We start from the raw sequence: 72,089 nt of genomic DNA on the forward strand, positions 1-72,089 counted from the left end.
GATCAGGAAAATTATTTTAAAAATTCTGCCAATAGCACAGCCCACAACACTGGTCTTATATTAAAGTACAGGGATTATGTTTAGTGATGTTCTGCACACAAGGCTTATCAAATGTAGACATACTTATCTTCATACAATCTTAGCATAAATCAAATAGCACTTAAAATATCTCAAAAAATTGCCCATTACTACTTTTTGTATTTTTATATTATTTATTTGCATATAATGTCTTTTTTTAATTTTTATTTTATTTTTTATTTACAGTGTAGTTTGAAGTGTAGTGTTGCATAGATCTGTGAACATCATCCTTCTCACTCTCCATAAAATACAAAATAATTTAGGGTGTTTAAAGTATGAACTTCATATAATTAAAATTTTAAATCAGTGTCACAGGAGAATACAATTTTAAAACCATATCCCTAGATATCAAGAACTTTTTAGACTTTTTTTAGTCACAATAAACGTCTTGGAATAAACTTTTTTGCTGCATGACTCTTTGTTGGTATACTGTGTATAAATTCCAAAATGAAATATTTAAAACATTTTTGACTTTTAGACATCACTTTAATAGGTTTTATACGAAAGTATTTTTATGATGCTAAAGGGAGAAATAGAGATATGAAATCATTTTTGCTATTGCCTTCATGCTGAATTAAATTGATCTAATCCATCCAATTTGCCAAAAACTATGGCAGACATTCTATCTTTAAATCTCAAATCACAGAGCAACACGAAGCAGCAGGCAAACACACACACATTTTCACCATCAGAAGTTTGTCTCTCACAGGGCAAACATTAGCAGTCTTGTGTTGTCTTTGTAATTACTGTTGTTCTACTGAGACACATAAAAACAAACTTCAAAGAACAGTTTTACTGCTGTGCTGATAAGGAGCTCGTTCCTTTTCAGACACAGCCTTTAATCACTTTGGTTAGGAACTTGATGTTTCTAAACTGTAGGTTACATATACAGTACCAGTCAAAAGTTTGGACACCCCTGCTCATTCATAGGTTTTTCTGTATTATGACTATTCTTTAAATTGTAGAACAATACTGAGGACATCAATACTATGAAATAACACATGGAACATATATGGAATTATGTGGTGAACACAAAATGTTAAGGAAAGAAAATGTGTTTCATATTTTAGATTCTTCAAAATGGTCACCGTTTACCTTGATGACACTAACAATTTCCCAGCTTGGGATCAATCAATCAATCAATCAATCAATCTGTCTGTCTGTCTGTCTGTCTGTCTGTCTATCTATGCACGGTGGTAGAGTGGTTAGCACTGTTGCCTCACAGCAAGAAGGTTCTGGGTTCGAGTGCAGCGGCTGGCAGGGGCCTTTCGGTGTGGAGTTTGCATGTTCTCCCCGTGTCAGCATGGTTAACGTGGGGCAGCCTTGGGCTGAAGTGCCCTTGAGCAAGGTACTTAACCCCTGATTGCTCCCCGGGTGCTGTAGTGTGGCTGCCCATTGCTCTGAGTGTGTGTGCGTGTGTTCACTGCTTCAGATGGGTTAAATGCAGAGGATGAATCTCACTGTGCTTGAAGTGTGCATGTGACAAATAAAGGTTTCTTCTATTGGCATTATCTTAACCAGCTTCATGAGGTAGTCACCTGGAATGCTTCTCAGGTGTGACCCGTCAAAGTTAGTGCAATTTCCTGCCTTCTTAATGTGTTTGAGATCAAACAGTAAATAGTAAATAATAATAATTAAAAAAAACCCACTAAATAGTCCGTCTATGTGTCAGCCCTGTGATGACCTGGCGACTTGTCCAGGGTGTACCCCACCTTTCGCCCGTAGTCAGCTGGGATAGGCTCCAGCTTGCCTGCGACCCTGTAGAACAGGATAAAGCGGCTAGAGATAATGAGATGAGATGAGACTAAATAGTCCTATTCCACAACTGTAGTAATCCATATCATATCAAGAACCGCTCAACTAAGTAAAGAGAAACAACATCCATCATTACTTTAAGACATGAAGTGTCTTTTAATCAATAGGAATAAAGAAAAAAAACATTGAATTTGAATGCGTGTCCAAACTTTTGACTGGTACTGTATACTTTTTTGGGTGAAAATAAAAAGTAAATATTGTAAAACTCTTTTTCCAAAACTTTCCTCATTGATACCTTCCACATTTTCACATTTACCTTGCACCACTTGGAGTATATTGGTATCTGGCTATCATCATATATTGGTATCTGGCTCAAGCTGTCAGCACCTGTTTGTTGCTGGATGGCAGTATCAGGGCCAGGGAGCATCTGGAAGTCCCCACAGCATTAACATGCCTTTAACTTTACTTCCACAGTAGCACCGGCCGGTCTGCGTGAAGGGTAAATGGGGGCAAAGCGACTGCAGGCCCCACCGGAGCCTCCAACCAGCAGGCTCACATTAGAGGACATTTGTTCCACAATATTGCTTCCTCCTGCTTTCCCTAGGCTGGGCTCAGCACAGAAGGTGGAGGCAGATATTTGGGCTGCGGCCAAAGCATCTCCGTAGCCACCTCACTAGCACTGCAGGTGCTGAGCTGGGCTCCCCACCGCTCATGCTTAGGGTCCAGAGCCCACACCTGCTGACGGAACAAATGCCGGCCGCTCGCAAAATAAACTTATCTCACTTGCATGACAACACATGCCCTCGGGTTAGATTGCTGCACTAGTTTTGCAAACCAAGAGGGGTCACTGGCTCATCTTGGGCTTGGAGAACACAGGAGGGAGGGGTGACTTCTTTTTCACATGGATGATGCCTACCTCACTCATAATTGGTTGAATTTTTTTGTGTATGAGAGACCCTGGAAGGCAAAAATGTCCATGATTTAATACCATTATTGTACATTAATTCCTGTATTACAATTTATTACAAAAAGAGAGAAACTGGGATCGATTTGAATCAATCATTTCAGCTATAGCTGGATTTTGAAGCCTGTACCCAAATTCATTGTATAATTATAAGCTGTGCTGATAAAGTGTGAACGTGAGTTCAGTAGTTTTAGCTTAGAGACAGTGGATTTTATTTGTCGAGTCTGTCTCTGTGGATTGATTCACTCATCCTAGTCCCTGAAAGGCCAATGGGCCAATCACAGCTTCATATAAGAGTACCACAAGACATGATTGATCACCTCAACATATTATTATTCCTAATTCTGACCACGGTTGCATGTGGCCACCTCACTTTGGGGGCGTAATGATTTGCAATGATGTAGGATGAAGAGGTAGATGATGGATGTCGCTTTTTTAAGAGGTCAGGCGGTCAAAAGGCAAAGGAGTGTTGACCATACAGGGTATTTTAACAGGCGGCAAATATGTGTCTTTATCATAATTAAGTGCCTATAGTTAACACTGGACTGATGTGGCTCCTCAGGCCCATAGGGACACACAAGCAAACCTCCTTTGGGAAACTCGCCTACAATAGTTGGCTATATTTCCAAATGATATGCTAATGCCGGTGACCTCTGCAGCAGGAGGGCTGCTGCTATGTCTGAGAGGCTCCACTGATGAACTGGCCTTACTTAATGAAGTTCGGGATCTTGTTGGAGACATACTTTAATCTATTTCTATTTGAATATAATAAGTTACAGTATACAGGAAAGTAAATGCTAAATTTTCTCCAGTATTTCAACTGGAATATAAGATACCATACACCAAATTTTTAATTCAATTCAGCAGTCCTGTTCACACTATCCATTATGAAACTCCATATTGTATGTTTTTCCCCTTCATGCATTATTCATTGAGCATCGTTTCTAGTTTTTGGTAGGGGAAAATATATGTATAGCTGAAGAAATTGATACAGTCCGACTGCATTTAATGCTGGCAATGCCTAAATCGGACCTTGGATTTGGAAGGGTCGTCACCAGCACATTTGAGTGTATGCATCACGGAGCAGGAGTGCTCAGCCAACTCCACCAAAAATCCTGTCCCCCGGTACAGAGAATTACATGACCTCTCTCAGCTCACCGTAACCCCCTCATTATACACACACCAATGAGCTCGGATCATATTTTCCTGGGCAGTGGGGGAAAAAAAAATGGAAATAGGAGGCAGGGTGGTGCCATGTATTTGAACAATGCTTTTATTAATATGGTTCTCTGGAAGTTTAGGACTGATGTTGAGAAGAAATCCCAATTTGTTTACAATTCATAGAATATTATGGGAAAAACTCTGTTGATCTTCAATGGTACATATATTTTAAATGTAAGTATATGTTATATCTTAATGCAAATCATAATTTTAATGTGTTTTGGAGAACAATTATAAGAGTAGCATATGTAGCTATTAAATATATGTTTTTTAAAGTATAGGACGCCAATTTTCTTCGGTTTAAAGATGCGCATCTCAATATTCTTGAGAATTACATTTTATTTATTGTTCATGCAGTAAAAAAAACTCTAAACTGAGTGCAATATTGAAGTGGGCATGTATATTCAAGGCTCTGTGTGCTGCCTCTATCCATGGCCTCTTTCTCTCTCTCTCTCTCCTCTTTGAGTCCCTCCATTCATTTTCAAATTAACCTTCTAATAGACTTCATCTGTCCATAGAGAGCCTATTAACTAAAGATCTGTTTTCATCTGCTGGACAACCTACGAGAGGGGAGACCCTTGCCTCATAGACCTGCACTCTTATGTAGTGAGCAGCACCAGGAAACAAAAATCGAATAAAAAGAGGCAACAAAGGGATTTCATTATATATAGTTAATTATCTCCTAGGCCTGGGCCGACCCTTTCCTGGCTAAAGAATTAGAGGGGCTTAATTGCTTTATCACCCAGCCCTGTGATTTTCAGCAATCAGGCTGACTCCATTTAATTTAGCTGCCACGAGCCAAACGGGAGTGTACTGCTCTCTGGCTGCCTTGGAAAGAAGGGTGAGCACCAAACTGGCAAATTTAGTGTCCTTAAATTAATGAAAATCAACAGCAATGGCTGACGACTGCCCCTGAGGTGTGCTAGTGAAAGAAGCTCTGCTGGAGAATGGCAAGGATACAAAAAGCCTGTTTCAATAAAGGGTCAAGATGGAGGAAATCCTAGCAGTGGCTCCCTCTGGATAATTGAAAGGTCCAAGGGATTTGGATGGCACTGCCGATATCTGAACAATTAACACAGACTCTTTGAGCAGAGGGAAGCCTGGCAGTGTCTTCCTGAATGTCAGCATGTCTGATTGGGCATGGGCATATATTAATTAGAGACATGCTTCTTCATTAGACTAAAAGGATTAACATTCTTTGTCTATGAATAAATTTTACATTTAACTCTAGAGGGAAATAAGTCTTTAGTTATGAGACACTACATCTCAGCATAGGAGAGAGAAGGCCCTTGTCCCAAAAATGCTCTGCGAGATTTTATACAGCAAGTTTAATGACGTCATAATTCCTCCATTGTGGTGAACTCGTATACGATCTTGTGAGTAAGTGCAAAACGATTACTGATTTTTGGAGTTATCCTACCAAATAATCATGCATCCTTTTAAAGCAGTGGACATTTTTGACTTAGATATGGTCTATTTATAATTGCATATATTTACTATTATGCAGATATTGGAGCTTATAAAAGTTTGTTGACATCCTATTTAGTGAGGGCAAGACGTTACACTACTGTCCATCCTCCCTCTCCCGCTCATCCCTGTGAGGCTAATAAGGTCAAATTTAAATCCAAAGTCCCTGACAGAACATTTTCTGACTCTGCTGCTGCCAGGTTCTGCATGGCTGTTTGGATCAAAGAGTGGTTATCTCCTATATTGAGCTGTTCTAACCTCTGTCCAGTCTGATTATGTGAAGAATACTGTGAATTTCCTTGTTAATCAGGATGGGCTTTCAGGGTCACTTAGTGTTTAAGACACTTTAACAAGCAAAAAAAAAAAAAAAAATGCAAACAAGGCAGTATACGACTCAAAACATATAATTTATTCTTGTACTGATTCGACTGGATGATAAAGAACCTTACACTCTGCCTTGTTCACTTTTACATTATAGTTAATTTAGTATTAAATTAAACACTGTCGTGTTATGGTGTATATGTCCAGATATCACTTGTGTGTTGTACACTAATACAAATGATCAGGATTTTCACTCTCACAAGGAAGGTGTCTGTCCTAGGGAAAACTGCCAGTATCCAGCTGTGTTTATGAATTTCTTGAACATCTGCCTTGTTAATAAATATTTTAGGCTTTCCATTTAGGACTGAGAAAATTAAAGGAACAATAAATAAAGTATGCACGTGTAAAGGCTTAGTGTTGTTCTTAAACAACTAAGACTTTGCCACTAATTACTGTGAGAAAAAGAAAAGGGTTTTTTTGTCCTTATTTTTAAACATGTTTTTGTACATTGGGAAAACTCTCTTTATTACAACTTTGCAACAACAATTTATTGCATCATAGAAGAAACTACCACCAAATGAATGCACCAGAAATTAACGTTTAATTTTCTAAATATTTCTTGTAATGGGGAAATATAAGGTTTCTGCTCGGCTTCTACACTTTGGGATGTTAGGTGGACTACATCATTTGATGAGCTCAAAGTAAGTCATTTTAGTTTTGCCGAACTAGGTTTAAAATCTTCAGCAGGCCAGAATAAACTTTCCTTCAGATGTACTTTCCTAATCCCGATTTGCAATTTACAGTTTACTTCAGAGTGTGTTGACTAAGTAAAACTCCTGTTTTATGTTTGTATGCATTATCACTAAAGTTCTCTCAACATTACAATTTCACTTTAGATTGTCAGGTCCTGATTAAAATGTTGACTTCTTAGCTTGAATTAACTTAATGTAATTGAATGTAAAAGCCCATAGCTCAGCACAGGCCATGATCAGTGGAGATGGATTAAGAGAGAAGGCTTTCAAATTGAATATAGTTCTCCCCCCTCAGGCTGTTAATTGTGCCGTTTACCACTACCTGAGTCAGTGACCACTGCTACTTAGTTTCTCTAATGATGATGCACAGTCGGCTTGGGCTGGAGATAATTAAAAACGCTGGGCCTCTCTGTCTCGGACTTTCACTTTTGGCCCATTGACAGCTGAGCTCGGATAAAATATTGAACTGTCCTCTTGGCAGCATCTTGACTCTCAACACCAAGCTCTTCAAACTGCCTCTTGTGCTTTTTCAAGAGAGAGTCTTTTTTTTAAAGAAAAGTCTCTACTCTTTTGCTCAAGACTGGATACACTTTCATTGCTAGTGTTCAAAATGTTTCTTACTGTGATATGAGGGCAAGGATTAGTGATGCTGTAAATAAAATTTCTCGCTGAGATTTATACTTGTAACCTGTTCGGGAATTGTTCGGAGTGAGGCTGAAGTCACTTTCTCGTGCTTCCTCAGACTGGCTGTGCAGAGATGCTCCTTTGCATTGGTATGTGCATGGATGTAGGCTTTCTGCAGACATCTTGTGAAACAATAGCTATAACAGTTCAAACCTTGCAGAAGATATTGTTGCAAAAAAACATAGAGTGAATTGTATTAACAGCCTGTCATGGCATTTTATTTGACGAGGGTGGTCAGGGTGGATTAACCTAATCTCTAGTAAACAAATAGTACAAGTACATGAGGCAGTTTAATGAACTCATTTGATTTCTTGCAGAAATAACTCTTTGACCTCGTCTTTTATGCGAGAGAGAGAGAGAGAGAGAGAGAGAGAATCATAATTTCCCCCAGTTACATACACATTATGTGAAATGTTACAATACTGCTGGGGGCCACTGCAAATATGTAGTGTTAGAAATGATTAAAATTAAAGTTCTGCATTTGGTTCAAGTCAAATGATCATTGCTCAGTACATTTTAGCTCAACACTGTTTCTCAGCATTCTTGGTAAAGGGTCATTCTTTGTATCGGCTACAGCAAGAAGCATTTACAGTACCAACGCAACACCTTCAATTCTCATAAGGTGATTACTCTCGACTGTTTTACTATTACCAAGGGGCACAAATGCCAAAAACTGAGTCCACATCAGAAGGTAGTATCCAGACTGACTTTTTTTCAGGGATTCAGATAGAAAAAAAAGGTCCAAACTAAAATTGCCATTTATTTGATTTAAACACACAGATAAAAAAAAAAATACACATATATATTCTTGATATATAATAAAAGTATTATCAAGTATTGCATATCGTGTTACGCAGTAACTGTACTACAGAGTCACTGTAAATCTGTCCATCTCAACTATTGCTCGAAATACAGCATGTTTAATTGAGTTTACAGGTATATGAAGCAGTAAGTATTGTCATCTTGATTTTTAAATATGAAGTCTCATTTAAGCTCTCCAGAGGGGGGGACATGCTTGATTCTTTTCCCTAAAACAGTGGCAGAAAAGGGAGAAAAAAAATTACTCTCAATTTATGCTGCCACCAGTGCTGAGCATATGCTGAAATAATTAGGGGGGGAAATCTTACGCTTATGCAAACTTCCAACCAATTGCCAAAAAAAAAAAATAATCTGTCTCAGACAAAGGAAAGACCCCCACGGTGCTAGGGTCCACAGTTTCTGTCATATGTATTCCTGAGGGGTTTCACATGACAAAATGCAGAAAGTTGTTTTGTCCCTCTTCCTGTCATGTTACACCCCTTAACCGAGTTTTTTCTCCCTCCCCCTTCTCTCTCTCTCTCTCTCTCTCTCTTTCTTCCTCTCATGTTGTCTCGCTGTCTGTGCTGTCAGCCCATAGCCTGGCACCTGCTCTCATGTTCCTAATTAGTCTCATTTAATTAATTATATTCTGCTGCACATCTTCTTATCTGCCTCTCTACTCATTTCTCCATTTACTGTAGACTCAGAAATAAAGAGATACTTGGACTGGTGAAAGTATGTGTGTGCTTAAAAAATAAATAAATAAAAACCTTAACCAGTTCCCAAGAGCAGTGGTTAAAAAAAAAAATAGAGGAAGTTGACGAGGTTAGGTTCATTTCTCTGCTTAAAGTTTGCACTATTTGTCATATTTGTTCGGCTATATGTAAAGAGATAATATTTGGAAACGTAATGATATTTCTGTCGTTGTTTTTCTGAAAAACACCAACGTTCAGATGTTGCCTTTTTGTCCGTTCTTTAAATTTAATGCATAAATGACATAAAATCACAGCTAAGCATCATGTCCATAAAGTATTTCCATCTTCCATCATTGTTGTAATATTCAGTTTCATACACTGACTGAGATGTACATTCTGTTTCAGTGCTTGTTATTTGCCTGGCCTTGAGTGCAGCATGTTTGCTTACTGACATACTCGTGCTCCGGTGCTTTAGCTTGCCCAAGAAAACAAGTCAGCTTTAAACACAGCATGTGAGTCTGAGTCAGGCGAGTACTTCAGCAAAGACAGTTTACCTAAGCACCTTTTTCTTCTCTGTTAGCTTCTCTATTTCATTTGTCAGATTCACTCAGCTTGGATGCCAGTGTTGTCTATCAGGTTTAAAGCTGAGGAGATAAACAGGGGGCTGCAGTGGAGTGTGGACTGAAAGAGGCTGACCATAAGGCTAAGATACAGGCAGAGCGGGCTTATGTACCCTCTCTGAACTCACATTACAGAGCCTATATGTAGTTAATCATTTTTTAACGTAGTAGTTAAGTTCAGCAATATTTAAACCCCACCCACACCGTGACAGGAACTGTCAAGCAATTAAGTTCTTTAAAAAGTTACGTTATATTAATAGCATTTAGCAGACACTCTTATCCAGAGTGACGTATAACATACCCAGAGTAACCTGGAGAGCAGTTGGAGGTTAGGTGCCTTGCTCCAGGACACTTCAGCCATTCCTGCTGGTCCAGGGAATTGAATTGGCAACCTTTTGGTTCCAAAGCTGCTTCTCTAACCATTAGGCCATGGCTTTCCCTTACCTGGAAACTAAGAAATGAATTGAAATATTGTTAATCACATGTTTAAAAAAAACCCTAAATATTGTACACGTTCACTTGTGTACTGTGCCGATATTATTCTGAACATGTTGGACAGTCCAAAGTCCATGCTATGGTGTTGTCCTATTGGATGTCCATTATGAATAGATGTGAGTCCCTTTTGGCAAGCACGCCACAACCTTTTTTATTCAATTGACAACCATGGAAGGCCATCCAAGGTTCGAGCGTCTTTACTCAGAAGACAGCGTCAGTGGAAAGAGCCTCAAGTTTCACTTGCTGCTGGTGGAGAGGACTGTGGGACAGGCTCATGAGGAGATGCTGCCTCCCAGCTGTTTGTCTCTAGTCTTCTCTCAGAGCAGCTCTGGAGTTCAGCTCAAGAAAAGGCTCCATCAATAATTCAGCTCACTGATCAGGACCTCTACAATGGAGATGATCAAAGTTTTGGCTCAGCTGTGGCAGAAGCAGCCTGATAGTATTTCCCCTGCTTAGATAGCTTTGCATTGACCATATGGACATCATAATTACCAGTGGGATGAAGCAGCAGCCGCTTGATCACCAGCCCAAAAATCACACAACACCTTAATTAGTTTGCGCTGCTCCAGAGCCTGCTTGGGCTAATTTGGTGTCGTGATGATGATTTTTTTGTTTGTTTGTTTGTTTGTGTGTGTTAGAGGTACATAAGAAATGAAATCCATCCTACATTTCACATTACTATTCTAGTACTGAATCGGTGGAGAAGAATGCAACTCTATTCTGCACAGTATTGTAAATAGGGCTGAAAATTGATAGGAGTTTTTTTTTTTTAACTGCTTATTTATAGTCCGCTCAATTAAGATATGTAGATACGCCTGGATAGTGCTATGCAGAGCCTGGCCATGCCTGTTACACATCTTGAAGGCTCGGGGAGGTACAATAGTGTTCTGTCATTCAAAAGTATTCCACTGGAGGATTTTATGCCACTGATGTTGTCTTAGTATTGCTATGCAGCACAAATGATTTCATTTATTCTAATAAGCTACAGTAAATAAAAAAATACTGATGCACTTCAAAAATAGTTTTTGCTAATCTCTAAGCAGGTTAGCCAAACAATTTCATAAAGATGGACTTAACCCTTGCACCCATTATGATTAACAGGGAAAGTTCATTAGTGATCATTTGCTGCCAAAAATGCATATTTTGTAAATTAAGGAAAGTTTTTTGGAAAACGGTTTTATTAACCTCGGTGTGGTGTTAAAGAATCTGTTTATGGTATGGAAATGACAAGAAGTCAGGTTGACAGGCCTGGAGTGAGACAGTTAAATGCCCCTTGCTGCTTTGGATAATTAATAAATAAAGCACCAGGGGAGCCCTGCCATGCCTTCCTGTATGACAGGGGCTGTCTCCAGTGCGCTAAAGCATTAAATGACCAATTTCTGTCAGACTAACTTCCACTACGCACTCTCTCTCCCTTTCTTCCTCTTTCTCTGTGCCTCCCTCCTCCCTCTCTCATTCCCTTTTCCAAAGTAAGCCACTTTGCTCTCTTCGCACTGAGTTTTTCAGCGACTGATGGCTCTAGTTCATTTCTGCTGAATTAATTGGTCCCTGAATGAATTCTGTTGACAGGGCAATTCATCATGTGTTTGGCCTGACAGTGACTGGGTGTTGAGGAAGGGTAGGGGGTGGAGAGAGAGAGAGAGAGAGAGAGAGAGAAAGAGACTGACTGGGGAGCCAGGGAGAGATTGGGGTTAGGGGAGAAGGGAAATGGTGGTTTGTGCTTCTGCTCTATCTCTCCTTCCCTCTTCTATTTCTCTTCCTCTCACTTTGTAACCCTTATAAGGCATGATGATCTTCAGTGAGGAGGCATGAGTATCGTAAATGATATAAGCATATAGGGGATGGCACAGTGACACAGCTGGTAGGGTTGCCACCTCACACCTTCAGCATCCCTGGTTCGATCAGACGTCTGTGTGTTTCCTCTGGGTTCTCTGGTTTTCTCCCACCTCCCAAAAATAACCTAGCAGTAGATTGGCTATGTTACATTTCTCCAAGGTATAAATAAGCATGTAAATGTGTGTGCATGATGAACTGGAATCCCATTTATTGAATATAAAATATGTGTATTTTCATCTCTCTTGTATGTCTAGGGTGCTGCTGACTTTCAAACAAACAAACAAACCCACCCCCTTTTCAGTTTTTAAAAAGATCTCTGCATGATAGGACAGTCAGGTCAAAACAGTGTTTCCATCATAGAGAATATGAGTTCTGCTGCTGCCTCCTTATGTGACATAAGGTGAATTGCATTGGCTCTTAATTACATGATGTGCTGCACAATAGCCATTAAATCCAATCATTTAGCTGCTGAAAGAAAATGAGTTTTGTCTGCCAATGGAAGTGGTCAGATTTGGCAGGAATGAGGCACCAGGTCTCAGATCAAGCCAAATTCGATAATGTTTCTGTGCTAATAATATAACTAATAAAACCACCCCATTGTTTAGAGCCATAGCTGAACTCTGCAGCGCCTCAGCGCCACCCAAGCTGATCTTTTTACACTGTTAAGTCAATCAATGCTCGCTCATTAGGAAGCTCACCAACTTATGTAACTGTCTCCTGGATGGGCTCACACAGCTCAGCTAAAAATGACCTCATAATTATGGAGCAGCCATCAGGAGAGACTTGCAGCTTCACTGACATCAAGTTCCAAACAGTGGGGAGGCAGACGAAAGAGGAGCTTACTATTAATTTATAGCCAACACTGCCACACCTAATTAAATACAATATGTGTCAGCATGTGACAAGTATAATATGTGACAAAAAGCAGAATTGCTTAAAACTAGACACTGCAATGGATGTGTGGATATACAGTTCTGTGCAAAACTCTTAGACATCTTATTTTTTTGAAATACACATTTTGTTCCAGATGTTTGCTTTATGACTTGTGCGTTATTGTGTCAGGAGAAAAGAATTTTAGATTTCCAAAAAAATTTTTTTTTTGTTGAAAAGGTAATGAGAGATGAGATGAGGTATGGAGAAATGTTTGTATGTCAGTAAAGGTGGTATAACATTACATAATAGACCACTTTGACTATATATATATATATATATAGATAGATAGATAGATAGATAGATAGATAGCGGCACGGTGGTGTAGTGGTTAGCGCTGTCGCCTCACAGCAAGAAGGTCCGGGTTCGAGCCCCGTGGCCGGCGAGGGCCTTTCTGTGTGGAGTTTGCATGTTCTCCCCGTGTCCGCGTGGGTTTCCTCCGGGTGCTCCGGTTTCCCCCACAATCCAAAGACATGCAGGTTAGGTTAACTGGTGACTCTAAATTGACCGTAGGTGTGAATGTGAGTGTGAATGGTTGTCTGTGTCTATGTGTCAGCCCTGTGATGACCTGGCGACTTGTCCAGGGTGAACCCCGCCTTTCGCCCGTAGTCAGCTGGGATAGGCTCCAGCTTGCCTGCGACCCTGTAGAACAGGATAAAGCGGCTACAGATAATGAGATGATATATATATATATATATATATATATATATATATATATAGGTTGTTTAAAAAAATTGATCTTATTTGAGATGTAAATATCCCAGAAACTACATAGTCTAGGCAAATGAAACTGAACAGGCTTAATGTTGAGCAATATAAGATTTAATCCTCAAAATTTGAATGAGAAATTCAGAAGGTATGTGGATTCCATGAACAATTTCACAAATTTTCAATATTCGCGAACTCGCTCGTTCATCTCTTCCGATGCTGATGGTCGTCCAGATCCTTTTGCCCTGCACAGACAGCCTTCCTCTTTGAACTTTTTATGCCATGTCCAAATCTGCATTGCAGTTGGTGCATTTTTAGAAAATTCTCTCATAAATACATGCTGTACAGTCTTGTTCGACTGTGTTCGAGTGTACTGTAACACACAAAACACCTTTTCTTTTCCAGTGAATGGCATTTCTATACCTAAAAAGATAAAAACAAGAAACATTAAGCATAAAATTTTGACCTGTTTCCACACATGCTGTTAAAATTTGAGATCAGTTGAATGAGAATTGGCAAAGTTATTAGACTGTGAAATTATATAAAAAATTTTTGAAACACCCTATATAAATATATATATATATAAAACAAAATTACCTGCAGTAACAGAAGCAAGCATGACAGGCAAACTCTGTTGAAGAGAATCGTGGCAGATTCGTCAAGATACTTTGAAAAACCTACCAGGCATTTTCCTTATGAAACTGCACAAAGTTTATTGCTGTTTATAAAATATATTTTGATGTAGAAATGTTTAATTTTTTTTTATTATTTTTCAAGGCGTCTTTGCTTTACAGCACTTCTTTGCATGTGCCTAAGACTTGTGCCCTGAGGAATTTTTTTTTCATCCATCACTTTTCGTGCAAGGAGTTGTTTATTGTTTCTCCTGTAAGAATCAGCCTACACTGGAGAAACCAAGAGGAACCTGAGTCATCTTTTTGTTGACATTTATGATTTTTAAATTGTTTTTATCTTTAAAAATATGGTATAATTTTAGAATTATATTTGTATTTATATATTATTATTTGACTACAATCATTTTTATTATTATACAATATTATGTTATAATATCTTTTGTTTATGGTGTATTTATGTAGAAAAATTAGACATTTTGGAAAGGACTTTTCAGATAAAAGTCCTTTATCAGCTCTGCAAATGTTTTGGAGGCTAGAAGACCCAATAATTATATTTTGTTACCTATTACCTCAGGATATGGAAACAAACAAAACAGTAAATTGGAAATAGTTTTAATATAAAACAGTTTATTTAATGTATTTTTTTTAGTTATGATGTAATTGTAATAATTTTTTCATAATTATACTCAGTACTCAAAACTAAAGTTTGTCCACATTGTTCATGTTCTGTTTTATTGGCAATATTGTGTGATATATATATATATATATATATATATATATATATATATATATATAAAATAAAATAAACCAACCCATAATGAATGAATTAATTACTATACCTCTCATAAAATTTCATAATTAGCACTGTCCCTAATGAGGGGGATTTGATTGGCAGCCCTGGGCTGGCCTTTCCCCTCCCCAACATCAAAAATGACACTGATGATGATGATGAGCATGTATGCATTTGACAGGACATTGTCCACTGCCACTCCTCTGAAAGCCCTCCTCTTTCTCAGGTTGAAGCTCATGACATATAGGGATGCTCTCTCTGTATTACGCCTTCATAGACCAGCCCTGTTTTTTGCTGTTCTTGAAATAATGTGTCATCAAATTTTTTTTACGAACAGACATTTACATAAAACATACATGGACACATTTTCCATGCTATTACCATTTCTGATAATGCTTGGTGGGGTTTTGGTGATGCCACGCTGCCTTGTCAACTGGTAGCCAGTGTGTATAATGTGGTCAGGTTATTCAAGTGAAATGTGCACTGCGGAGTCACTGTAAATATTCAGTGTGTGAGCTACCTGAATTTCAGTGTTCAGGCTTATATGAATTGGAAATGTGATAAAATAAAAATATTTGGATTTATTATTTTATTACTCTTTTTCTGAACCAGTAAAAAGTCCTCTCATAGTGTGAATGTGTGTAACAAAGCAATACATAATAATTTTTAGTAAAGTATTTGAATAGATTATAGTATAACTTGATTAAAAATAAAAGATCGTTTTTGACCAAGATAGATGTATAGTTTTCAACAAACGTGTTGCATTTAAATGTAAGTTATATAATGTGAAACAAACAGACAAACAAACAAAAAGATTTCAATATTTTTTTAATGAGAATTGTTTATCAGGCTTTCAGAAAAATGCGTCATGTTTGAAAGAGTCACAGAAATACTGGTGGATTTAGGTAAAACATTACATTAAGTAACTATGAGAGTTTGTGTTGGTGAGAGTGTGCGTGTGTGTGTGTATGTGTGCATGTGGAGCTGTTTGTCGAAGCGCAGCAGTACAGGGCTCGGGCCCCCTGACTGGGTTTGAGGAGCCTGCAGGATGACAGGTGCTTTTTGTAATGCCTTGCTGATGAGAGCCAATCAGCTGATTCCATTCTGCTTCTTTTTTCCCCTCTCCCTTGTTGTCATCTGGCATGCTAAAGTGAAGATGAGCCTGATTGACAGATGCATTCGGGTTCACAGTTTATTGGTTTCAGCAAAAGAGGCAGATATGCCAATTTAGACAGGGTAGTGAGGAAAAAAAAGTTTCCATCTAAATGGAATAATTTTGCCACTGGGAATTCTCAGCTGGGGGAAGAGCAGAGGCAAGGCTTCTTTTCCTTATTTTAACAAGGCCTGAATGACAAACATATACGACAGTAAGAGGCTGACAAAACACCAGCTTTTGATGCTTCACAGGGGATCCATGAAATAAACAATAGGCAGAGCAATTGAATTACAGCAGGGTGAGACTCTTGGCCTGGACGAGAAGAGCAAGCAGTGGTCTGCTGCAGAGGAAACTCGAAGCATCATTACATCTCTCTCTCTCTCTCTCTCTCTCTCTCCCCCCCCCCCCCCCATTTATTCACTTTTGCAGAACTGAATTGTGTCACGATATACGAGATATATAAAAATATGTAGATACTCCTAATATAAGAATTGGCCCTGTACACCTCTCTCTCTCTCTCTCTCTCTCTCTGTATATACTAGTAATGTACATGTACATGGTGTGATTTAAAAGCTACTATAAAAAACACTCACAGGTATTGACATACAAAAAATTTATTTCTCATGTGCACAAAAAAAGGAATCAGACAGAAGTGGATCAGAGCAATGATTGAGGCCACATGGCTTTAGTTATAGGTTTCCAACAGAAATTATGTCCATGATGCATCATCTTAACAACAGGAGAAAGACCATGCCGTCTATCTTGCTCTGCTGATGCAGATCATTTTTGCCTTTTAAAAAAGACAAAAAATTAATACAGGTTGCAATGAGTAGGACCAAAATGTCTTCATTCTAAGTGAGACGACACATTTTAACCTTTTAATTGAAACAACATTCACACTTTTTTTTTTTTTATTCGTAACTGGCTATTGTCTCTGTTGCCATAATGATTTGTGTATTTTGTATTGTTTCTCCATGCTGCTATGACATAATCGCTTCCAGGTCAATGTGTCAAGAAGCTTAATCACAGGTTGTATTTTGCTGCATTTTAAACCATTGAGAGAGGATCATAGTTGGACAAATTGTGAAAACAGCCCATAAAACCAGGCATATATAAAACCTAAGTGCAATTTGTACAGGGTAATCATCAATAAGAGATGACTGGATCATCTGGAATTAGATGGAGAACTGAACACAGGAGTAAAAGAGAATACAGAAAGCCATTTACTTCATTTGCATAGCGACTTAAAAAAATATGAACAAGTCAGGAAAAACTGAACCAAACATACAACCAGTCATACATGTGATGGGGAGCATTTGAAACCCACTGTAATAATTGACAGGTTTCAATTTTTGTTGCACTTTTGTTCCAAGCACAACACCTAAGACACAAATGTATGTAATCTTTTTTTTTCCCTTTCAATTTGCATATCTACAAATGAAATCAGTAAATTACTACGATACTGCAATGGTCGGATGTAGATGATCTTATATACATTGAAGAATTGTCTTCACATTATACACAAATTCTACAAAGCAGCAATTTGTTGCAAATGGCGTAACATTGACTAACGGAATACACCTTGTGTGTGTGTGTGTGGTGTGTGTGTGTGTGTGTGTGTGTACACTGTAATATGCATTTGATGGAGCTTTGTGTTTTGTTTAACATTACCACATAGAATCAGTATTGACTTCTATTAAAACATAATACTGCTTTATTAATGCATACAGATACTGCAAATAAAATATTAAATATCAAACTAAGTCTTTGGCAAATGTGGTAAAAGTACATTCACTTTACATTTTCAGGAGATGATGGAATGGATATTTTTCCACGGATTTCAGTGTCCCACCTAGAAACATAGATCTAAAACACAAAAGCTGTGTTACTTGCATATCTACCTCTCAGGACTGGAGCCAGTTTTCACCCAAATCTTTAAAAAGTTGTAAGGCAGTACTAGGAGTGTCACTTATGTTAACATAAGAGTAGAGATCGTTCTTGTTTAACACGAGCAGTAGATTTATGTAAAAAATATAAAAAATAATTTAACAGTAATTATGTAAAAAATATAAAAAATAATTTAACAGTAAGACTCTGTTTAGTACAGATGACAATGGCCCAGTAATATGTCACAAGAACATGCCACTGTTCTTTTTAACATTCATAAAACATGAACAAAAAGAAAAAAAAAAAAAACAGTTTCTATGAGTAGACACAATAGTTAAAGGTGTCAAAATATTTTCTGCTGTTTTGTCCAATATAGAATGAGTTTTACATGTTTATATGTATCACTGGACAAATGTTGCTTGCTCACTGACCTCATTAAAATTTTGGAATTAAATAGTGCAAAAAGGAGCAAAGCATGATGTTGGTCATGGTGTAGCACCTGAACAGAAACCTATCATAATCTTGAATATGTAACAGAAAGGGAGAAACTGTAAGATCAAAAACAACTCAAGAAATTAATTCATCTTCAGGCCATTGATTACATTTTGATTCTTACGATTCAGACTTTTACAAATGATTGTGTCTCACAGAACATGATGTAAGCCTTTTGATATTATCACATCATCTGATTACTGAACTGGTCATTTCGATAGAGGGTTTGAGCTGATGCTTTCCGCTGCAGTGTTCTTCTTTCCTATAACTGCACCTCTTACATAACTGATCTATCCATGAGAGGTTTAAACGCTAGCAAAGGACAATCCCAAATTGCCTTTTATAATCCTTGCTTGATGGTACTACGTACAGTATGTAAAGGAATGTAATGATTGATGAAACCAGAAAGAAAGAAACAGAACAAAACAAAACAAAAAATCATGTGTTAACTTTGTATTTTTCACACGGTTTGTCTTGTTTTATATTTTATAATATATATAGATTTTGTATAATCTTTCAGAGTCTTTACGGAAATTTTACAGTCATTGTTCAGCTAGTTGAAAAACAGGGGCTCAGACATCAATGATTGAAGTGTGTGTGGGGGGTGTCGAAGAAATGCAGGAGGGAAAATTCACGGCTGCTTGACCCTCCTAATCTCAGTCTGACCCCGCAAAACTGAAGATGGTGGAGCCACGCTGAATGGCCACGTTGGATCGTAACACTGTTCACACTGGTGCGATACGTGGGTCATGGTTATGTTGCTGCAGAGTGACGTGGTTGCCATGGTAACTAGTGGCGGTCATAGGCAGTGGCAGCAGTGGGAGGGGCCGAGCCCCGGGACGCGGCACTATAATAATAAGGGGAACCTGGAAGTTAACAGAAGAGCGGACCGTTTGAAAACATCCAATGCAATGTACAGGCCCGCTCTGAAGCAGGAGAAAACACAGTCTCACTTCTAATCAAAATCAGCTATGGTCATGCAGGGCACTGACACTTGGAGGAATGGCTTTAGAGCCAAGCTAATAACTTACTAACTTCAGTTACAAACTCGATGCTAATCTGTGAATTCAAATGTACTCAAGATGACATTTACTTAAATTATTAAATAATCAAACCCACTTTGAAACCCCCAATTCCATACAAGACAAGTAGTGTTCATACTCACTTAATAGTGCAGGGTTGCTGAACCTCCAAGCTTCATTGTAGGTTGTGTATTGTGGATGGGAGTAGGGGTTTCCTGAAAAATCACTTCCTAAAAAACAAAACAAATCACAGTCTAAGATATGCAGATCTGATCAACTGCACCAGATATTTTGCCCCCATCATTGCGGGTGGCACGGTGGTGTAGTGGTTAGCACTGTCGCCTCACAGCAAGAAGGTTCTGGGTTTGAGCCCAGTGGCCGACGAGGGCCTTTCTGTGTGGAGTCTGCATGTTCTCCCCGTGACTGTGTGGGTTTCCTCTGGGTGCTCCGGTTTCCCCCACAGTCCAAAGACATGCAGGTTAGGCTAATTGGTGGCACTAAATTGACCGTAGGTGTGAATATGAATGGTTGTTTGTCTCTATGTGTCAGCCCTGCGATGACCTGGCGACTTGTCCAGGGTGTACCCCACCTCTTGCCCATAGTCGGCTGGGATAGGCTCCAGCTTGCCCACGACCCTGTACAGGATAAGCGGTGATGGATAGATGGATTTTAGGCTTTCCTCATTCTTTCATCTTCAATATGTTGATGCTTCTTTCTTTAATTGCTGTTCTTCTCCAGCATTTGACAAACTTTGACTTCCAAAAGACCCCCAATGGACTCATTTTTGTTCACATCCATTCTCTTTATATAGCCCAGATTTTTGGAGAGCAGTCATGAGTGTGTCAGTGAGCAATGCTGTTGGTCCCCACGTTTCTTTCTTTTATGAGACAATAAAGGCTGGGGTTTATATGAAGCTGGTGAGGAATGGTTTTTGCTTTAACAGTGTTTTGGGGTCTGTCACTAAATCTTAGTTGTTCTGGGAGCAGGTAAATAGGAGTGCACATTAAACCCATGGCTCCTGGATTTAAGAGGATTTCTGTGTGTGTGTGTGTGTGTGTGTGTGTGTGTGTGTGTGTGTGTGTGTGTGTGTGTGTGTGTGTGTGTGTGAGAGAGAGAGACGAGTGAAAATGAATCTATGATGAAGACGTATCTGATGTACCTATAAAGATATGTTTGTCCAACAAATGAATTCTATCAGTGAATTAAATTTCTCCTGCAAAATGTATTCATGTTTGCAGACTGGGCAATGCCGCTGAGACTGAATCTGTCTGAAGCACTCAAGAGTGACTGTAGCAAGAATCCTTTTGTGTTTGTTGTAAAATATTTGTCTTTTAATGTTTCGTTCTTGGTGCAGATGTCTTTGCAGATGCTGTGAGACAGATTTTCAGCTGGTCTTATTTCTACACTCAGGATAAAGTGTGGATACGATGCGTTTTTTAGGGGATCTGTAGCTGAGCTCTGTCTGGCCTTGGACTGTAAAGAATGGATGGTGTGGTATGTGTATGTTTGTATGTATGTGTGTTTGTGTGTGCTGTTTGGGGAGAGGGCACCACTCTGTTGCCAGATTGCATCCTGTCCTGGTGGCTGGCAGTGAAACTCAAGCTGGGTCCCTGAGAGAGATAGTGATTTAAATATTTACAGGCCTTCCTGCCCGCTGTTTTGTGACCCTTAACTGTTTGCTGTGAACCTGAACTGCAGGTTAAGTAGAGGGGGAAAGAGATACGCTCTGCAGCACCAGAGGCTGGGGCAAGAGAGCCCTGTTTATCGATGGTCCGTGAGAATACTGTGGGGTGGGGCAGGCGGGTAATGAGCATTGGAACCCGTGTGGAACTGAGAGGAACTGTCCTATATCCTGTGCCTTGATTGTTATTGAGTAGTGCTAATTTGCTCTTGTGCATCCAATAAGCAGCCTGATGCTTGCTTACAGGTCAATTACCTGTCCTTACTGTTGTTACTCGCTACATGGCTAGCCCTCCTTAGTCACACTATTCTTACCATTGTTAGCATTATTCTATTAATAAAAGCATGCAGTATGATTTTTACCTGACACGTTTTAGTTTAGTTCTCAGCATCAGCAGAATATTAAAAGTAAGGCTGTCAAACATTTCTTTAAGAACTTTATATTGGTTTGGAATTAACTCGGGTTTGCTGAAGATAGTCAATTGGTGAGGACTACTGACTGAAAATATTATGAGCTCACTTAAACTTAACAGCCTCATAAAACCAGTAATATGACTTACCAGGAACCATTCCAGCAAGTGTTGAGGTGGGGTAGCTGCCTTGCCCAGTGGGGGGGACGTGAGGGGGGTAACCTGGGAGTGTCGTGCTGGCCATGTCTCGACCTGAAACGAAAGTGATGAAGAATGTAAGAGCAGTTCTGAGACCAAGCGAGATATATTTTTGTGTACTTTACAAGCAAAATACAATTGCTGGCTGATATAGGCTTGGGGTAAGGTATGGGGTTGTGTGGACTGCATAGTATTCACAGTAAAGTTTATGGTGCATAAAATAAACTGGAAAAATGCCCTAAGCATTAAAGAGTGATAAAGTAACACACTGACAAGATATGTGACCTTAAGCACAATAACTGTAATAATAATAATAATAATAATAATAATAATAAATGCCATAGCATTTCTCGTTCTTTTACACAATGCCAGTATTGCTAATCACCAATAATGCCATGATCTAAATCTCATCACTTATCAAAGACAGTGCCAACAACCCAGCCACAGATGATTAGAAAGACAAACAAGAAGACTGTACGGTCTGAAACTCATTACTCATAAACCATGCTGTCGTCAAAAGTTATCTTATGGCCATTTTACCATTCAAAAACTGTTTACACAGCAGAACACAATAGCACATGCACAGCTTTTGATTCTTCCTAGATCATTTGAGCCTTCAAGTTCACACTTTCACAGAGCAACACTGACAGCCAGTTTTTACTCATGCTGAAGTGACATGGATGAACAGAACTGAGCGCTGTTATTTGTCAGAGCCCATACCGAAGGACAGCTGAGGACTAGAAATGCACTTGGCCTCCACTTTCAGCATTGTAATTGGGGGTTATGGCCAGCTCTCCTGGCAGACAAAATGGTTGTGGGACATGCAGACCTTTAGAGGGCCTCTGTCTTTGTTAGCATGAGGGTCAATGATAGTTATGTAGCAACACATTCCCTTAGATTTTGCAGTAATGAGACAAGAGTCTAAAGTAAAAAAATACTCACAGTTTGCATTTTAGAAAAGCACTAATAGAACCCGACCTCATGAAAAAAAAGTTCATTCAAATGATGAAGTGATTGGATTTCGTTCTATCTAATGTGAATAAAGATGAAGTGTTATAACCATAAATATTGAGTTATGAATTTACAAGTGTGAGACTAGGTTGGTTAATGATACTGTAGCACAGTAGCCTTTAAAAACTGCTACTACATAAATAATACTAATTATTAAAAAAATAGATGGCATTTGTAAAAAAATAAATTAATTAATTAAACAAACAAAAAAATAGACATGTCTAAAATGAGCATGATTTAAACCTTATAGAGTGACACCGACAGACACAAATAATCACAGTTGTCTGGGTTGAACGCAAAACAAATCAGCTACAAATTTAAAGATCCTGTGAGCAAATCCTAATCAGAGCATTGTAATTACAATAATGATCAGGATACACAGGAGAAGCTTTCACAGTGAAGCAAATGTAGTGAAATGAACCTAATGATCATCAGCGCTCTCTTTTTAGCACTGTCTGACTGTTGTTGTTTTTGATTATTTCTATTTTTATAAATATCATTTTTATTGTTGTATTCTGTAAAAGATTTTTTTTAATTTCTTGATTAGTTTTAACCTACAGTGAGTCCTTCCATAAGAATCTGAAAATATTCAGAAAAGTAATTAAAAATGGTTTTTGTGCTTTTTTTAATAAAAAAAATTATTTTGAAGATAATGAGCATGAAAGGTAATTGAAATGTGATAATTTAGACACATATACAGTCTCTCTCTCTCTCTCTCTCTCTCTCTCTCTCTCTCTCTCTCTCCTATCTCACACACACACACACACACACACACACACACACACACACACACACACACACAAAGGAATATACCAGAATTGTTACTGTAGATAATCTGAAGCAAGATGTGAATGTCTATCTTTAGACTTTCCCAGCATAAAAAAATACATTAGATAAAACCATTTATATTTTATGGTAGCTCGTAGCTCTGGGCTAGAGCAGGACAGTAGCTGTCTCCCCCCCCAACCAGCGCAGGATACAATGTTTTTTTTCTCTCCCTTTCTCTCTCTCTCTCTCCCATGGGGTTGTACCTGCTATAATAGGCTGGCTTGCGTACTGGCCGTAGCTGGGGCCATGGTGGCCATAGGCACCGTAGCAGGGGGTAGAGGCATCTACTGACACACCGGGCTGGAAGGGCAACAGTTCCGCTAGCCCCGAGGCTGCAAGTGAAGAGGGGGTGAAAGGAGCCAGCGAAGCCTCGTGCGGCTCTTGCTTAACACACACCGTGGAGGAATGGGATTCTGCCAGGGTGAAGAAACAAAACAAAAGCCACACACACAATCAGACAATGCACAGGCACACCCATGCACAAAAAAAAAAAAAAGATGAATGACTGATGATGAGAATGGGAGCGCTCAATCAAAACCAACAAAATAAAAGATGATTGATGGGAGTTGTTTGACTCTGATGATAATGTGTAATGCAATACTTCGCAGTTTAAAATATCTTTAGCATTCCTGCTTGTAGATGGCCAAATTGGAAAACTTGAAGGCTCACTGAAATTGCTAAGGGGGGATAAATAAATAAATAAATAAATAAATAAGCATTTAGTAAGCCTAATAATAATAATAATAATAATAATAATAATAATATCTGTGACAAAATGTGAAGCAATTTATGATTCACTATGATTGCATTATGTTTTGTGTATGTATGTGTGTGCATGTGTGTGCACTGCAAAAAACTGAAAACTGAATTTGAGGAGAAAATTACTTAATACTAGTGAAATTATCTTTCTGCATGGACTGATATTTTTACTTGAGAAGACATCTTAGAATAAGTTGGTTGCAATCTAGAACTAGGTTTAATAATCTCAGAATTGGTGTCTTGTATTCTTCTAATAGGAAATGCTAGATCGTTTCAACTATTTTCAAGATATTTTCACTTGCTAAGATATCTTTTTTTTGCAGTGTGTGTGTGTGTGTGTGTGGGGAGTTAGCATGCAAAGGATACACAGCTGTATAAGACACAGTTGACCGTAACACTTTGTAGGGGTGACTGATCACACATGATCACCCTGCCGATACCCTGAACACACATTGTGAACAGAATGGAATCTAATGTGGTCATCTCTTACACCTTGTGAATGTAAATCCCAGAGCGTAAAGAGCTTTCTTTACTTTAAAGCAGCCGATGCATCTTTCTCAGCCAAAACCCTTGGGCTTTTTCTTTGAGTCCAATGCAAAGTGTCTGGTTAGAGATAACTCCTGTTTCCAGTACAGATATGGTATGTATGTATGTATGTATGTATGTATGTATGTATGTATGTATGTATGTATGTATGTATGTATGTATGTATTTGTTTGCAATAGCAAATGCACATAATTTATTTAATTTTGTAAAGCCAAAACCTTGCAATAAATCTATGCAGCAAGAATTATTTTAGAACAAATTTTGACAAATGAGTTGTAATTGACATTCACGTTATTGGAAAGCAGTTTTTGTAGGACAAATTTGAGGTTCCTGTGTATACTGTAGCTCTAAAACATCGTCAACAACCAACAGCAATCCTCCTAGGTCAGTCAGACGCAAATATCAGGGATATTTCCCTGTGGTTTAGTTGTAGGAAAATAGTATAGGCACATTAAAAAGGCTTCTACAAATCATAACAAATACTTCCATTCGCAACATCAAAATTAATACCTTCTGTTTGATGAGACTTAATCTTTCACATGCACCATGGTGGATTTGCTCCTGCAACAAACAATTCATTCTCTCTCTCTCTCTCTTACTCATCTTCTTTAACCTCCTCTATATTGGCCTGGCCTGTTGGGAGGGCTCTCACAGCTCCATGATAGCCTCATTAGCTGCTTCCCAACTATTGTTGTTTTACAACCAAGCTGTGTGCACAGAATCCCTCATTAAGATAAAGTCTCCTTTATGTCAGATGCAACCCTGATAACCCTTTTAGACCTAATGCTAGGAAATAAGCAACTTAACTGGCCTCTTTCCCACACAAATCAATGGCAGATTTTCTTCTTTTGAGTGGATCTAATGTAACAGTAACATCTGCATATAGTACCTGAATAATAAACATCGCTTTTTTTTTTTTTTTACTACAGAACCTATCAGAGAATGTAAAAATTTGCTGCCATTCACACAAAAAGGGTTAAGAGGAGGCATAAAAACGAACAGCTCTGATGACTATATTTTACGGAATGTGATGTTGGTCATAAAGCTTGACTTTCAAGACGAAAACCTTAGAGGCCAATAAACAAGAGGGAAAGAAAAGCTTTGAGGGGAATTAGACGTCCTGTTTTCATACACTGTGTTCTTCTGTTGGCAGACAAACAAGGGCACCGAGCTACACTGACCCAGGCTTAGTGTTCGAGATCAGTGAACTTTGAAACTAATCAGAAGTGCTGTTGCTTATTGTCCTGTGGACGAGCGAGGCCTGCAAAGGGGAAGGCTGTCAGCCTCCTGATTACTGAGATGGGAGATAAACACAGGTCTATGCTGAGGCTCTCTCTCAGCAAAACACATCACTTCAGCTCCAGCTATAGAGTTTTCTATGTCTGTCTCTCCCCGTTGTATGGTTTCACATGGGTGCAGATCATGATGGGAGGGGCAGGGAATAACTTTTCTTTTCCTTTCTTTTCTTTTCTTTTTTTAACAGCACCTGCACAGGAATCTTTAGGGGATTCAATATTTTACATTTTGTGACAGGGACACCTTCATGTTTGCAACAACTATAACCTCATCTCATCTCATCATCTCTAGCCGCTTTATCCTGTTCTACAGGGTCGCAGGCAAGCTGGAGCCTATCCCAGCTGACTACGGGCGAAAGGCGGGGTATACCCTGGACAAGTCGCCAGGTCATCACAGGGCTGATACATAGACACAGACAACCATTCACACTCACATTCACACCTACGGTCAATTTAGAGTCACCAGTTAACTTAACCTGCATGTCTTTGGACTGTGGGGGAAACTGGAGCACCCGGAGGAAACCCATGTAGACACGGGGAGAACATGCAAACTCTGCACAGAAAGGCCCTCGCCGGCCACAGGGCTCGAACCCGGACCTTCTTGCTGTGAGGCGACAGCGCTAACCACTACACCACCGTGCCACCCAACAACAATAACAACAGCTAAAATTCATTCATTCATTCATCTTTAGTATCCGCTTTGCCATGTTCAGGGTCACTGTGGATCCGGGGCCTATCCCAGGACCACGTGAGGCGGCAGTATGCCCTGTATGGGACTACTTTAAATAATTGACCTCAATTTTAAATGTTAAGGAGCTATGAATTTATCACAGACCCACTAAAAAAATTAAAACACCTTAATGAACTAAAAGTGACAGAATGTTACGGAAAGGTCAATTAAAGCTGACTTCCAGTCCTGTGGTAAAAGTCATTGGTTATCAAATGTGTGCTCAAAGGTTAGTATGCCACTGTAAGGATGAAATAAGCATTAATTTGGGCAGCTGGGCCTGGCGGGGCTGTGCTGAGCCGAGACACAGGTAGTTTGTCACAGGGCCACACATGAGGCGCCTGAGCCTAGCTGGCTGCCTGTTGTTTGCTGCTCACTGGAGAATACCAAGCCACACTTAAAAAATGGCTCTCTGGCGGATATATTTCAGCCGAAGCTCATCAGCAGCACAGGCCAACACAAAGCAGCCTTTTCTTTCTCTCAGCCTGCGTATGCTGCTTTTTCTTCTAACTTCTCCTTCTCCTACCCCATGCTTTTTCTTTCTTTCCTTAGGGTTTTTTTTTATTTTTTTTTTTAACAGAGCCTCTAGACATGGAGCTCTGTTGCTTTCAGGCACAGCCCTCACCCCCACCTCCTCCTCCTACCATCTCTCTGAAGAGATTTGGAACAAGGGAGATCCCTTCAGCACCTGCTCAGGTTTTCAGTGGGTCAGAGGGGTGCCCATTTATTCGGTGCCATCCCACTGGCACCAGGAAGACTTCCATTATATGCCTCTGCAGGGAGGGCGCTTAAGAATGTGCACTGGCTATTCATTCCAGAGGTATGTGCAAAACGGCCTTTATAAAAGACAAGTCATATCTGGAAAGCATCCAAGTTCTTTTTCCAAACTTGGAATAAATCATTCCTTTGTTTTTTCCCCCCTTACTGTTAATGCATGAGTATTGGAATGAGACTGACTCATAGGTAAGCTTCTTGGGCACTGATAAGAAAGCAGAACAAAAACATCACAAAGCAGTATATTTTACCTCATAATAATTGGGATTTTATTAAACTGGTATTTAAAGGCTTATCTCAGTTCAGAGAAGTGAACATTTTCTGTGACTAAGTACATTTCAAGATTATCTGTCATTATTTAATTATTATATATGTGTTTATACCTATCACTATTTTCACTGTGTGATCTATGTACTTTCACTAAAACATTAATGCACATGTTACTGAAACTGCTGTAGAAAACAGATATCGCACTGTTTCTAAAAGTTTGATGTTACAAAGAATTAATTCAGCTACCTAACAAGGCATCTTGGCTTTTTCAGACACACAACAGCAATGCTAATTCCTTGTAGTAATAGGATAAACAGCAAACAGAAAAGAGCCGTGTCTTCTACGTCTCGCGCTCTTAAAATTCCAATTCCTGTTTTGTAATGAAGAGTTCATTAATCATTCATCTTTAATAGATTATGCAAATCTCATGACATAAAATCAACATGATCAATGACAGCGTGAATTTTAATTAGCTCAGGAAAACATTGCAGGGAATGGCCATAATCTGCAGCTCTATCCAATGGCAGGGAGTCATTTATTCTAAATTGGCTCTCAGTGTAAATGCAGAGGATAATTTAGCACCTCTTTTAACTTAGTCCTTATGTGCATTTCCAGAGTTTATCACATGCTAGAACATCCAGTTATTGCATATAACCCTACATTACTTGCTCAGCACTGCATTATAAATTGAGTTATTACTGCCAAAAGTCATTTAAAATACCACACGCAACACTTAATGCTCAAGTCTTTCCAGTGAAGATGTTTGTGCCTAGTGGTGAAAATAACTACAATATTATTTCATATCAGAGAATACACACAACAGTTTTAAATTCTGGCAGCACTTATTCATCCTTTCTTACTGTATAAAAAAACAAAAACACTGCAACACACTGAATGCAGGTAATCATATACTTTTGTCATTATTAATTATGAAGAAGCACGTATGAGGAGGGGTTTGTTTGGTGAAGTGTAAGGTGGTCTGCCCCGAGACCCCCTGCAGAGTCACATCCCAGGTGCAAGAAAGGCCACCTGCCATGAGGGTGCTTCCCAGACCGAGACTGCTTTCATACAAAGGACAAAAACACACCTTTCTTCTCCAGGGGCCCAACTTTCTGGAGGGAATCCTACCTCCCACATATTACCGAGACGCAAAAAGCCCTTTCTTTTCACATAACCCTGGCCAGCTATCATTTGAGAAGGGGCACAGCTATTTTCAATCATCCTGTCCTACGCCCACACAGAACACATTGGCTTTGATGGCTCCTGCATAATTATGTGAATTTTATTAAAAGCTCAGCATATTAATCTCAGCATGACAGTTGGCTATCAGTAAACTTAACCTTCTCTGAGGTAATAACAGCAGCTACAATGAAACAATATTTCAATTAGTTGGCCTGACATTAACCACTATATACCGGAAGACAAGAGGGAGGATGGGGGGGGGGGGGGGGGGGGGATATTGTTGCAGCATTGTAGAGCAAAACAAAAGTCCTGTTCCTAACCAGGAATCTTCAGTACAGGCCAAAGAGAATCTTCCTTACAAAGGCATATTTTCACAGGATTGCTCATTGTTTTCATCCTCCGTTCCTCAGAAAGAAAAGGTAGATGCCAGTTACTGCATGGTGACGTACGGTACTTGACACTGTCAGTCAGCACTCAATTATCAAATCGAATATTCCCACTCTGTAATGCACGTAACATCAGCTGTCTGCAGTGAGAGGTATTCTTTCACACTGTCAGTCAGAGCAGGTCACACTAATCTGACTACTTTAGATAGGAACACCAGATTCACAGAGCCCAAGCTCAACTCGTAAAGCTCACCTTACCACTCAATGCATCTCAGAAAAGTCAGAAAATGAATGTAAGCCCATGTGCCAGCTTTAGGGCAGGTAACCCAGCTATCTTACCTGTCACTACTGGGTAGCTCTGGGAAACGCTGGAGCCCAGTTCGGAGCTGGCGCTGGTGGATAGGCTGGGCTTGACCTCGTCCAGTCCTGGGTTCAGTGCTGGTAAGGAGTATTCGTTAGCCTGCCAAATGAGGGTACATTTTAAACAGGTGTACAGCAAAGCTAACTTCTTAAATTTTTTACAAGAGGTGTTCAATTGTAAAACTGACAAAGCTTCTGAGCTGCCAGTCACAATATTTAGTCTGGCAATTTCCACACTATTATAAAAACGAAATGCGCCATCAGAGAAGACACTGGAAACATCTACTGCTCTAGTGACAAGTTTTATAAATGAGCATCTGAAATATAGTGATACTGAAATTCTGTAGTATCTGCCGCCTACTCATGGAGAGGAAATGAGACTGTAAAGGCCTGTGTGTGTATTTTGGTGGGAGGCCATGTGCATGGAGAGTGCATACATTAGGTTTTTGAGCAGGGCTGAGAGTAGGATTTGGAGAAGCTTGAAAGGCAGGGCTGTCAGCTGCCTCTTTGTGCTTGACTGCAGCCATCCCCATGACCAGCCAAGGGAAGAGCTTTGTTAGATTACCAACATGTGGCCCCGTTTCTAGAGCCACAACCAACCGTTTGTAATTGTTGTCTTTGGCATAAGAAATGATGACACACAGACATGTAAGTGAGAACAATTCAAAAGATTTGTATAATTTTGAGAGCACAATACATGCATGCTATATTTGCTGAATTGTGTTTATGGAAACAATAATCTCTACAGAGATTTGTATATGCATTGTTTGATCATTAAGTCAATCTTTAAACAATTGTAGTGTTTTTAATTTTTTTTTTGTCAGGATGGTCATTTTTATGGAAGACCCAGATTCTTAAAAGAAATTTAGATTGGTTACGACAATATAATATAAGCTATGTCATTATGAAACATCTAAAAAAAAAAAGCTCTTTATGAGCAGCCTGACTGCATGCTTTACACCACAATGCTTTTATCAAATCCCTCTGACAATGAAATGAGACTTCCGGCTCCTGTGTTCATCTTGTGTTCTGGGTGTGTGTTTGTGCATGTGTGTGTCTGTGTGTGAATGTGTTCGTGCATCTGTGCATCTCAATGGGACTGCGTCCCAAAGGGGAATGCCATGACCCCAGTCTTGTCTGTCTCTATCCCAGATAAACTCTAATTGTCTGATACAACTGTTCACTGGGCCAGTGGCGGATGTTCCTCTCTATTCGGCCTGGCCTCAGATGCACAACGGCCATTTTATCATGCAGATAGGAGCAGGTTGGGCGTGGGGCAACTGAAGAGCTATCTGAAAAGGATGACCAAATGGCTGGCAGAAGTGTAGGAGGGGTGAATCCATTGACTTCAGCATTTCCAAAATGGCTTTTTAATGCCTTGCTTCAGACCCCAGACATTGGCTAATAGCGTCGCCTTTTCAAGAGTTAAAAAGAAGACCAGAAAGAGACCAATAAAAGGGAATGTGGTCTGATTAATGTTATACTGAATTAAAAGGGATTTTTCTGCACTGTACCAGGCACTGTTTTTTTGCTCACACCTCTTTCTTTGCTATTTTTTTAATACCTTTTTGGGGTTCTTTTTAAGACTGCAAGTCATTTTCAATTCGTTTTGGTATTGATCTTCCAATAGAAATCAGTTTTGTAATTAGCTGCAAATTAGACCCAGTACTATGGGTGAGGGCTGTCCCCCTGATTTATCACCAGTGTAATTCACCCCGATTGGAGAGAAATTAAAATGAACTCAATTAAGGCCACTGCATTTGCTTTATAGGCATCCACTTGGTGTGTTGCAAGGTAAAAATTAATCGTCGCTTGTTGTTTAATAGTCTATTGAAAGTAAATAAAGGTTAAGCCTAAGATGGCTGCATATAAAAGGATACAAAAGGATTTGACCCTTGTGTTATTTTGGCCAGGCTTAGACTGTATTTCTGTCTGTACTTGAGCTTAATCTACTAAAGCTTGTAAAAGTCATATACATTTAATATGCACCGAAAATACAACTAAAATGTGAAATTACAAGAGATTTATTTATTTATTTAAAGATAGTACTTTTGTGCTTTTATGTAAAAATGTGAGCAAAATGTTTTAAAATGTAACATATGTCAAAAGTTGCCACTCATAAAAGTGCTTTCTTTATTGTTACTGTATTCCAATATTGAAATCACGGTTATAGTATCATGCAGTGACCAAGAACAATGTTAAACAAATCAAAACAGTTTTAAATGGGCCATTTACTCAGGAGGTTATTCTTAAAGGAACAGTCCACCGTACTTCCATAATGAAATATACTCTTATCTGAATTGAGACGAGCTGCTCCGTACCTGTCCGAGCTTTGCGCGACCTCCCAGTCAGTCAGACGCAGTCAGACGCGCTGTCACTCCTGTTAGCAATGTAGCTAGGCTCAGCATGGCCAATGGTATTTTTTGGGGCTGTAGTTAGATGCGACCAAACTCTTCCGCGTTTTTCCTGTTTACATAGGTTTATATGACCAGTGATATGAAACAAGTTCAGTTACACAATTGAAACGTAGCGATTTTCTATGCTATGGAAAGTCCGCACTATAATGACAGGCGTACTAACACCTTCTGCGTGCTTCGGCAGCGCATTGATACGGAGCTCAGATATCAGTGCGCTGCCGAAGCGCACAGAAGGTGTTAGTACGCCTGTCATTATAGTGCGGACTTTCTATAGCATAGAAAATCGCAACGTTTCAATTTTTTAACTGAACTTGTTTCATGTCACTGGTCATATAAACCTATGTAAACAGGAAAAATGTGGAAGAGTTTGGTTACATCTAACTACAGCCCCAAAAAATACCATTGGCCATGCTGAGCCTAGCTACATTGCTAACAGGAGTGACAGCGTGTCTGACTGCGTCTGACTGACTGGGAGGTCGCGCAAAGCTCGGAGAGGTACGGAGCAGCTCGTCTCAATTCAGATAAGAGCATATTTCATTATGGAAGTACGGTGGACTGTTCCTTTAAAGTTCATTAAAAAAAGGCTGAGGTGCTTTTAAATGATAACTACTTGTTTGAGGAAACAGTTAAATTTGAAGTAAAATCTTCTTATCAAATAAGACATTTTGATTTAGAAATAAATTTATACATGGATGTTAACTTCAGTATTTACGTTTGTTAAAAACATTTGATGAAAAAATAAGTGATAATATTAGAAGAGTAAAATTTTGTATTTATAAATTGATCAATTTTACAGGGTTATTTTGGATTAACGAGTGTATTAAAGTAATCATATTTGCATTCAGTCAACATGAACCTGTTTCCCTGAGTAGGCTTATGCTGTGAACAAGAGCGCTGTAAAAGACTCAGCAACTTATTTGGCAGAGGAATTATGAGGGCGAGTTTTATATGGAGTGCTCAGTTGGGTGGTAATCGGTTGTAAATCAGCTTAATCAGTTTATTATCCAAGTGCTCAAATCAGTTAGCTGGTAAAATTAAGAATGCAGAAATGTGATACTCAGTATCAGTACTGGAGCTGATATGGGCTTGAAACATTGGGTTGGTATTGAATCAGTGATACATTTTACTGTCTTGTGTTACATGAAAGTTATGTTCATTTTGGCCAACATTATGCATCATGGCATGAAATACAAGATTCAAAGTTCAAGAAGACATTTGCACTAAGTTAGTAAGATATCAGCATCAGATCTGTACAGGTTATTGATGAATATGTAGAGCTCTGACAACAGTATCATTTAAAAAAAAGAATTTTTTTTTTTGCATTCTCTTTTGGGTCCTTTCACTATCATATTGACTGGTCGTGTAGTAAATAGGCTAGATTACAAATTAATACAAAATTGCATTGCTTATATTTTGTTTGGGCTCATGAATTTATTTGAAATATGGCATGGTTATAAATGTTTAGCAGTTAGCTGTATTGCTACTGACCTGCTCTGGCTTGATGTGCTCTGATGTTGGGAAGACGTCGGGGTACGATGGCCGCTCAAACACCCGGTCCAGAGCCTCCAGCTGCTGCTGAGTGAAGGCATCAGCCCTCAGGTGCTTTCGTAAACTCTCCACACTACCCTGAGAATCACTGTTTGGGCCAGAGCCATCTGAGCCATCTATGAGAGAAGAGAGAGACAAGGCCACATGCTAGTAGGAGTCATTATGGCACTATTTCTCCTTGGAGCAGGCCCCCAACCCCTTCCCCCTTCCTCACAGCTCGGGATAGTGCATCTCTCAGCACCAGCAGTGAGAGCGGGGATGAATGATTGGTGTATATCAGTTCAAATTCAGTCAGCACTGGCCTCAAACAGATCCTAATAGCTGTGGAAAGGCAGCATGATGGGGGAAGGGGAGAGGGGAATGAGTGTCTAAGATTGAAGGAGAGGGAAAGGAAAAAGGGGAGGAGAGAAAGAGAGAGTTGTTCTCTTCCACCTTCACCTCCCCTTCCTGGTCCAGCATCAGCACCATCATCATCATGTGGTAGGTCTACAGTAATTGATGGATTACCTTCAGTGAAAACATGTTGGAAAGACCAAGTGTTTTAGTATGAGCTGTAGCAATAAGCGGGTGGAGGGGGACAGTTCTCATTCGGCGACGGGTGGAAATGGAGTGCTATTATTTAAAGGCACAATTTCCTTTAGAATGTAATGCTGCTTTCACTTTCAGATTGCTTTTCCCTGGAAAAAATGGGAGACCAGCTACAGCCTGAATACAATTACACTGCTTGACTTCTAGCTTATGCATTTCCTTCAAATACACTGTCTATAAACAAATGAGCAGTTTCCCTTTGGCTTCTGACCTTATCACCTTACTAAAAGCATCTTATTGGCTTTCCTACTGCTTTGTTTTGCTTCTGAAAATCTCCAGCTAACCTGCTTGCCATGCCAGTAGCCACCCAAACTCCCAGCCTCTGACTTTAGCTCCCTTACAAATCTGTCATTCTAAATTTGCAGCAGATTATGTTCTCTCCTCGGCGTGAGTGTGGTGATATATGATATGCAAGGCCCCTATTGATTGCCTGATCTGGTGGCAAGAGGGAGGCGAAATGCACTTGAAATGAACATCATGCCTCAACTCATTGTGCGTATAATACTCTACTTAATCCCACACTTTTCTGTCCTATGGAATTCAATTGATCAATCATGTTCCACTGATAGTACCATTTCAGAGGTGTTATTGCCATTCTACCCGGCAGCTTGACCTTTTTTCAATGGCTGAAGCCATAGGATGAACCTGACTTTCAGAGAGAAATGGATCCATAGAGAGCTATGATAGAGCTCTGTGTGTGTGTGTGTGTGTGTGTGTGTGTGTGTGTGTGTGTGTGTGTGTGTGTGTGTGTGTGTGTGTCTTGTATTCTTTGTGTGAAGTAGCATCTAGAATAAGGCAATATATTTGAACCTCCTATTAATCCCTCTTGTGGCATGTATGGTTTTCATATTGCTTTTTTTCCTGTCATTATTTGAATCATTCCATATTTGAGGTCAAGCTTTTCTTATGGACCTCTCCCTTGGGGGCCTTTTCATATGACTGTGTTGTTGTTGCTGTATAAAACTCAATTGTTCTCTTTGGTACAGAAGAAAATAGAGTCATTAATTACTTTCTATCAGCTAGCCTAAGTGCAAACTCCGATCAATAAGCAAGCGTTTGTCGTTCACTGTGGTAAAGCATGCTTCCCATACTCAAAAGCCCAAAACATGCAGCACTGTTGGTGGACACAGGGGACACTACTGCTGCTTGAACGGTTGGTGGGGGCGCAGCGCTGGACTGCTCTCCACTCTACATTACAATATTTAGAGGAGATCTGAGCTACACCAAGGTTACATCAGCTATTTGTGTTCTTATATGTTATTGATTCAGTGTTCTCCTTCTACCTTAACATATAACGAATGAAGTGTGTAATAATGGGTACAAATTTTGACCTCTAAGGAACTGCACATGAGACAGTCAACATAGTGTAGAATCCATTGTGTTGTTTCCCTGTGTCAGTCGTTGCTGATTACCCTGTGGTTGTTCCACATTGATCACATTTGGACACTTTTTTTTTTTTGACATCGTCTTACATTAGCACTCTGGTGCAAAGGGACTGCAGCTCTGTCAGATCAGATAACTGGAGTCCATAAAACACTACTCTCCTGGGCTTCCTGTTCCGCAGGGCCTCATTCAGATAAAATTAGAGTATAAGAGTTCTAGGTTTTCCTAACGTTAGAAAAAATGACAACAAACATCTGAAAATATGTCTGAGAGGCGTTAACATAAAAAAAACCCCTTTAATTTTCATTTCATTATTTTTTATTTCAGAGTTGACCCGTTGTAACTGAAAATACAAGGTGTAAATATTTGTTTTTAATTTAATTTTAATCACACTAAAATTGCAATACATTTATATATTTCTTTAGGATACCAGAGTTGCAGCACTAGCTGTAAATATTTGCTGTTTTTTTTATTTTTTAGCTTTTGTGTGCTTTGAAAGTAAATGGATAGATGGGGCAGTTAGGGCAGGTGTGACATCCTGTAAACAGAGGGATATTATGCCTTCCGCTTTCATCTCCTGCTCACTTCAGATAACATCATGCCTGAGACAGACATAGAGGGAGAGACTTTTTGGAAAGTAAATAAAGTTGGATTGCTCTTGGCCTGGACTTTACTGACAATAACATATGCCAGGTTTTGTGTAGTGTTTATTTTCTATATCCAATTAGGGTGACATGGCTGATTTATCTATTTATTTATTTTTAGGCACCCTAAATGACAAAATGATCATCGCAAATTCAGATAATTTTGATTACTGCAAAGCTGTAACTGCGTGAATCAAACACATCCTGCACTTAAAAAAAATCAATTATGGAGGGAACGAACCTAAAAGCACATAATACAAGGGAGTGGGAGAAAGAGAAGGAGAGAGGGATTCAGCAAACGGGCAAACACACCTTCCATGTCAGCTGTATTTACGTATTTGAGAAAAAAAATCCCCTATTTATGAAGGCCATGGAGCGGAAAGGCTGCACGGCAAATAAGTGTATCATAAGAGATGAGAAAGGGAGAGAACAAGAGAGAGGGAGAGGAAAAGAGAGTGAGAGATGCTGCTGCTGCTGCTACTATTGGTGCTGGTGGTGGCAGCACAAGCGGGGCTGTTAATTTCCTGTTATGTTGCGGCATGTTTAAAAGCTTTATTAATTCAATTTAGCTGTGCTGAGCAGGCTGGCAGTGGGCTGAGGAATGAGAGCCCTCTCTCTCTGTCTACCCCTCCTCCCCCTTATTGTCAGAGTGGGTTGCTCCTGTCACCCATATCACACATCTTCTACTGTACTCACACCCAGGCCATCATTTAGCACATCGGATTCATGTGACGCAACGTTCTGGAACACAATTAATAAACGCATCTCCCTCTCTCTTAACCTCTCTCTCTCTCCCTTTCCCTCTTGCTCTCTTTCCCCCACTCTTGCTCCTTTTAAAACCTGAGTAATGCAGCGCACCATTAATTCTCAGCATCAGTGCCCATAATTGACTTTTCTCTGACATGATTCCTCTTCAAGCGAACCAGCCTGTCCTTAGATGTTTCCATGCTGCAGATTTGTGAGGTGTCATTTTGTGAGCAGGCCGCCAGCAGACGACAGAGCGGGTCTGCTTGAATGCAGATGTATCAGCAGAGCAGGGCATAGACCTTTTGTGTCCTTTGATAAGGAGCCCTGACACCTTCTTCTCTCATGGTTACGCTCTGCAGCTTCGCTCAAATCTGGGCTTTCTCTTTCATACAGAGGCCATCATCAGGATGAGATCGGAGGGATGTTCTTTTTCGATCTAGACAGAGGCCAATCCATTTCTTGGTTTGGATGTATTTCATTTCTATTCCTTTTTTTTTAGAGTAGAATCCATATTGACACAATAGAATCTTACAAGCCATGAAATAGGAGCACAGGCTAAAGCATTCTAGCTGCAGGCCAAACTATTTTAGCATGGGGATTTGACGTGTGCTGGGGCCGTTCACTCTCAAAGCAATCCTTGTCAAATGAACAAACGAGCTACAAAGAGAAATGCTGAAGCTTCGGCATGCTTTGACCATGATGGCATTGGCTTTGAGGATGTAATCTCTTTATCTTGTCATATAAATAAACTGCTTTGCCTTTTAAATCACCCAACTTTAATTTCTCTCTCATAGGCCTACATGCTTGTCCACTCCCACAACAACTTCAACATTCACTTCTATTTTTTTGGTAGGTAATTTATTACAAGCAGCATCAAACACTTAAACTCCCTAACTACCTTGTGTTTGCCAGTCTGGATTTATATTGAGGGAAAAGACAGAAGGGCAGCTTGGGTCATACCAACCTGCACATCAGCCATAACAAGGTCATAATCAACTAACCAGTGCTTTGGGTGGGTGGAACATATAATATCAATACATTCCTCAACACTACATGGTGGTAATTAAATTGGTGCTCTCATTTGTCATATCTCATATAGAGGTATTAATGAATGAGTGAAAAAGCCTGAACAGACTTAATTCCCCCCCCCCCCCCCCCTTTTTTTGCTATTAATGCATTTGGCACGACAGGCATTCTATTTTCCATAATGAGATACACAAATAAATTTAGCAATGGATTGAGGGGCCTGCATAGGCAGCAATATGGTTGAGGCGCATTCTCAGTGTGCTGGTGTAATTGGTATCACTGCTTGCAGACATATAAACCAATCTTTACAAAGATAGGGCTGCAGCTCTCTCCCGCTTCCCCTCTAGGCTATTCCTTTTGTCTTTTCAATAGCTTGTGCATCCGTGATAGAGAAACCAGGATGTTAATTTGTGAATTAATAGCTTTTCTCTGCAGAATTGCAAATTCTCTTAAATGTCACTATGTTCAACGTGCAAGGAGCTATTGCCACCAAAGAACTAATCTAGAGAGGTACGCCCCCCCCCCTCCCCTCTGCATCATGGTTAACATCACCCATAGCTAGCGAGTCTAACATGCTACTTCTAATTTGCAATAACACATGAAAATGGCAGATTAATGACTCTTATGACACCTATGTCCCTGAAATTCCCCTTCTGACGACCTGGTGTACATAACGCATGTCACACTACATTATCTCCACAATCCCCTTGTAATGGGGGCATTTTTAAGGGCAGTGCAAGCTGGCTTCTATATCTGAAAACAAGTGCAATGGCCTGATGCTCAGTAAAATGACCATAATTCCAGCACTATTAAAAGAAAACCCGGAGAGCAAACTTTTTCTGCAAAATCAGCCAGTTTTTTCTTCCTGTTACATTTGGGCTTCATAAAACGTGCTATTCTACCCCCATCCCCTCAAAACCGGATTAACATATTTTCAGTTATGTCATCATCTAATGAAGGTGAGACTTGCGGCACCCAGCCAAATATGGCTCAGGTAGCCCAAGGCTGCTGTGCTGCTATGAAATTGAAACCAAGCACAGACTGTCGAGCAGCCTCCCTGATGTCCCTGTGTGAAATAAGGGCTAAGTTTAAATAACTCACAGCTTTCTGGACAATTGTCACAGAATGAAAAAAAAAATACAGCTAAAAGGTCTTCATTACAGTCCCACCATAGCATGTGTTCAGTACAACATATCTAAACACACAGAAACCATAAGTACTTTAAAATCAAGTAGTAATTAAAAAACGTGTGTGTGTGTATATATTGTTTGCCACAGTTCTTGTAATAGTAGTTATAGTTATTAGGATACCCACTACAGAGTAGAATGTATTATTATTAAAGCAAAGAAAGCTATAAATTGCCAAATGATCTGCACAGCAATTATCCTACGCCCTTCTTTTGACACTTAAATTAAGCAAAATGTAATCAAACTATCACCACTTGCATTTAACCATACATATGATGATCTAGTCACTCTCAATCCATCCTTGCAGCAGTGGAGGAAAAACTCTCAATAACTTCAGCAAACCATGCAGCAAATGTGATTTGTTACAGACACATTTTCACAGACTTTATATATAGGACCCAAACTGCTCTCCATAAAGATATCATTAGGCATAACTGTGCTCTGTCTTCAGCAGGGACTCTAGACACACATACACACACCCTCACATGGTCACTTGATCAGAGTCGAGTGGCCTGTGATTGAGCAAGCAAAGAAAAGGTGGGCTAACAGAACTTACAATATCCTATTTTCTTCCCATCCAAGTGGTTGCCACTCCAGAGAACTAAAGAGATGGAAACATAAAAGAAGCAAGTAGGCCTGCTTTGATAAATGTTTTAAGAGATCATTTCCAACCACTTCCCCCCTCCCTCCCTTAAACTGCTCCTGCATCTGTGTGCTTGTTTGGCGCAGAACCACACTGATCTTTATTCACTAGCCTTCAAAAGCTTCTTTTTTTTTTTAAATAGAGCCGATGAGCCATTAGGCCTTGGGCAGTGTGTGCCCTCTCATTTTGAAAGGAGAGAAAATATTAGTACAGGTCATGATCCTTATTTGTGTAACTTGTTTTGTTGACTGTAGTTTGACTACAGCTGTCCATTTTCAGCATAGTATACAGACATCCTGACATGGGGCTCAGTGAAAAACCTTTTTAGTTCTTTTTTTATTCTTAAAAATCCAAACACTATTAGCAGAATGCATCTACAATACTGTTTTTTTTTAAATATTAAAATTCAGTTAAAATGTGATATGTTTATATGTTATTTCATATATTTCTTGTTGCGCATACTGTATATTTATCTTTGTTATTTCCTCAGCCCACTACTTATGCATCTTGTCATAGCGCTTACGAAATCATAGTGCCTCATGTTATATGTGCACTTTCTAGGTGGCACTGACATACCACATCATTCACATGGAAAAAGGTCTTCAGTTCCACAAACAGCTAAATGACACAGTCCAATCTGCACATTTACTACCTCCTTTTCAAAGTGCTATCAAATAACCATCTTCCTTTCTTGGCGCATATTTTATTTGAAATTATGGGCAGTTATAGAAAACCCAGAAAGAGTTTCAGTTTTAGTAGAAGCAATAGAATATAATCCAGTCTCATACCATCATCGCGTTTTCTCTTTTCGCCGTTGGAGCGAGGGATTCCGAGGATGCCGTTGATGGAGTAGGAGCCCACCGGGTCATTCGATGCACTTGATACAGGTGGGGAGGCTGTGCTAGGCACTGGATAAAGCACAGGATGGAGGTTAAGACTAGAAGACCATTTTTCAACATAAGGACTATTTTTATGAAAAAGGATGGTTCCCAATATCTAGGTTTGCAATAAATATTTAAAAAGCTAAGCATCTATCTTACCTATAGTGTGTCCTGCTGTGGTGAGGGTAGTTCCTGTCCCATCTGGAGATGGATGGAAGGGCTGCTGAACTTTGGTCCGTATTATCCTATAAAAGTTAATAGACTCTGCTTAATATTTTACCAAATGTAGCAATTACACTGCTCATCAAAACTGATTTCCATCGAAAGATTATGAGGATAAACAAGGTTAAACCCCTGTGTACAGGCCTTTCCCATAAGGATAGCTGATTCTGTCACAAACAACCAATCTGAAGGCATTAGGGCCAGTCGTGAAGTCAATATTTAAGGATGAGTAGGAGCTACCCTAGAGAGTCTAGATTCAATCAAACAGGATCCCAGTTTTAGAAATATGATAAAGTCCCGCTTGCTCAAAGGTGTGATATGGGGGAAGGTCTTCATTGCACTTTGGTCTGAATGATCTTGCAAACAAAGCATGAAATCACATCAATTCACCTCAATGATGGGCTTCACTGCCTTGACCTGGCCTCAACTTCAATAATGTCTCGCTGTCTCAACCTGTCTCCCACATTCTTTCTCTCTCTATCTATGTTCCTCTGTCTGTCATTCTCTCTCCATCTTTTAACCGGCTTTTTGAAGAAATCGAGATTGCTTGTAGTCTGAGACTACTGACTTGCCTGATCAGACTTTCTTACATTGTTCACAAATATCCAGGATTGCAGTGCAGATGAGGCCTTATTGATTGGGACTTTGAGATAAAAAGAAAAGTTGTGAATTAATAGTGGAAGGGAATAGATGCAAATGGTGGGCTATAAATTATATGTGACAAGAAAGCAATAGTATCTCATTGCCTCACAAAAGCCTACTGCAACATTTGATGCCTTTAATCTGGGCCACACACTTTTGAGAGAAGGAGCTGCCATCCTGTGTTGCACACACATTTATATTATTTGTCTCCACATTCTTCATATTATAACCCTAAATATACACAGGGATTTGCAATCTGATATTATAAAAGTGATTTAATTTTATAGGAAATTCAGTCTAAAACAAATTCATCTGCTACACAATGCCATATTTTATACTTATGTGCTGAGACAATATTACTATTCCCACAGACAAAATATTACCCTGAGTGGTGATTTTTTTTTCTCTTGGTTCTGCACCAGTTCTTATTTATGTGGCTTGCATAATCTGTTTTCTAATATCTTTGTTCAAGATGTCTTAACAAGTGGTCTGTACTTTGTCAAGAATGACAAACCCAATGAGAACTTTGTGGAAAAAAAGAAAAAAAAAACACTATCCATATTTTATTTGAATTTTTAACTTTGGATCATAACAATGATTTGACCCTATGACTTAAACAAGCCATATAAATTCAAAGCTTTTATTTGAAATCCATGTTCCTACTATTGAATAAGCAATCTGGGGAGGTGAATTAATGACATACCCTGGTGCTGAAAATTCCCTGTAGAAATATGAAAATATCAGTCAATACAGCTGAAAGACACTTAGGCTCATGGATATGTGCCGGTGCCTCTATGTTGCAGGACCGACACTGTGTCTCCCCAGTATGTGTCTTATCTTTAATAATTCATGCAGAGAAATTGTGCTTAAAGCTTGGATATCTTATAATGTCAGCAGAGCAGAGCAGAGGTCAACTACCTAACCACTCAAAACATAAGGGTCAACTGTCATGTTCTGGCTCTGGAGATGGGGCATGCTTGCAGATGCATTACAAGAACACCTGTTTGAAAGGCATGAAGTTTCGAAACTGACGTTAATACGTCAGCAAAGAAATGCATTCCTTCTTTTAAGGGCAATCATGTAGTTCATGCTTTAGACATGAACATTTGATTTGAGCAAAGCTATAGGATCACTTTGAACTTTCCAATGTTTCAGGCTGATACTGAACTCTTTCCAGTTGTAATTATTTGCAGACTTAATGGCAACTTATTCCTGTATGCTGGATATATCACACACTCTAAAAAATAATGGGGCCAGTACCGGTTCTTCAGGGCGATGCCATAGAAGAACCTTTTTTAGGGCTTCAAAGAACCGTTCATGCAACAGTTCTTTAAAGAACCATTTAAACCATTTGTTTGAGCAGTGAAGACAGATTTGTGTAAACATAGCCTATGTGCATTGACCAGCAAATGGTAAGAGAATGCCAGGCTCTGAAGAACCATTTCCAATGTGAAGAACGTTTCGCATAATGTAATGGTTCATCACAGAGTTTTGACTCTCCATGGAACCATCCAGAGATTTGAAGAACCACTGAAGCACCTTTATTTTTTAGAGTGCAGTTTTAGTTGCTAGAGAAGTAGTCACAAAAACCCTAAACAAACAAACAAACAAACAAAAAAAAACGAAAATAAAAATGTTATTTTGATTTGTTAGTTATTGTTCTAATATAATAACACAATCATTTACGAATATAATAAATGTATTTGATTAAAAGCCCTTTAAAAGGCGAGACAAACAAGTGGTTCTCCTTTGATGTCATTCATTAATGCAAATGTAGAGTTGACCACATCCGGGTGGAGAGCAGTTCAAATCTCTGCTTTTAAGAGGTCACGGTGCATGAAATGATATTTTTTTTAGTTTCTCTTGCCCTCATATATATATATCGGCAGTATCCAGTGCGGCTCGGTCCATGCTCTCTGTGCAACTCATTAAAGTGTAATGCTGCTGGCTGCCTCTCTGGAACAGTGCCTCCTAACCAAAGTTCAGCACTAGCGCTCGCAGCAGGGCCTTTCTGCTTTTCCCAGCTCACTCGGGATACTTTTTCTCGAGCTCTTTGTGTTTAATGAGCAAAAAGTGAATAAAGTAGCGAGTGGTTAACACTGCTACTAGTTTTGCGGCAAGATTAATATTCATGCGTAAAAAATAAATAAATAAATAAATAAAGCCGGTGACGGCTATTTCTGCATCTATCTATCTATCTATCTATCTATCTATCTATCTATCTATCTATCTATCTATCTTCATTTATTCATACATACATGCATACATACTACTACTACAAACAAAAGAAATAATAATAATAATAATAATAATAATAATAATAATAATAATAATAAAGGCACCTTTAATAAATAAATCTAATTTATCGCACTTTTGTGTACATTAAAATAATGAACCAGAGTATTTACAATTTTTATTTTTGGTAAGAGTATATATATATATATATATATATATATATATATATATATATATATATATATATATATATATATATATAAAATGTATGTGTGTATGTATGTTAGTTCAGCCTGAGTTGTGTGATCTGCAGACGCACTTTCGGCTACTGTGAGATTTCCTCACCTCTGCTGTAATAAGGAGCCTGTAGCTCTGTAGCTCTGTGGCTGTAATGCAGTATTGAGCGAGGGGCCCGTGTGTTTCCCGACGCCACTGGATCTTTTTACAGGTTATTGATTTGGGTTTAAGCGGGACAGATGTGATTTTGCCGACGTGGACCACAGATCTCCGTTTGAATTGCATGTCTGAGACCATCATGAGAAATAACTCACCACTGATGAAGCTTTTCCCTGACAGAGTGATTACTTTTCCTGCGCCGTGCCACAACTCCATCTGTATCTCTGCTAAACTTGTACACCTGTTAATCGGTAAACGAATAATTTCGCGTATTTCCCTTGCTCTTCCTGCTCCAACACTTAAATGACATAAAACTAGTTTAGCTATCGCTTCACTTCAAGCTAGCAAGAAAACATGACCTTGTTTAAGTAGTTATGATATATGATATACCATAATAATCGCTGTGTATTATCGATGAGGTAAGATGCCTACAATGCTTTTTTTATGTGCGTATTTACGCATTTTTCAGTTAGTGACGCAATTAAGCTGAAATGATTTGAAATAAATTATATATAATTTTTTTCCTGTTTTTACCTGTTGATGGAAGAGACGCTTGGAACCGTGTCGTTGTCACACACTCCCTCGGCGAGAAGTCGGTCTCTGATCTCCCAGGCGAACATGGTGGGGTTCTGCCGCTTATATTCTGCAATTTTATCCACAACTTTTGGAGTGGCTACTTTTGGTTTGGAACCGCCAATAACTCCAGGTTTAATACTGCCAGTTTCGTAGTATCTGCGAGACATGAGGGGAAACAAGTCGTTAACATGGAAGTTGTCTAATCCACTTTCCACATCAGACGCGCGGCTTCCCTATTATTCGCCTTTAATAGCCTATTAATAGTGGTAGAATTTTTGCTATCATATTAAACATACAATAACCAATAGGCTTGTGATGTTTCCTTGGAAATAGAATGAGTAGTGTTGCCAATCACTTGGAGCAATAATTTACAAAATTACACTGCTATGCATTCGCAGTATACCAGTAAGCTCTTTTTTGTTATGACGTCAGCCTTTGGCATTTTACGTCATTCTAAGTGTATTATTATTATTATTATTATTATTATTATTATTATAAGGTGATGTTCCATGCAGCCAAAGGTAACAGGATATATAATTCATGTTTCATATTCCAAGTGTAGAAAACAAAATACCTCGTGAAATCCTTTTGATAGCTGGAAAAAAATATGTCAGAAAATTCAAAGATCCGTACATATGTAAAACGTTCCCAGTAAACATTTTATTATCCTTTCCCGAGTACACTAATCTATCAGTCAAAGCAAATAACATAACCACCGGGGAGCTGCGTAAAGAAATAATAAAGTCATTATATCCGATGGTTGTTATTAGGATTATGTCTGACTGGGCACTTTTCAGCGTCTTTCAAATGCTGCCTTAAAGCAGGCTGAAAAACAGGCCTAGTTGCATGATATAAATGGTAAAATAACTGAACGGGGCTTGGAAGGCTCTAATTTCTGTGGGACTTCTTATTTTTGCCCTACCTGCCCAGAATTTTGCTGACACAGCCGTGGCTGACCCGGAGCTGTCTGGAGATGTCACACGGTCTGACCCCTTGGTGTGCCAGCTCCACGATCCTCTGCCGAACCACGTCAGGTAGGGGTCTGCCGTTCACAAACACCCCTCCGAGCTGGTTCACACCCCCATGCCCTATGTGGGAGACAACAGCACACACACACACACAACAGCGTAACATTACATACATATAGAAGACACGCTGCAATGTAGCCTACACAGTCTCTCTCTCTCTCTCTCTCTCTCTCTCTCTCCTTTGCGCGCGCATACACACACACACACACACACACACACACACACACACACACACAGAAACCAAAACACTTCGTTCAGCTGAAAATGCTTGTCAAAATTATCTTTATGTCCATATACACACGTGATCAGAACAAACCTGTCCAGTATTAACGCACAATTGGAATCATTAGTGCTTAAACAAGTTCAGTGTGTTCTTTAAAAAAAAATGTAAATCCGACAGTTAAACCTAATCTTATGTATTCAGACATCATATTATGTCGTATATTATACTCAACTCGTTTCCCCTCCTCAGTTTTACAATTTATTATTATTATTATTATTATTATTATTATTATTATTATTATTATTATTATTATTATAGGTGATTATTGTTGTGATGCTCGTGGTCTCCATGCAATATTTGTGTATTAGAATATATCTAACCTCTAAATGCCGGAATTCATAACAAAATTACCTTTCAACATTTGTTGTCCCTTCTCCAGATCGCGCAAAACTGATAAAGATATTTGCTCCTGTACGCATAACCCAACAGCGAGTTAGGTAGTATTTTCCTCTGCTATTCCATTGCAGCCAAACACATGTCGCATAGATTACGTTTCAGGCTGTTTAATTTTCCTTGCACAATTATTGTAAATAATTAAAAAGATCTTTGATAACTCATATTACAACCACAGAAAAGCAACTGCAAAACAAGAATTAATTATTTAAATCGGGAGTTCGTGGACAATAATTTTGAAACGCAAACGAACGAACAAACAAACAAACAAACAAAACACCAACAAGAACTTCTTTACTCCTTATATGACCTTATGTCTGTTATTATTAGTACTGATTAAACAAATTTCTGCCATCTTTATACTACTGGGCTCTTGCATTTTCCAGCCCTTTCTTACATTCTTCACTTCTCTACCTAATTAGAATCAAATATAGCCCTTTGAATAATATAAATCGCATTTCCTCCTGAAATTTATAATCTCAGAAATATTTAATAAAATACGATTACATTTATACATGGTTGCTTTACTATTAGCAGATTTTTCATTTTAGCCTTAAGCCGTCACTGTTAACCTGCTTGTTGCTAAACAATAATAAACCGTATAGGCCTAATTTATTTGCTTTACATTATATTCTATGAAGCCAGCTAAATACTGAGCAAGTTATTAGAGGAATTGTTGTTGGGTATAATTAGTACAAGCTATTTAATTGTGTGGAATTTCGTCGACTTTTTTTTTCCAACTTCATCTGCTGCTGCTCAATATGGGATAACATAAGGGCCAATATGGCAAATCATCTTTGAAAATATTTTGCGCTTTACGAAAGATGTGTTCAGGTTTGTATTTATGATTGTTTGTTCATGATATAATTAAGTACGTTATTTGTTTATTCCCCCCCACACACCTTTTTATACACTTTAACTTATGCGCATATTCAGTTTTGTCATTTATAAAGAATTTGATGACATGACGCATGCACAAAAGCTTGCATGTGTCTGGTCAAGTTCTTGCACTACATAGTAGTGCATAGTACACTGCAGTTAGATTTCTGTTTTCTTTGGAAATTTGGAAGAGGACAGCAAAAACAAATCTTATACTTACGGTGCATCGCCGTGAATGGATCTGCTTTGCAGTGAATATCCATGGGATAGCAAAGGAAGGAGAGATAATCGACTGAGGTCGCCGTCTCGCCTCGATTATGCAGCTTTCAATGCGGGTTAGAAAACTGCTGCTGTCCGTTTGGAGCTTCAGAGCCGCGGCTCACTGGAGAACAACTTCTGCTGCTGCTTCTTCTTCAAGTTATTCTCGCTTCAGTTCCTTCAGGGGTAAAACGAGTTTGGATTGCAGATCATGTCCGTCACTTGTCTTAGAAAGCGAACAAAAATCTTTTGAGGGTCGTTCAGTGGATGCTTGTTGGCCACATATTTTAAAGGAACGCGTTTTATCGAGGCGCTGCCAATTTGTTTTGCGTCGCTTCCCAGTGTCCGCTCCTGAGCGTGCAGTGTAATAATAATAATAATAATAATAATAATATAAAAATTCCCTTCGATATACTGTACCAGCAATGCGTTTCTGGGGTTACGAGTCACGCAGGCTGTGTGCGGGGATGACACGGAAAAACATGGACACTGCGAGTGTCTCTAGCGGTCCCCCTCTCTGTAAGAATGGGATGTGCCTGTTAGAAGCTTTGGGCTGAGAATGAAAGCCCTCTTCCCGGTGTGTGTGTGTTTCTAAAAGCTGCAGTCCACCACTCCCCCACCCCCACCCTCCACCTCCCTCCCTCCCTTCTCCTCCTCCTCCTCCTCCCCAGATCCCCCCTCGCATAGAGATGGATGACTTGTCAGACAAAGGCAATAGATTCCAACACTTTGTGATTCGCCAACGCAAAAAAGCCGAAGCCCAAATGAGGAGGTCTCTCCGTCTGACACTTCGGGAAAGGGAGGGATGCAAACAGGAAAATGAGTGACTTCGGGTTGGGAAATCGAGGAAATTATAAGATAAGGAAAAGGAAATGATAATAGCTGCAGTCCAATTGCTGTTTTTATTTATTTATTTATTTATTTATTTATTTTTATTTTTTAACATTTCGTGCAACAAAATCCGTTTGGAATCCTGATTATTCCCATGTGCATGACAAAATGTGGAATATTCGTTAGTGTCTTAGATAGTTAACTGTTCTACAAGGCTGATTCACATTACTGTGATATTCACGATGCTTTTGCATTAGTGTCACATCATTTCATTTCTTCAATGACTACAGACATATTCAGGTTTTGGGTGCTTATTTATTTATTTGTTTGTTTGTTAGTTTGTTTATGCCCTCAGGTCATGGAGTGAATTCAGAGAGTAGCAAACCCTTTGACGTTAAAAAAAAAAGCAAAATAAATAAATAAATAAATTCACGACCACCAGCTTTGATTAGAGTTCACATTTCGGATAACTGCTTTATTATCTGCGTTGTCTTGAAATCTATGAGTTGAGTCTGTTGGGTTGCCTGAGCTTGATGTGTGGTGGGTTGGAGAGCTCCGTTCAGGGTGTTATTTTGGAGACAGCTCTGTAGATGGCGCTGTGTGGTATGTCTTTTTTAAAGGTAGGTCACTTAGGTTGGTGAAAAGATACAAAACCGCACATGGCAGGCCTGATTGTGGCGGGCTAGAGTTTTAAACTTCCTGGAAATACTTTCTGTAGCACTGTGCCAGTTGTATATCTGTTTGAAATCCGAATAAGTCATTTTTAACGACTATGCCACCAAAACTTGCATATGATATGAAATAAATTATTCATTATTAAAAAAAATAATAATGTATTAATACTACTTCATAGTTCATTATATTGTCGGTCATTAATTTAAGAATAGACCAATTTCAAGTTCATTTAGATGTCAGTCATTTTAACATTTCGTTTATGTTGTGTGTGTGTGTGTGTGTGTGTGTGTGTGTGTGTGTGTGTGTGTGTGTGTGTGTGAGTGTAGAGCATTGCACTATATTATTATTATTATTATTATTATTATTATAAGAATGAATTATTGGAAGCAACGAAATGTGCCTGTCACGTTAATATTTTGTCACATGACTTCAGTCACTCTTCTTGAGTACATTTACTCACAGCAGTACAGCAATAAGGCATGTTGTGAAGTTATTAGAATTTGAGAGCTATTTATACTTAACTATGTGAAAAGTTGGAATAATCGAAAAATATTTTCTCATTGCTAATAAAAATAAATTAAAATGTTGTTAAACAATTTCCAATAAGCCCGACTGATCTGTCAGTTATGTTTTAGCAGAATGTTTTTCTTATAATAATAATAATAATAATAATAATAATAATAATAATAATTATTATTATTATTATTATTATTATTATTATTATTATTAGTAGTAGTAGTAGTAGTAGTAGTAGTAATATTTCCGTTATATGATTGGTGTAGCCTTATTGTGATCCTGCATGTGATAGCCTGTTCACGTTAAACACGTAGTCACATGTAAAATGTAATATACTGTATATATTATACAGTATTACAGAAAATATATAACCTGCATATTTATTACTTGTGACTGCAGTATTCTAACCATTTAATGATAAGTAAGAAATGACTGAACTGTGGGTGAGTGTTAGGAGAAAAAAGGCATTTCATTTAGCCTCTGTGTGCTTTGTGGCCGATATGGATTGGGCTAAAAGAACAGGAGGCCATGTTGTGTTGTGCCTTGCGGCTAAATTTGCGGACGATTCTTCTTTTTGTTAGTGTTTTTGGAGGGAGCTTCTGGTACAATATGTAACACCATGGGCTGTAATTTCACACTCCACTACACATTTCCCCTAAAGCTGCTTTTATTTCCCCGCAAGACCCCTGCTTTTCGCCTCCGCTCAACTTTAGTGTATTACTTACTTCCCGTGCTAAATGGGAGAAAAACTAATTGCAACTGATCACACTGTAGTAGACTTTGCATGGTAAAGATATTGAGATTTTCCCAGACAGAAATATGGCACTGATGTCGCAAGATAATGCATGTTTTGTGTCCATTTGGTCACGGCGCCCTGTCTGACCGCTAGTGTTCCTGATGAGATCAGACACGATTAGACAAAAAAAAAAAGTGATAAATCTCACTTCTCGATTTCTGCAACCAGCCTTGGTATGACATGTAAACGACAGATGTGACGAGTGTTATTATTATTATTATTATTATTATTATTATTATTATTATTAGAGAGAGAGAGAGAGAGAGAGAGAGAGAGATTTGGGGGTAGTTGGGGGGGGGGGGGGGGGTTGTCAGTATCTGAGGTGCACCTTGTGCTGCCCTGCCTTTAGTATGCCGTATAAGTTTGTTAGCATCAGTCAGCCATGTGAACAGTAACGAGCCTGCAGTGAGGAAGAGGGACACCCGTTTCCTGTCATATCTGGAAGTGTGTGCTTTCTGTCCCCATTCACCTTAATAACAGACCATATTATGGCGACGTCACCAATCGATATTTACTTCAGCAGACCGGTGCAGGTTAGACCCTGCTATAGACTCGTTCACAGCAAGTGACAAATAAACCACACATAATTCATAAAAAACTATTAACTCTTAACTGGTTTGAGTTCAGAGCCATTTGTGTATTAATATTTAATAATATCAGGTAAGTGAAGAGGAAGAATTTGAAGATATGTTTGTACTATTATTATGTTTATACTACTCATATATATATATATATATATATATATATATATATATATATATATATATATATATATATATATATAAAGTGGATCTTTCTTCCTCTTTATCCGAGTGTGTAGTGTCAGTGCCTACGAGGCTGTGCATCACTCTCTTCAGCTGTGTGTGGTATCCAAATGTTTTGCTGTTTTCTGACAAACAGCAGGACGGCCTCCCCTGCGCCATCATATCAGCTGCCTCCTTAGATTGCCTATTCATGTTGTCTATAGGGTGAACAGATGGACCATCAATTTAATTCTATCCTCGCCACCATCAGAGATTGATTTTGTACTTGCTTTTAATTTTGCCATAATTAATTAGATCATTACAAGTGTTTTTCATTGATCTTCCCATTTACACCCAAAATGGAAAGGTAAATTAGCATGTGATCTATGTTTTCAATTAACTGACTAATATAACACAATATTAATTACCATATTGAATGCCACTAATATTAGGAGTGTAATAATAATAATAATAATAAGTATTATTATTACATTTATGTATAATAATAATAATAATAATAATAATAATAATAATAGTAGTAGTAATAATAATGTATCTAGACCAGTCAGGCCACATGTCCTGGTGCTAATTTAATTTGAAGTGCTCCGGATTTCCAGTGGCTTATGACAAGGTAAATACAAAGGAACTTCATGGACCACATGAAAAGCCCTCGTTACCCGACAGCCTTACAAAGGTGGGTTCAGTTTTACTCACTGTAACGTCTTAAAACTACTTGTACTGGCCAACTGAACGAGGCTCACCTAGCACAAATAGCCTAAGGAGAGAACATTTAGGGAAGGGGAGAAAGAAACGCGGCACTTACCTGATCGAGCAGGTCTCTGAGCCATGCCTTTCCTCTGTCTAATGGTCCGTACGGGCGGTGCAGCCCACTGGCTGTGTCCGGCCCTGTGCGCTCTCTCCCCGGCTGGGCGAGCTGCCTCTCCCCGCTGCCTGACACACCATCTGAGCGATCATCCAAAACTAAACGGTTTTAGACGGCAACAAGGAAAAGAAGGACAGCGACCTCTGCTTCAGTGCACTAGGGACTGATAAAGGAGAGAAATAGCAATCCAAGCAAATAAAGCGTTTCAGGTATGATATAAAAAGAAAGAACAAAACTGGAAGTAAAAGCTGGACTAAGAGGAGATACCGTACTAAGAGCAGCTCGCTGGGCTTTAGCCCTTGTGGGAGACTGAAAGGTAGGACTAATGGCAATGAATATTCATTATTTCTCCCGTATGTGGACCTGCGTTATTTTTTCTTTGCACTGTATATGTTGTATATGTGTATTGACATATTATGAAGTGTAACAAGTTTTGAGAAGTTGGAGTAAGAAAGTTGGAGGCAATGTGGCGAAGTGAACGGAGCCATGTTTCTCATTGGCTGCACCTCGAGTTGAACCTGTGCTCAGGAGGAGGGTCCACTTAACTCAGGCTCCTCATATAACAGCGGGGTTAATCATAACCACATCATTCACTTATCAACATCACACAGTCAGAAACCTGTTTTGACGGACATGAGTTTTGATTTGGCAACGAATATATTCAGGTTTACTCTTACAGCTTTTCTCTCACACGCGTATTAAATAATACAATAAAGTATTTCCAATCACAAAGATGTGCTGATATTGGAGGGGTATTATTATTATTATTATTATTATTATTATTATTATTATTATTATTATTATAAAAATAAAATAACTATTCAAGGTGTTCTTGGGATTTTTGAGGGTTCTTCACTCTAGACCTTTTACTACAGAACTATTAAGGGTTTCACTACACTGAATTATTATTATTATTATTATTATTATTATTATTATTATTATTATTATTTTCTGCTGTAAGACTTCAAATCATTTGACAGGTTTAAATAAAGCCCTAGATATGACCACGAATCTATAATCTCTCTGGTTTTGATGAGTTTCTAAGTTTATTCTTTGGTGTTTTTAACTTTAAGGGATGGTTGGCTCCTTGCTGCTTAATACCTGCTCGTTCAACGAAATTTTGTTCACATTTGCAAACATTTAACATTTAAAAATTTTACATTTAATGTCGGTTTGAAAATAAGCTTAAAAATATGAGCACTACGTGTCTTGTTGTTTTTGTTGTGTTTTGGTTCTCTTGCAGGAGGCTGATATGAGGGAATTAGTGAATGATTTGAAAATAAACTTCTCCTTGGCCAGAAGGGGCACTGTAATTCACCACAGGATAAATGGATAATTCACTTACCATGTAAGTTTAAACTGTCACAGTTGATCATGATTGGGAAATATAGTGCTGATTAGCAAAGCTGGAAAGCCGAGTAAAATGCTTGGTATTAATGCATATATACATATAAACATATATGCATACACACACATGCAAAGTACACAAATTTCATTTGGTAATACAGCCCTTGTTCGAAACCCAGACTTATAAATATAGTTCATATTTAGTACTTTTTTTTTTAATTCTCACAGCAATTGCAAATGAGTTTTCTTGTGCGACTGTGAGAATCAGGTAGAATAATTATTTCTCTGTCATTTATTTTATCTGATGTAAGCCTCGTTTTTGCCTATGGTCCACATTCTTGGAATCATAAAGACAGGGCAACGTGTCATTAGGAATTAATGTGCTGTTTAGGCCTAATTAAAGCAGTCAGATACTGCGGATGAAATTATAAAAATGAGTTTGCTGTCACCAGTAGCCCAATTTCTGGGCTTTTCAGATAGGCTTATTCAGTGGTTTTAGATATTCAGAATTCTCACAAAATGTTTGTTAAATAGGAGATATAGAGGCTATAATAATTTAATGCGGAGTTTTATAGCTTCCCCACGCTCTGCCCTTCTTTTGGATATTGTATTATCGCGCTTTTATAAGTTGCTCGTGCGTTCCTGTTCCAGTTAGCAGCCTTTATCTGTATTAGCGCGCGCTGTTAAACTCTTTGGTGAGATTTCGCTTCATCTGCGCATCTCAGACACATCTCGCTCCAAACAGCATTTTATGTGCGACACTTTAGTGCACACTGTGTGGACCGTTCTCCTCGCATAGGTAGCGTTTTACCTTTTCAGCCAGCTATAACTTAAATGGGAAATTGACTAGATCTTCTGTTTTATTCTTTTGTCGGTGGGATCAACTGTGCTTTCAGCAAAATGACCCCGAAATAACACGTCATCTCAAATATTATTTTGTCATGTGTAACACTGATAATCATTCTGTAGGCTATGTTTAAATTTCCTACTCATGAGCTAAAAAAAAAAAAAAAAATAGCCACCCTTCCTGAGAATAAGTTGTCTACAATTTAGAAAATAGATATTCATCATAAAGTTAACCTCTAAGGATACTAGAGGATACTTTAGAACCAAACGGTGAGGCAATAAGTAAACAAACAAACAAACAAACAAACAAACAAGTACATGAAACAAAAAATAAATATTAATTCTAATACAAGCAGGAAATCATTTCAGCTTCAATATACATTTAAAATTATATACACATATACATACATATATACGGTACACACACACACACATACATATATATATATATATATATATATATATATATATATATATATATATATATATATATATTACATACACACACACAGATAGATAGATAGATAGATAGATAGATAGATAGATAGATAGATAGATAGATAGATGAAATCTACAGCTTGCTGTATTCCACTGATTATACCCCTCTGAGCACTGGTGGTCATGTTCAGTGGTGTAATAATCATAGAAACAGTGAGTTTGATCTATAGAAGCCATAATAAGGCACAATGAACCTCCTTTACACACACACTGCTATACATTATCTATCTATCTATCTATCTATCTATCTATCTATCTATCTATCTATCTATCTATCTATCTATCTATCTATCTATCTATCTGTCTGTCTGTCTGTCTGTCTGTCTGTCTGTCTGTCTGTCTGTCTGTCTGTCTGCCTGCCTGCCTGCCTATCTATCTATCTATCGATCGAATAGCTCTATTTACCATTTTTTGGAAGCCTTATCATTTGTAGCATTGTAACATGTATTTTCGTATTTTTTTATTTTTAATTTTTTTAGACACAGATCTTTCAATTTCCATTTAATGAGTGTCAGTTTAAGTGGATGCATGCATGTGTTTGTGGATTAGCCCCTGAGGCAGTCTCAACCCAGCTGCCTCTGTCTAAAGCAGACAGGAAACAGCTTCCACTTACATGTCCACAATATGGAGAACAACGACCTTCTCCAGGCACCTCATGTCATAACACACACCAATTTCAGACAAACACATACCGGATAAGGTGTATTTCCATCTTTTCATTCATTATGAAAAAGTGTCTCTTCATTTGGAGGATTATTTCCTTGCAGTTTGTTCATGTGGATATTTTAAGAGTATTTATAGACTACACAAATAACTGATAATGAGCCAGTTATAAATCTGAATGTTGGGAAAAAAATACTCTCCTTTGCATCCATGTACTAACATGTCTTACCAATATGCACATGCATGACTTCATCAGTTGCTGAAATCTACAGCTTGCTGTATTCCTCTGATCATACCCCTCTGAGCACTGGTGGTCATGTTCAGTGGTGTAATAATCATAGAAACAGTGAGTTTGATCTATAGAAGCCATAATAGGGCACAATGAACCTCCCTTACACACACTGCTTAGCACTGGCAGTGGAGACTGACATACGGGAGAAGCCTGAGGAGTGATCTGAACAGGGCTATTTGATTGGCAATAAAGGCAGTTGGAGTATCCCTAATGGATGTGAGATTTCTCTTGTTAAGTCCATTTGGCCTGGGTGTTGTGACTGAAGTCAGTGTGATGCTAGATTGAAAACTCAGGGAGAGGCTGATTATGGTGTGTGTTGGAGTTTTATTGCATAGTCCATTACGCTGGTCAGCGCTTACACTACACACTGTCTCCCAAAGCAAAGGCTGGGTGGATTAATGGAGCAATGCTGCAGTACAATCCAACCCCCTCAGATATCCCAACCATTATTTCTCTTCACAGAGACTTTAAACTTGTCCCAATTCCTGGAGCATTTAATGTTAAATAAGTTTCACCCTCCCTTCTTCCCCAAAGAAGGGCACAGCAGGTCCTTACACCCTGTGAATATGCTACTCATCATTTATCTTCCTTGTATTTTTTTTAAGGATGAAGAGCAAATGTCAGTGGCTTTTCAGCCATAGTGAGATTTTTACAAAGGTTTAACTTTAATTGTTTATTCTGTCTCATTTTAATGCAAATTTCTATACTTAGAAAGATGTTCCAAAGATCAGGCAAAATGTCCTGAAATCATAAACCTGATTGCAAGGATTAAAAAAATATATATATTCATATTGGAAATTACATGACACAAACAACAAAAGAGTATTTTTAAAAGCCAAAGAGAAACTATTATACTGATTAGAGATGAGCTAAGAAAAAAAAATAGCGAGCACACTACATTAGAAAGACATAATAAATAATGGAACAAAAATACAAAATTCTCCCTGCGGAAATCTGGACTGCTTCGTAAAATCTGGTCCCCACACCAGCAAGCCCCATCAACTCATCTCCCCTTGCCAGCTTTTCATATTTAAAGCCAGTACGGGTTTAATTACCAAATGATGACAGTGTCATATGGTGCCATGATGGCACAGGATATGTGCGAGACACTGAGTGACAGTGGGAAGCTGGAAAGCAAAACAGGAGTGAAAAAAATAGCTGAGACAGTAAAACATCTGTAATTTGCAATTCGCTAGTGTTCAATGGTTGCTCATGGATTAAAGATTAAAAACTATTGTCTGGCAGATGGAAGAGAGGGAGAGAGAAAGAGAGAGGGAGGGGGAGCTTCTGAGCAGCCCATTTACATTTGTATAAAAGAAAGCACTGTTAGGATAATCACATGGAAAAAAAATAAGCTGTCTCCATTACATACTCAAGGCAATGCCTCCATTAGCCCTATATGCAGATGTACATGCTCCTTTTTTCAAATCATACTGTAGTGACAGCATTGCGTTTGGTTTAGCTGCTCTGGGTCTTCTCTGGTGTCAATCCAAACATCATATTTCAAACCATGACCAAGTTTAAGATATTTTGTTGACAACAAACTAAAACGTTATAAAGAAATGTTAGTCATTACTACTGCACACTATTAAAAGTTGAACCAAAGTATTTCCAGGCAAGTTATTAGGACATACTTTTTCCGCTCTGTCCTGCACTGGTCAAATGAGGAGAGCTTCTACACCTGATCCTTTATTGTAATTGTAATTGTAATTGTAATTAATTGCTGTTTTGTTAGTCATGCTGAGTCTTAATGAGTTTGCTCTTCCTAATAAACAATGCAAACCAACACTTTGTATATCAATAAGCATCATGTGTAATAAAATGATTTAAAAATATTGTTATGGTCTGATGCTACTGTATATGTCTGAGGCTGACCCAGGGTTATTCTAGTTGGATATGCTTAGCGGTTTCTTTGATGCGCTCTGTGAGTGGTTATAGGTGGGGGTAATGGGCAGGTCACTGGAGCATGGAAGACCACCTGAGAATTATTTTTTGGGCACTAGCTGGTCATCTGACACCAGAGCTCTAGAGAAGGTGCTCGGCACTGGATTTCATGAAAGCACTAACAGGGCTGAATTAAAAGACCTCTTCAATTAAACATCAGCTGTTTTGAATGGCACATGCTTGAGCTGCTTGTGTAATTGACTTTTTGACTTTTTTTCGGATTTGCATTGACTCTATAGAGAGCTCACCTGGATAGCATTGCTCTCCGCCAAAATTACAGTGGTGTGTGTTATGTTACATATAATAATCACTATTCACTATGCTCTGTTATTCAATAGGCCAACTTAGTTCTTTAATTCTTATTTTGGAGAAGGGTTTATTTAACATGTTAATTTTATCCTTCTCGCTTGTATTAAATTAGAAAGAAGAACATATTATCTAAATACGTCTTCTTTGCTTCGTTGTTGTTTGGAAAATGTACATAATCTTTTGCTAGGACAGTTGTCCAACACACCTAATATATTCAAATCCTCCAAGAGTGAAATCCTTCACATTTATACATTTTAACATACACCCTTTCTTTTCAGTTTGAGTAATAAAATCACATAAATTTGATTCATTTCCCCAAAAAGCTTCTGTGAATTTAGAACACAAATACTTTATCTGAACATAATCTGATATATTGTGCACTTAATCCTGCTGTCTAAACAGAGCATTAGATAGAGTAGTACCATACTAAACTGCTTTGGATAGATGAGTGAGAGCCAAAGAAGAATTACACAGGGGGTTGTTGGTATCTGTGCCTCTGATCTCCCTCTGATAGCCCGCTCACTGCCGAACATCTGTCACACCGCATGCTGCGCTCACTCACACGCGGAACGTCAGGTGATGCTGTTGCATGGTTATCCGTGCAACATGGTCCATGTGGAGATCCCCAACATCGTTGCTCATTAGCAGGGAAAGCAGGGCTGAGCTGGACTGCTGGAGCTGTGGGTGGGTCTCAGGATGAAGCCTGGCAAACCGGGCAACACGTCCGAAGTGGGCAAGGCCCTCCAGATTGCATGGATATCAGAAGTGACATCACAAAGCCAGCAAAAATTAGCATCCCTAATGGTCTGCCAGGCCAAACATTATTCTTCATGATGAGGGGCAGCCATGCCTGCTTAGGGCTCGTGGTGAATGAGCCAAAAGCAGTGGAGGCTTCTCAGCTCTCAACCCAGCCAAAACCAACATCTTCCAGTGTCATAAAAAGAAGTTTTGTTTATTTTTTAATAGATGTTCCTGGAAAGCTATAGTCCATTGTTTCAATCCCAATACCAACATTTTGTTCAAGATTTACATTATTCTTCCAGAATTTAAAATGTTATTCTTACAGAACATTATATTTGCAACTCTGACACTTAATAGGAGTCTTACATTATTAATTTAAATTTTAAGGAGAAGGTAATTGTGCATTGCAGAAAGCTGCCCTACATCTAGTTTATTAGAGAAAATAGCTGCCATAGTCACACAAACGTAAAGTCACGAATGATCAATGAAAAGAGGAGAGTGGCTTGGCAGATTTAATTAATTACAGCACATTAAAATGTTTGTTTACAGAAGTGAATACTTACAAGGGGTCTGATGTAAATTAATTTGAAATGTTCTTCCCGTAGTCCCTGAAACATACCGACAGCAGTTGAGGTAGTTTCATGGCAGGTAAGCATATGTCTCATTGGATTTCCATCAATTGCTCAAAGGTGTGTTTGAAAACAAAGATGCATGGTGTACAAATTAGCCTGAATGGTAACATGATTGCATATTAAGAAATCTAATTAGTATTCAAGAGAATGCAAAGAGAAGAGAAGAGCTGAACAATATTGTATTAATGCATCTGACAGAGATTTCATAAGCATGTTGTTCTTATGTTCTTCTCAGCAAACAAATCACCCTTTTGTTTTTTTAAAGCCACTTAAAAATTATTTATATATATATATATATATATATATATATATATATATATATATATATATATATATATATATATATATATATAACATTTTATATAAAGAATTATATATATAAAGAATTATATATATATTATATATATAATTTTATATATTATTTATATTATATATAAAGAATTCTCATCTCATATTTGAAGATTGCTCCATACCACTTCCTGTTTTTAATTTTTAATTCATTTGCTAGCACAACTCATTGCATGTTCTTATATTAGTTATTAATATGAATACAATATGAATATATGGTTAATTCATATTAATATGAATACATTAATATGAATATAAAATATAATTGAATATACAGCATGTTGCTGTGTATAAAAATATATCTGTAAAATATTTGCAGTATTTTTCAAGACAATGTCTTGTGTGTTTCTTGTATGAAAGAGAGAGAGAGAGAGAGAGAGAGAGAGAGAGACTGTGGTCAACAGGTCTCCTGAGGTTCTTCTCCTGGACAATGATGTATTTAAGTCCTCTTAGAGGTCAGATGGACTTTATCCAGCACATCACCTGCAATCAATAGCGTTGGTAAACCAGGCTCAACCAAGTGGCTGTGAGAACTCCCCTTATAAACAAACTCACAGAGAGGCCAGCACGGCCCATTGCCCTGCTAAAACTGCAGCCAGGGCCTTTACACACATGTGCATGTAATGTCACTATGAGAGAACCCATTGAGGAGGAACGTGTCAGAAAATAAGAAGTAAATTGACAGATGTGTGAATGTGTCTATGAAGGCTAGTGGGTCACTACAGAGGGAAGAGCAGAAAACAGAAACTCATTGGAGTGGGGGATGAGTACAGTGGCATATTAGGGCCATTGTAGGCCATTGTTAAAACAACAACAACAACAACAACAAAAAAAAAAAAACAGATGAGATTGGGGGGGAGGGCTAATACTCTGAGAAAAAACTCAGAATTTCCAAGATTAAAGTCATACATTTATGAAAAAAATACTCAGATATTCTCAGAGATTATAAAGTCATATATTTACGAGAAAAAAAAACCTCAGAAATTCTAAGATTAAGAAGTCACAAATGTACGAGAAAAAAAAAATCATGATTCCCAGGTTCCTGGCTGCAGTGCATTCTGGGAAATGTAGGAGAAAATCTCTTAGCATTTTATACCTTTAGATTGCGCAGTTGAGAAAGAGAAACTGAAGTTCCTATAACTCTCAGCTCAGCTGTTTCAAAGTAACAGAGATTTGGGCAGATGAGACGAATCCACACACTGAAAGTAACAGGAAACTGATCTTGCACAATAATTATACATTTATAAACAGCTAAGACAGAAAGAAAATAAAAAAGGACACAGATAAACAAACCTATGTGTTTTAGACATTCATCTCCTGTTGCATTCAGGGATGCACAACAATCAATCATGTGCTTCCTGGCTGCAGTGCATTCTGGGAAGTGCAGCTGAAAATCAATTAGTGCTTTATTCTTTTATATTGCTTGACTGAGAAGGAAAGACTGCATTTCCTATAACTCTCAGCATCTGTGCTGTGATGGCGTTGATCCAGCCACACAAAGTGAAGCGATCTGGTTCCTTTACCAAAAAATGTTATTTTAAACACAATTTTTTTTCATAAATTTGTGACTTTTTAATCTCAGACTTTCAGAGATTTTTTCTTATAAATTTGTTAGTTTTTAATCTCATAATTTTCCTTTTTTTTCTCGAAAATTTTTGACTTTATAATCTCAGAAAATATCTGAGTATTTTATTGTAAATTTAATCTTGTAAACTTTAATCTCAGAAACTGTGAGTTTTTTTTCTTGGAATATTACCCCTCCTTCAGCTCCATATTTTTTTTTTTAAACTTATTTATTATGGCCCTAACACACCATCATGGATGAGTGTTTTATACAGGACATGTGTAATTATTTTGCCAGATTGTGTTATTATTGGTCATGCTCAGGATTCAGGATGCTCAGGACTCACTGGACACCAGAGGTGCAGCATGCACAAATAGCTATTAAACGTTTGATAAGGTTTTGTAACATTATATGCTTTTATCTCATCTCATTTGTCATGCACTGGAAAAAAAAATATATATCTTAGCAAGTGAAAATATCTTGAATATGTGCAAAGTCATCTAATTGTTCTTATTATGAGATTACTTTAAACCAAATATATGATTATTAAATTGCGAAAAAATTGTACTAATTACAAAGTTGAAATAGTCTTGTTAATTAGCCAATAACTTTTCTAATTTTAAGCATTTATTTCTAGAAAGATGCAAAATTATCTGCTAATTCAATTAAATAAGAACATTATAATTTGCAATGAGTGGAAGCATCTAAAACCAGGTTGAACAATCAGATACTTGATTTATAATAATTGCATTATAATTGCATAATAAGAAATATTTTATAAAGCTCATTCTCATGAAAATGTTCACTTGCTAAAATGCATGTTAGTACATTTTATAGCAAACTTACTTTTTACTTTTTTTTTTAGATATTTAATCTATCAGTGGTATTTATATACTGTTTGTGAGAAAATGGGATGTGGATTATTATTTATCACCATTAGCTAAAGGACATAATGGAGATCGTAATGAATAGCAGGTGTCGATTTTTTAAATGAACTCTTATTTTGCATCATATGAATTATTTTAAATGTTATTAAATAGTGTGTAATAATTACATTTCAAGCACAGACATAAATTGACTAAAATAGTTATCTTGAAAAGCCAGAACCTGGTTTGTTGACAAACTGACACATAAAATAGGAGCCCAGGTTCAATCAAGGCCTTTCTACTTGGATTGAGAGGAACCTATGAGCCCAAGCAACAAAGGCAGATGCTGTGGGGTGTGTAGCTACTGTAAGTGGCTTTTGAAGAATTGGCACAGTCATCTGGTGAACACCTCACATCTCTCACAAACAAATGAAGACCCAGCACTTCAAAGTGAGATTGATATCTCTCTCTGAACTTCATCCCGAATATTCTGAATATTGAGAGAGGTGCACTCCTCCCTTGGGATTGTAGTGGCGGCTTCTCCTCCCCTGCTCCGCCAAAGAGGGGAAAGAGATTGGCCCCGTAGATCTTTCATGTTCATCAATATTCACTCATTCATTGTGAACCATGGCAGCTGAAATTCGCCCAAGTATTGGTGGATGGATGGCCCAGGGATCCACTTTGTCGCAGTAAAGATGTCTGAAATTGAGTTGCAGAATTAAAATAGAACAATCCTCCATTTTTACAGACTCCAGACACTGCTATAAATTTTACTTAGTGATTGAAAACTTTTCCATTTGCTCCATGGATCCTTGATGTATGCAGCTCTTTAATAGGTCATGGATAGATGTATCCGGTTTGTGCTGCTTTCAGACTGAATGCAGTGTTTTTTGTGGGTTTGGTACATATTGTTATTTCCTAGCTTAGTGTATTGTTTTCAAACTTGAGCTTTAAATGAGACTACGGTAAAGAGGTTTTTGTGACTCTGACACCCAGTTCATAACATTTCCATTACCAATGTAGTGTTGGACAGGGCCACACTGAATTGGTGCGACTCAGTTTTACTTAAGTGAAAGGACATTTTAATGTTTTAATATTTGCAGATGTTTCAGTGAATTGTGTGGAACTAAAAGAATTGATATTGTAGGTATCCCTTAGCTAGTATATACTGTTGATAATATGAACCATGAGAAAATGCTTCAGTGACCTGGTCCTCCATGGGTCACAAAATAGGCAAATGGCTTTGACACAGAGGCAATGGGCCAACAAGGTTTGTCTCTCTGTCAATAAAGCAGGTGACACCTCTATTGATGTCCTGCTCATCAGCATTTGAACACAGAAGAAGATGAAAATTATACAGTTCGAAGTTTTTGGACACCTGTCTTTTCAAAATGTTTTTAATAACTGACCGTTGTCTTTGCTGGTTTGCAAAACATAACACATTATAGACTAACCAGGTTTGAGAAAAAACTATATTGTGTGTAGACTCACTGGCAACTTGAAGACCTGTATAGCTGCTCATTCATTGCAATTATCCAATCATATGGCAGCAGCACAATGCAGTAAATCTTGCAAATATAGGCCAAGGCTTCAGTTGCTCTTCAGATAATACATCAGATATGGGGAAATGTAATCTCATGAGGCAGATTTCCACTGCAGTTTTACACAAAATAGAAGTGATTTAAAAAAAAAGTTGACAAAACAGAATTGCAAATGGCCTGTGTTTCCATTGAGTGGTGTTATGTGAATATAGCTGGGTTTTCTACTCTCAGAATAGTCATTTCAATTAAACATGGTGACAGATCTCCAAGACTTGATAAGTGTTGGCACAGTGATTTTGATTGCATCCACTTGAATAGCTGTGGTAGTGTTGAATGACCCTAACCCATAATGATGTCATCGCTTGTTTACCACAATGTGTTATGGGCGATACCCGGGGTCAGCTCTGCCATATTGTTTACTTTTGCCTTTGTTAAACACTGCATTGCTCTTTCTAACCGGTTTTAACCATGCCTGAAGTGAACTGCTGTGTGCCTTATTGTGTCTCCACAACAAAGAGAACACCTAATTTGAGCTTTTATCAGCTGCCATTCGAGAAGAAGAGAAGAAAGAAATGGATAAGTTTAATCCACAATGAAAACCTTTGAACTGAATTGAAATGGACAAGTGTTTGTAGCTTACATTTGTGTGGTGGGAAAAAAAGTACTTAAACTGTGACTCAGTGATATTTCCATGGTCTGCATAATGGACATCGGTTATAGATGATTATAACAATCAACACTGTTCATCGTCTGAAACTAGCAATATTCCAAAGCCTGTAAAACAAAGAAGCATTCTTCAGACTTTGCCTCTCAACGTGCCAAAGTGATCCGCAGCCGAACGAGCCTGTTGGACCGATAAAACTCCCAAACCACGAAGGGTTCTCTTTCGGATATATATAATGTTCAGTGTACCTCACTAGCAGCATTTATTGAAGAAAATGCATTTATACTGAACATGACATGGCAGATCAGTGGGTTTGCAATTTTTTTTTTGGTAATGTTTCCTGATATCTGGTTTTATTTAGAAGAAAGAAGAAACCTTTATTCATCACATGCACACTTCAAGCACAGTGAAATTCATCCTCTGCATTTAACCCATCTGAAGCAGTGAACACATGCACACACACCCAGAGCAGTGGGCAGCCACACCAGAGCACCCGGGGAGCAGTCAGGGGTCAGGTACCTTGCTCAAGGGCACCTCAGCCCAAGGCTGCCCCACGTCAACCTAACTGCATGTCTTAAGATTGTGGGGGAAACCGGAGCAAACCCACACAGACATGGGGAGAACATGCAAACTCCACACAGAAAGGTCCCTGCCAGCTGCTGGGTTCGAACCCGGAACCTTCTTGCTGTGAGGCGACCATGCTAACCACTACACCACTGTGCCTTTATTTAAACTAATCACTCATTTATAAATGTTTTGATGCTGTTCATCTAGGCCCGGGATCACGAAGCAATCTTAGACTTGTCAACAGTTGATTTTTCATAATAGTTTCCCTTACTGCATCTGTAACTTTCATTGTGCTGGATCAAGATTAAGTACAAGGCTAAGATTTCATGAGAACAAAGCTTCTTAGAAAATGGTAAGGAATAACTAAAGATTAAAAGAAACAAATTTAGACTTAAGTCTAAGGTTGCTTTGTGATCCCGGGTCCTGTAGTCCGGGGTGTGTAAAAATGAACAAACAAACAAACAAACAAACAAACAAATAAATAAATAAAAATTGCACTTTCTAACTGATAATGTAGTAGGCCTAACATGAATGTAACTTTGCCATGAACACTATAGACATTACAGCCAATTTCAGAGAGGTCACATACAATTCCTGGTATTCAGATAGATTTATTTTCTCGATAAAATTTAGCTGGTGCAATATACGTCCTCAGAAATAGGACATTCTGACATTTGATGCTGTTGTTGTCCAGTGTAGTAGACTCAGTCTAGACTCTTACCTTCTCACCAAGCTTGATTTGGATTCCGATTTTCCTGCTGTAAACCCTCAACATGTTATCCACCTCTTTAAATCACCAATTTCATTGTCTTCCACAATAGAGCACGGCAAAATCACTCCTCTCACATTGCCCTCACGTAAAATTAATCTGACATCCATCTTATCGCTCAACTACCGACCCCGGCTATACCCCATAATGCATTGCAGTAAACAAGTGATGACGTAGTTATGCTTGGGGGCTATTGAAGGCAAAGATGGCATGTTATGCATCTAATCATGGAAAGGCAAGCCCCTTCTCCCTGACAGCACCCACATATCAGGGATTTCTGGAAAGTCACTTCCACAATGATTATACATAGATCCTGTGGATCCAAAACTTCAGAATGGCCCACTTAACATCTGATGAGTTATGCAATGCAGTAGAAACCCTTGTGGCACCTGCTGTATCTTTAAGAAAAGGTCTGTCTCCTCATAAGGCACCATGTTTCTGAATGTCATGTGACTCATGTCATGTGACTTAAAAGTGAAAACTGTGTTTCAGTTTCAATTTTGCAAAATATTGCATTGTCAAATTGTCTGAAAAACCACCTTATGCAAGTGTGCAAACTTTTTTTGGGATATTTGAGTTTGTTTGTTTTTTTAATTCACATGTTCTATTACTCATTTTTATATCTCACAATTTTGAAATGTATTAATGGAAACCTTCCTAGTGACTTTGAACATGACATGGTTGTTGGTGCCAGATGGGATAGTATATTGTAACAACTTTCTGTATTGGGATACAGAGGAACTGACAGGCAGGCTTCAGGACAGGTGTGCTTATTTTAATATTCACTTTTCATTGAAACTAATACACACACGTTGGGGAACACAGCTCTCTCTCTTGTTACTGGCTATCTGGACAACACACAGAGACACATTAATAGACAGCCGGTAATTAGACACAGGTGTATCTGCTGGTTCACATGTTACCTGCTGGTTCAAGCTGACTCCTCGCCATCCACAGCTGACACTTGACCACACCCTCACTGTCACATATATCCTGGGATATTCATGCACAATGGAACCTATACACAGAATGATGCAAAAACAAAAATATTCAGTAATCATCAGTTCTGCAGGCAGAAATGCCCTGTTGATGAGAGAGGTCAAACGAGAATGGTCAGACAAGTTCAAGCTAACAGGAAAGCTACAGTACCTCAAATAACCACTCTTTACTACAGTGGTGAACAGACAACATAATATGTTGAACCTTGGCCTACAACAACAGGACTACCTCAGGGTCCACTCCTGTTGGCCAACATCAAGAATCAGAGGCTATAGTGGGCACAGACTCACCCAAACTGGACAGCTGAAGATTGGAGAAACGTGACCTGATCTGATTATACTCAATTTCTACTGCAACATGTAGATGGCAGTGTCAGAAGTTGCCACCAAGAGCAAGAGTCCATGGACACAACCTGCTTTGTGTCAAATGTTCAGGCTGCTGGTGGTGTAATAGAGTGGATGTAATTTTTTTTTGGCACATTCTGGGCACCTTAATACCAATCAGGCATCATTTGAATGCCACAGTGTATTCATGTATTGTTGCTGACCACACGCATCCCTTTATGACCCATCTTTTAATGTCTGCTTTCAGTATGATAATGTACAATGTTACAAAACACAAATCAAATCAAAATGGATTCATGAACATGACTGTACTTCGGTTGCTTCCCCAGTCACCAGCTCTTAATCCAATAGAGCAAATTTGGGATGTGGTAGAACAGGAGATTTGCAGCATGAAGGTAGGAGAATTCAGATGGTACTCTCGTCCATCACAGGATAACATGCACACATTCACACACATTCATTTTTTTCTTCACCGACAAGCAGAGAGGCAAACCTACAGCTCCTGTGATTAGTATGAAGCAAGCCACTACTGATTACATAGCATTATGGAGCACCTTAGAAAAATACTAAAATACCAAGTATTTAACTTTGCCACATGATCTTACATATGTTTGTCTTGCAGGTGTCCCACAGAGAAGATGAACCCCGACAATCTTCCTTCTCAATGAGAATGAAGCCAGTGGTGCTACTTTAGTCAAAGACAGTGTATGGCATGGATGACAACTTATGGGATCTGAACCTGAATAAAACTCATCTCTCTAATGCACTTTGAACAGCAGATAAATCCATTCTTCCACTCTATCTACTCTATAATGATCTTCCCTCAGAGATAAATCAATAATTGCTAAGCTACAAAGACCATTTTGTCGTAAAATGGTAATTAGCATGGGTCTTGACCTCCCTCATGGCGTCCCCCACTCACCCATCTGAGGACCAGGGCATGTCCAGAGTTGCCACTTAATGACGCTAACATTACACACTCACTGAACATTGTCGAGCTTTTGTCTTCATTCACATCGAAATGAAGTTCTTGGGGCCCACGTTTATCAATCATGGTGGGGCTCCAGCTGTTCACCAGTCTTTGGCCTGACTTCAACAGCCGTGCTTACAAATTGTCTCTGAATAGCATGGAGCACAACCCCCCTCCTTTTTTGTCACTCTCTGTTGACAAATGTTCCTCTGCTGCTTTTCCCAGACATGGCCGACCCTACCTTCTGCTCCTCACTATTCAGGCAGGATTTTGGGCCTCATGTTCCTCCAGTGACAGAAGCCTGATGAGCCACAATGGAATTGCTTTGGAGCATCTACTGGCTTGTTGAGGTGTTGTTAGATGATATTGTGGTACCGTCATTATTTAGTGCAAAAATCCATGTTTTTGATTGAAAGAGTGAATTTGACAATATTTGAAAGAAAAACAAAACTTTCTGACATAATTGCAAGGCAAGCTGGCTTTGCTGATAAACATAAAGGTGCTGACTGCGAAATTGAATTCTGGGCAAAATGTTCTGTTTCTATAGCTGTTGGAGTTTTGAGATGTTGCGCTGCTGCACACACCACAGATCTTGTGTGTAAATGTTTTGCCGAGATAAAATGCGTCCCGCATTTTATGATTCCGGAGATTGCCGAAGCAAATGAGCAATAATATCACGTGACCACCATGGGGTGTGTTTGACCTGGAAGAAGAAAAAAACCTTTATTCATCACATGCACACTTCAAGCACAGCGAAATTCATCCTCTGCATTTAACCCATCTGAAGCAGTGAACACATGCACACACTCAGAGCAGCGGGCAGCCACACCAGAGCGCCTGGGGAGCAGTCAGGAGTCAGGTACCTTGCTCAAGGGCACCTCAGCACAAGGCCGCCCCACGTCAACCTAACTGCATATCTTTGGATTGTGGGGGAATCCAGAGGAAACCCATGCAGACACAGGGAGAACATGCAAACTCCACACAGAAAGGCCCTCGCCGGGCACTGGGTTCGAACCCGGAACCTTCTTGCTGTGAGGCGACCGTGCTAACCACTACACCACCGTGCTGCCCAACTTTCAACCAACTTTTAACTGCCCTACTTTTAACCAAAACAAGTTGGTATGGGCAAACATGGTGGACTCCACTCTCCCACCAACTTAGAGCCAGCAGAAAAGAAAAGCCTGCCTAGTGAGTGCAACTGCAAGATACAGCAAGGTTAGATGGCATGTCATTTTTCTGGACAGATAACTAAATCATTCTCGCTAGTGCTTAGCTATCTTAGCCTTAGAATGCATGGGCTTGACTCCACAGTAGCAAGTATGGAGTTATACACCTAATGTTTGGATCTTACAAAGAAAGAAATGATAACACAAAAGCAGTAACTGAGAAAAGATATTCATTTTTTGTTTCATGCATCTATTTGTGAATGTCATCCACACATTACAGACCCGTGACTCAAAACTCTCCGAGGTCGATGCAGAGTCACAATGTTTTCCACGTGTCGCCATCTTGGTGTGACACAGTTCCATAGTTATGATAATTAATTAAAGCTCCTCATGTTGGTTGTTTCTGTAGGACCATACTGTTTACCTCAAGAGGTAGGAAAATGGTCCCAAAACTGAGAAAAGTGACCCTCGGCACATCAAAATGATCACATCTCATCCAAATGATATTGTTCTTGCGAGACATAGGAAAATGCCATGCACAATAAAAAAAATTGAAAATTTCAGATGACTTTGAGCCCTGTGATGACCTGGCGACTTGTCCAGGGTGTACCCCGCCTCTCGCCCACAGTCAGCTGGGATAGGCTCCAGCTTGCCTGTACAGGATAAGTGACTACAGATAATGGATGGATGGATGGATGGATGGATGGATGGATGACTTTGCAGTCAGCCCCTTTAACCATACCAGCAATTTGTACTTAAAAATGAAGCTGGTGCACCAGTTTCTGGTTCTCTTTTTCAACCCATGTTCCATTTCACCAGAGTAGTCCATAAAACACTTGAAAACAAAACCAACATCTGTGAAGAGATGGGCTTGCCCCAGAAGGATGAATGACGTACAGTTTCTCTTTCCTGCTGCTTTGAAAAGTGAAATAATTAAGATAGATGGACAGAAGAATTAGTTGTCTTCCAAGGTCAAGTGCTGAATGCCTTATTACTCTATTACCTCACTGTTGTGAAACTGTTACTGCTGACACTTTTTCATGATATTTGGTTCATCCACCAAAGAAAGGGAGTGAGTGGGGGAGTGAGAGAGATACAAATTGATTGTTTGGCGGCCAAATCAGTCATAGTCATCTTCGGTGGATGGATTAATGGGTTTGATGGCTGTTGCTGGTACAGGCATGGAGACGCACTGAGAACAAGAGAAATTGGTTTGGGCCCCCGGGAGCTGAATCGATGTGAGTAGCATGTAAGCGGCACACTGTTATTTTGTGGAAGTGTGTGTATATATTTGTGTCTTTAACTGAATAAAAAATGCTTGGACTCCGAGAATCATTTATAAATATTTAGAGTCAGAATAAATATAATAACAGTATAATGCTAGTAAGAATATTTAATATATCTATGGAAGAAATGATTACCTATAACAAATCTACTATCATTTAATACTGTGATTTAATTTGGATTCATTTTTCAGTCCTTCTTGTATAGGGCCTGAAAAGGTCAGCAGCTGTGACAAAAATCAAAATCCATTTTCTGCAAATGTAAATAGGGCCAAACATTGGATGTTCCATTCATCTTCATCATTCTGGAGCCTTGGAAAGTAGGTAAAACTGAAGGGAGCATCATGGCTTGATGGTAGTAATTACAAAAACTGTTTTGTTTTTGTTTTTTAGGATTTGTAGTATTTCTCACTTGTGTTTAGTAGTGAAGTTGAGTGAATAATACCAAAATGAAAACAAAAAGTTAAGGTGTTCTGAAATTCACAAGGGTAAATGAAGGCTGTTTAAGCTACTCAGACATATATATTTTCACAGATTAAATTACGAGAAAGCTACAAAAGTAGGCAATGGTCTCACAGAATTGCTTCTATTTAAGAACAAAATAGGGTTTGCTCTATGTGCTGAGTTCTCACACATGAAAATTGCTTCCTGAATTATGACGGAGAGCCTTCCTACCTCAGTCCAGAACCAGTCCACCCACACTAAATTTGTATCAGTGGCCCACATCAGGGTAGTTCAGCTAAATCTCCATTTTAGCCTGCACATTTTCCTTTCCATTCAAACAGGGCATGTGTGAAATTAATCAACTCCCCACTGTAATTCTAAATATTTGCCACGTGGGCTGATTGGGGTCAGTGGCTCAATCCCACATCAGGAGAATGCGCACTCTGCATCATGATTGATTACCGGCGTGGCTGCACATATTATTATGAAATGAATTTATTAGCTTTAAATCTACTAGTAATGTCCCACTGTTTTAGGTCCTTTATGCAATTTTCAGCAAGTCAGGCATGGGTGACAAGAGCTTGTGTAAAACACTTGACTGTGAAGGCTTTACTGTGGAACACCCAGGCTTGCTTCATCTGTAGGAGTGCTCACGTAGGTGCCACAGTGGTAATAAAACAGGCCTGAACTACCAGAGTATTTCTGCTGCTGATTTGTACTGTATTTAGAATAAGCACTGAGGACTCTCAATGAACACCAGTCAAGGCTCGTTTTCCCCCCAGATAAACAGGCTGATTGAATGGAGATTAATTCAGCCCATTCTCACTTCTTCCTTTACATCAAGACTTTCAGTATTTATAGTGTAATCTGTATTGCCTGACAATCATAAATCATAATTTCACAGAATGAAATGCCACCAATTTACCTGTCGACAATGAGATCTGGTATTTATAGCTATACTACCAGTATATTTTATGGTTATGATGATGTGAATTGCATCAGTTCATTACAATCAGTATTAACACCAGGCTTTGAATAGAATGAAAAGATTGTCAAGTCGATCTATTTTAACCTGCATTTCTAATAGCTGTATGAGAGCGATAGATAAGCAAAGTACTTGGTGGTAATGAGTCATGTGACACC

General features: G+C 38.7%; 1 protein-coding gene across 5 annotated transcripts; it reads right to left on the minus strand.

Moving 5' to 3' along the window:
* Positions 1-19,070: 19,070 nt before the first annotated feature.
* On the minus strand, positions 19,071-47,716 carry pax2a (paired box 2a). Of its 5 annotated transcripts, none has more exons than XM_060924746.1 (11): positions 47,668-47,716; positions 47,141-47,143; positions 45,787-45,952; positions 44,823-45,020; positions 40,953-41,038; positions 40,701-40,820; positions 33,635-33,810; positions 29,709-29,829; positions 21,544-21,645; positions 19,447-19,533; positions 19,071-19,147 (listed from the first exon to the last, which is right to left on the minus strand). In XM_060924746.1, the coding sequence occupies exons 1-11, from the start codon at positions 47,708-47,710 to the stop codon at positions 19,071-19,073; spliced, it is 1,179 nt and encodes a 392-aa protein (XP_060780729.1). In that variant the 5' UTR covers positions 47,711-47,716. The 5 variants fall into 5 exon arrangements, with proteins under 5 accessions (XP_060780729.1, XP_060780725.1, XP_060780724.1 ...); XM_060924742.1 differs by lacking the exon at positions 47,141-47,143 and adding an exon at positions 39,826-39,870 and having other exon boundaries at positions 47,668-47,710; XM_060924741.1 differs by lacking the exon at positions 47,141-47,143 and adding an exon at positions 39,826-39,870 and having other exon boundaries at positions 45,787-45,964; positions 47,668-47,710.
* Between the last annotated feature and the right edge of the window lie 24,373 nt (positions 47,717-72,089).

Source organism: Neoarius graeffei, chromosome 7 (assembly GCF_027579695.1).
Source record: "Neoarius graeffei isolate fNeoGra1 chromosome 7, fNeoGra1.pri, whole genome shotgun sequence".
Classification (NCBI taxonomy): Eukaryota; Metazoa; Chordata; class Actinopteri; order Siluriformes; family Ariidae; genus Neoarius; species Neoarius graeffei.

What these genes read in the sequence shown, in the direction of transcription:
- pax2a (XM_060924741.1), bottom strand. Translation starts at nt 47,710, where the DNA reads ATGGATATTCACTGCAAAGCAGATCCATTCACGGCGATGCACC. An exon ending in GTCAGCAAAATTCTGGGCAG is followed by an intron (nt 45,021 to 45,786) that starts GTAGGGCAAAAA and finishes CATGTCTCGCAG; the next exon opens with ATACTACGAAACTGGCAGTA. An exon ending in CACAGCAGGACACACTATAG is followed by an intron (nt 40,821 to 40,952) that starts GTAAGATAGATG and finishes TGCTTTATCCAG; the next exon opens with TGCCTAGCACAGCCTCCCCA.